General features: G+C 34.2%; 1 protein-coding gene across 2 annotated transcripts; it reads left to right on the top strand.

The window, feature by feature from the left end:
- The first annotated feature begins 2,945 nt into the window (after nucleotides 1-2,945).
- On the top strand, nucleotides 2,946-50,744 carry LOC132730623 (bifunctional methylenetetrahydrofolate dehydrogenase/cyclohydrolase, mitochondrial-like). Of its 2 annotated transcripts, none has more exons than XM_060716591.1 (9): nucleotides 2,946-3,033; nucleotides 6,407-6,571; nucleotides 15,025-15,212; nucleotides 17,224-17,366; nucleotides 19,874-20,006; nucleotides 29,777-29,884; nucleotides 38,678-38,896; nucleotides 39,454-39,641; nucleotides 45,318-50,744. In XM_060716591.1, the coding sequence occupies exons 2-8, from the start codon at nucleotides 6,483-6,485 to the stop codon at nucleotides 39,597-39,599; spliced, it is 1,026 nt and encodes a 341-aa protein (XP_060572574.1). In that variant the 5' UTR covers nucleotides 2,946-3,033; nucleotides 6,407-6,482; the 3' UTR covers nucleotides 39,600-39,641; nucleotides 45,318-50,744. The 2 variants fall into 2 exon arrangements, with proteins under 2 accessions (XP_060572574.1, XP_060572573.1); XM_060716590.1 differs by having other exon boundaries at nucleotides 2,952-3,012.
- Nucleotides 50,745-50,876: the final 132 nt, after the last annotated feature.

The raw sequence follows: 50,876 nt of genomic DNA, 5'->3' as shown, positions 1-50,876 counted from the left end.
TCATTACAAGGTAGGCATGCAATTTGCGCATTCCCGATAGCGTGAGACCTTTTCAAAATTTGTAATTTTTTCTCTCTTTTTTTTTTAAGAAAAAAGTCATTCCTGATTAATACAGGGTCCAGTGGAGGTTACACTGGAATATTGAATTTGTATCAAAATAGTAATCAATTCCATTTCGAACTCACGTGAACAAGTTTATTAGCATGCTAAGGCAACAGTAGAAACGTTGTCATATGGGTGTGCGATCACTGTTTCAATGTATATGCATTTGATACAGCTTTTCGAATTTGTAGATGATTATGATTAGTACTAAAATGCGACCGAAAAAATGCAGCCTTAATAAATTGTATTACATTTCCATTTTTATGAAACCAATGAGTGACCTCTGCTTTTGACTTAAGTTGTAAACAAGAAATGTTGTAGGACGTTATTGGCATACCTAGCACATAATTTAAATAGTTTAACCAATATTCAGCCTGCAATGAAAATACAACTGCGTCGTATCATATTTTATTTTCAACTGCGTCGTATCATTTCATAAAAATCATTATTTCTTGGAAAATAAACATCTCTTTTAAATAAAAGTTTAGTAAATGATGCAAAATTATGTTTTGACGTTTATGGTGAACTCTGAAAACGAGTATATAATTGATTTGAAGGAAAAACGATAGATAAAGCAATATGAACTGCGTCGTATCCACACATTTTCATAAAAATTCTGCCCCGCTTCGAGTTGCAAGTTCGCTATAACTTTTGTTTTACAAAATAGTTGTGCAAGCAACATATACCGAACGAAGCGGAAAATAGTGTAGCGTGTTAATACATATATCTTGTTTTCAGTCATTTCCAACAAAATTTAAAGAGTTATAAACAAAAACATACATTTTTCGCTCCAGGATGGCGGCGTTTGTTTACATTTTGTAGGATACGACGCAGTTTTGATTCCCAGCCCTGAATTATTGTATAATAATTATGCTCAACATGATCAACATGGTAATATAACCAGTGTCATGTTGTTACTAAGTGTGAACAGATACCTTAAGAGGGGATCTTCGCTAATAGCGATAACATAATATGGGACAATTACACAACTGTGGTGTTGATCATGCGTTACACATATGGATTATAAATGAATGTATACATGTATATCCGTTGCTATTAATAACCACGATTATAAAGAAATAACAAGTAAAATTCTAATCGCTAGCATATTAATCAAAGCTAATAATGAGCAATGTCTTTCGTCCGTTCATTCATAAGTGATATACAATTCTGGTAAAAACCAATTAACCACTGAAAAGTTTATAAGAATATCTTGTCATCATATATCTACTAGTTCATCTTCACCTGCTGCATTTCTTGCTTGGACGCCCTTTGATGCTTTGCATCAATGCTTTTCTTGTGGTATGTTAAAATAGAATGATGAGTTGATGACCTAAACATTCCGAAAATCTATTTATAGGGGGATGTACTGCTATCGGTAATTCCCGGTCTCTCCCCGGGATTTACTAGTGACCGGCGAATAGTATCAAACGTATTTATTGTCCGGTCTCTCCCGGTTTTGGAGTAGATGTTTGATATCGTTACAGAACAGAACAAATATTTTACAGATAAAAATTTTTTTTTCTAAAATGAATGTTTGTCACTTAGTTTGGTTACAATAATTTATAAACATAGATCAACTCTCAAATTTATTGATTATTATTATACATAAACATACATTTCGAAAAAAAAAACGTACAACAACAACAATAGCATGTTTAATTTTATCTACCATGCAATAAATATGTACAATAATTCAGAAAAAAAGGTACATTTTTATGGTATTAATATGACGCTATCAACTTTGAAACATTTTATTTAATTTGTTATTCGTGTTTAGTAAAGATGCCGAGGAATTATTCAAAGTTACAAATTAGATTTTATGAATTATTTAATTGATTGATAATTTAAAAAATGATAAAGAAAAATACAAATGTACATGTACATGGTTTAAGAATAAACAATATTATATATTGAAAGATTAACCATAATTTACTGACTTTTTCCAGTTAAGTTTTGACTTATAATCGTCGGTTAATATACGTACCTGGTCAATATGACAATTGAATTCTTAAAATTTATTTTACAATTTTAATAAAAAAAAAAGAGTAGTAAACGTAAAAAAACTCAGTATTAAAATAGCACATAAAACACAAAAAAGAGAGGAAAACAATATTAATAAAATCTGTATTTTTTTATATTAAAATAGATATTTATACAATTATTGTATAATAAACAATTATGCTCAACATGATCAACATGTTAATATAATTAGTGTCATATTTTTACTAAGTGTGAACAGATACCTTAAGAGGGGGTCTTCGCTTATAGCGATAACATAATAAGGGACAATTACACAAGTGTGGTGTTGATCATCATGCGTTACACATATGATTGTATACATGTATATCCGTTGCTATTAATAATCACGATCATAAAGAAATAACAAGTAATATTCTAATCTCTAGCATGCCAATCAAAGTTCATATACAATGAACAATGTCTTTCGTCCGTTCATTCTGGTAAAAACCAATTAACCATTGAAAAGTTTATAAGAATATCTTGTCATCATATGTCTAGACTAGTTCATCTTCACTTCTGCATTTCTTGCTTGGACGCCCTTTGATGCTTTGCATCAATGCTTTTCTTGTGTATTCTTGGAACCAAACTCCTAATCTGGTTCCCTGTCCAAGACAAAGGGGTACGGCTCATTGAATGTTCACAAAAAATGTATTTGATTGTAGAAAATATTTATCCTAAGTCAGAAATGAATTCCAAGTCCATTCCATATACTAAAATATCTTGGATGTAAACCATAATAGGACAGGGAACCAGATTAAGCGACGGCTCCTCACAGTGATTACCTCCCTTGGCAGAATTCTCTGTACTGATAAGGGGAGATCACTCGAAACAACAACTACTGACAGAATTTTTCTCCAAAAATCGTTGTGAAACTGTGTCAAATTATAGGTAAAAACAGCAATATTGATGGTAATTTTCAAAATTCTCAGTTTTTACACCAAAGTTTATTGTATTAATATTTACTGTATCTCTTGAAGTATTGAAAACTTGTGTAAGTTGCATACGTTCCGTCTATATTTGATATTTCGGATAAGTATGTAGAAATGATCGTTTTACACGTTTTCATTCATTCTCATGTATTCGGGGGTGGAACCACATATAAATCACAAAATTTAGCATCGGTAAAAAAGTATATATAGTCTTATAGAACTATCGAGATTGATTATAAAGTGATTGACAATACAAACAATCAACTTACCTTCCACGTCTGGATCATAGCTAAGCTAGAAATTGCGTAATTCTTCTAAGTTACCTTCTACACTTATATGGCGCCCAACTGTCAGACCTAACACACTAGTTCCGGTTGGCTAGGAACATTCCTTTAACTTCCGTTAATTCCTGTAACCAGTACCATATGGTTCTACATATTTGTGAATTTCCACTGCTCAATATGTGCAGAATAACTCAATAAGTGAAGTAGAAAAAAAGATAAAAGACATTTAGTATACTAAAAGCATTGATGTTTGGAAGTCAGTGAAATGTACACATATGGGAGCTTCTATATTGTCACTTATGCCAATAACGGTTAAAATGAGGTTTGAGGGAGTAAAAACGCCTTAATTGTCATTTGTTTCATTAAAATTATTTCAAATTAGTCCAACCCTTACAACAATTCACATTTTTGCCTCAATTATCATCAAACTTGGTCAGGATGCTTGTCTAGGTAGTTGCTTGGATGAGTTCGAACATGGGTCATCTTGGATGGAAAACAAGGTCACAGGAGCTAAAAAAAGAAAAATCTTGTTAACACTCTAGTGGCTACAGTTTTGATCCAAATATCCTGGACATTGTTCTGCAAGTTTGTTTTTTTGATTTCTAGTGAATATGGGTCACCTGGGGTCAAAAACTAGGTCACACTGCCCAGATATGGATAAACCTTGTTAACACTCTAGTGGTCACATTCTTTACTCAATTGTCATCAAACTTGGTCAGGATGCTTGTCTAGGTAATTGCTCCACAGTATATAAACGATTTGAACCCCAACCGGATCTTGTGAGAAGATCTCAACATCAGTTCCGTACAAACAGGCGGGGTGACCCATAAAACTTTTTAAGACGGCTTGCATTTAATCTGTGACGGTATGAAAACATTTGGATCATATTAAGAAATATTTTTTCTTTGCTTATAGATACATCCATAACCAGCTTCTTTAAATTTATGCGCATAAAACGCTGTGCTCCTCGCTTCGTGTTTTGTTTATGTCAACACACGCCTATTACACAAGCAAATTTATGCCTAAATTTGTTTTATTTCACTATAACTCATATCTCAATCTAAACTTTATTGTCTTACCTCGTGTTACCGCACAGGCACTTGTGTAGATATCTTTTAATATTGATAAAAACATAGTAAATAATAGAGGCGAACATTCTGAGAACTGTACCCGTCTTGCTAAAATAATTTTAATGATCTGTACCCTACTTGTGTTTTGACTGAACCATAACTTGCGAGTCACTTTTGATGATTTTTATTGTTTTTGTCATATGTTCCAAATTATATCTTGCAGAATATGAAGTTATTGTGTCACAAGAGCATGACACATCTTTTAGTTTCTATATAAGTAACCAATACTGCACCTTCATCATGTTTTCACTTTCCATGGAAATACCAGCATGAAGTAATTAGGAAGAAAACTATTTCTTGACAGTTATTATTAACCAACAAATCTTATCTTCATTTACCATTCATTTTTCTTTGGAAATATATAAAGCTAAGATATAACATAAGTACTATAAACGTTTCTACTATTAAGTTCAACGGCACTGTTGATGTTTTTGACGTGACCGTTGTATAACGTCACATATCAATCCATCCTCCTCGAAAGATCATCACAGGATTTTTGGCAGATTACTTACTGGTATTTCAACATGTTGATTTCAATATGCTTTTTGAAACACGATTTATATTCTCATAAATGCCTTGACTTTCTTTTTTCTGACATGCACGACTACACTCTTAATAAATCATTTTAAGGAGTTTCCTGCATATTGTTGTGAAATGTCTAAAAGGTAGTTTTCACTCTTGCAAGTTTATTTCCACTTATTTTTAAATAGTTTCGAGTCTTGCCAGTGTCTAAGATATGTGGGATCTGTGGAATAAGTTGACACCAAGTTTAAACTTAAACTCTACGTCATCTGTACTAAAAAACGTATCTTTTGTCGATGTGTGAACATCTTTAACTGGCGTTTTTGATTTTTTGACATTTCTTGATTGGAGATTATTTTTCAAGTCCTTCTTGTCTTGAAATTTTTTACTGGTTTTGCAATATCATTTGCTTTTAAAGTCCTTTTTAAACTTTTTTCAGTTTGGAATAATTCTAAAGTCTTTTGAGTATGATTTTAATGTTTCTGTTATTGTTGTCAAGCTGAGAAAATGTTATTTTAAGCCTTTGTTCTGATGTCCAAATTATGAACAATAGTGGTTCCGAATTTTTTTTGAAGAGAAAGGGTGCAATGAAGACAACTAAATTCTTTCATTTTGCCTGTCAATAAACAAATAAATGCGTTAAATAATTAACGTTCTCTCCATTTAATCTTAAAAAATACTCACAAGTCAGGGTACAGATAAAATTCGTAAACTCACAAGTAGGGTTCACAATCACCAGCAAGTAACGTTCAGTTTACGGAATTGACCTCCTTGGTTAAATTCTTAATTTAATGTTCAAAATACAGCAATATCTTTTGCAGATGACTAAATTATCGTTTGTTATTGATTATTTTAGTAGTTCGATATCACAATTTAATGTTTAACTAAATAGACCTTGAAATAAGACGGATTTTTGCTAGTGTTCAGTGTTGATCACCTGAAAGCAGTTCGTGAGTTTCGATTATTTTATAACTTTAATGCTAACATTTATATTTTGCATAACTAAAACGCTTAATAAAGTTTCTCTTCTACGATATAAATAAAGATTTACTAACCTAACGTCCATAAGTTTCAATATAAATACCAATGTATTAAACAAGCTAGGCGTCAGAAAATGGCTGACACTGACATCGTCTCACAAGATCCGGTTGGGGTTCAAATCGTTTATATACTGTGTGCTCGGATGAGTTCGAACATGGGTGATCTCGAATGATAAACTAGGTTACAGGAGCTAAAAGTAAAAATAATCTTTTTAACACAGGGGTGGTAAAATTTTCTTAAATCAACATTTGGAACTTATTTGCAAGGTTAGATATTAGTGAATTTGTAGGTACAGTTCCGTTAAATTTTTGACATTTATTTTCACAAAAATCTTCTTACATCATCAAGTAGCCCATATATATATTTTTATTTTCAGATTTGTAAAGTTCATAAAGTCTAACAGATCATACCTTAAATTATCATATGTCAAAAGATTTCCTGAAAGAGTCAGAATGATTCCTGTTTTAAAGCAATTATGTCCGCAGCTGGTAAGATACAGCAGGAGTTTGGGAACCAGGAAACATATTACAACAACATCCAGGTTATATATAAACAGTATTTCATAGACGGAATTATTGTGACTGTCAAAAACCTTTTGCTCACTGCTAAATCACATATATTTTTAGCTCACCTGAGCACAAAGTGCTCAAGGTGAGCTTTTGTGATCACAATTTGTCTGGCGTCCATCATCAACTTTTTATACAAACAACTTCTTCACAGAAACCACGGGGCCAAATGTGATGAAATTTTCCTGGGATGTTCCTAGCATGAAGCTCTACTAAAATTGTTCAAATGGTTTTGCTGAATTGAGCATCTGGATCAGGAGGGATTAAAATAGATTTCTGAAATGAAATCTTTAAAAATCATCTTCTCTGGAGGTGCAAAGCTTAGATATTTTGTTTGTGGCATCATGTAATGAAACTCTACAAAATTATACAAATTATAGCCCTAGCATCAAAATTGGCCTCGCCCCTGGGGGTCATTGATTTTTTTTCTTTTATACATATAGTAGAAACTTAAAAAATCTTCTTGTAAAAAATCGAAAGAGCTAGCGCTTAGATGTTTGGCATGAAACATCTTCTAGTTGATGTCTACCAAGTTTCTTCAAATAAAAGCCCTAGGGTCAAAATTGGCCCCCGCCTCAGGGGGTCATTGATTTACCTAATATGTATATAGTAAAACTTAAAAACTCTTGTTGTGAAAATACAAAATCACGAGAGCTTTGATATTTGGCATGAAATATCTTCTAGTGGATGTCAAAAGACCTAGTGTAAAATTGACCCCACCCCAGGGGTTATTGATTTTTGTTATTTGTATATGCATTCCATTCTGGGGTATTACCTCCCTTTAATAAGATTTAAATTAAGTTTTGCATTCATAACAAGAAAATGAATAAGATATTTTGCTCACCAGAACCAAAGTTTCAGGGTGAGCTATTAGTATCAAAGGGGGATGCTCCTTCCATTGTCTGTCAGTCTGTCGTCCATCGTCATGCGTCAACAATTGTTTCTTCTCTGAAACTGCTGGGCAGATTTACTTCAAATTTGGTCTGTAGCATCCTTGTGACAGTCACACTTAAATTTGCTCATGTCATTTCAATTGTCCCCTTTTAGGGGTCAACAGAGCTAAAAATAGAAAAACCTTTAAACATCTTCTTCTACAGAACTAATTGATGGATGATCACCAAACTTTGTCTGTAGCATTCTTGGGTAGTCTTTTATCAAGTTTGCTCATATCAATTTGATTGGCCCCTTTTAGGGGCCACTAAAGCTAAAAATAGAAAATCCTTTAAACGTCTATTTCTACAGAACTAATTGATGGATGATCACCAAACTTTGTCTGTAGCATTCTTGGGTAGTCTTTTATCAAGTTTGCTCATATTAATTTGATTGGCCCCTTTTAGGGGCGCTTAAGCAAAAAATAAAAAATAAACCCTTTGAACATGACATTTCCTACAGAAATAATTGATGGATGATCACCAAACTTTGTCTGTAGCATTCTTGGGTAGTCTTTTCTCAAGTTTGCTCATATTAATTTGATTTGCCCCTTTTAAGGACTGCTAAAGCTAAAAGTAGAAATACCTTTAAACATCTCCTTTTACAGAACTAATTGATGGATGATCACGAAATTTTGTCTGTAGCATTCTTGGGTAGTCTTTTTCTATCAAGTTTGCTCATATTAATTTGATTGGCCCCTTTTAGGGGCCGCTCATATTAATTTGATTGGCCCCTTTTAGGGGCCGCTTAAGCTGTAAATAAAAAATAAACCCTTTGGCACATTTAAGGCCTTAGCTAAATATAGAATTACCTTTAAACTTCTCCTTCTACAGAACTAATTTATAGATGATCACCTTATTTGTCTGTAGCATTCTTAGGTATTCTTATATCAAGTTTGCTCATATTAAAACCTTTGAACATCATTTCCTACTGAAATAATTGATAGATGATCACCAAATTTTGTTTTAGCAATCTAGGTAGTCTTTTATCAAGTTTGCTCATATTAATTTGATTGGCCCCTTTTAGGAGCCACTAAAGCTAAAAATAGAAAAACCTTTGAACATCATCTCCTACTGAAATAATTGATGGATGGTCACCAAACTTTTTCTGTAGAATTCTTACTAATCTTAGGTAGTCTTTTATCAAGTTTGCTCATATTAATATGAATTTAAATGCCCCAGGTCATGGCATTTCTTCAAATTATTGTTTCAAGATATTCTATGCTCAAATTTACTATTAGAAAATATTGACAATGGATAATTTCTTAACACTGAAAAGCAGTTGTTTCTGGGTGAGCTACTCAGGGCCATCATTGCCCTCTTGTTTTAAATATTTTTTTTTTAATTTATGGTTATTTTAGATATGAAGAAAATATTTATATAATAAAAAATAAATTTACTAATCTTCCTTAAACTGCAGTATATATAGCAAGAGTTGAATGGATATTAAAGTCAGCCTGCATAGCTCAATCGGTTAGAGGGCAAAACTTGAAATCTCAACAATCTCAACATTCCCAGGCTGGCCAACTAAAATTACATATCAGTATTTCGGATGAGGCTTTAAATCTAGGTCCTGTATATGAGTGCTTAAACACTTAGCACGTTAAAGAACCAAGAGAAGCTTCTGGAATTGGGACATCTTTCTGTATCTTGCACTATCCTCCAAAATCTAAAATGACTAATACTCTTCTGGAGGACTCGACCATATATATTGGCAACCGGTGGCGAGTATAAGTAAACTCAAATACACACAAAGTATTGGATATTACACACTGTATATACAAGCATATGGGTGCTGTAGTAAATAATATAATTTACTATAGTATAGTACATACTGGAATACACAGCTTGACTACAATATTTGCTGAAAAGCCCAAGCCATCTGTATGTTGTAATTAACCTATTGTAATGACATTTGTCAATTTCTGTAAATGCAATTTAAGCTGCAGTCATGTCCTATGTTACGACCCTGTAAGACAACTATTTGTATGGTTTTATATCATACTCATATGACCTCTACAATTTTTTTTTCAAGTTATGACCCTCAGGTCAAAATTGGCCCTGCCCTGGGAAACATTGATTTTCCTTTTATGTAAATGGTAAAAATTTAGATCTACAGAAGCTAAAGCTTAGTTTTCATAGCATCCAGTGACATAAAAGCAGCTATTTACTTTATAGAAGTGTAAAATTTCATAGCAGGCACTGATTTCCAAGGGCAGCAACCTGTGACTTCTTATGGAACTGCTGTTTTCCCTTAGCAAATGCAACCAGTAATGTTTATACATGTGCTCTATTTCAGATACAAATATGAACTCATATGTGATATCAGTTTAAAGTGTAATGCAAATTTTTTTATGGTTAATTATGGTAAATATGATGCTCAAAAGAAGATTTATCAATATTATAAATTTCAATAAACATTATTTGTAAAGATTTTACAGACTTTAACATTTCATGTAAACAAGGGAGGTAATTCGAAATTGTTTTTGATACAGTCTAAGCCAATTTTTACAATAAAAACTGAATGCATTAACTACAAGGTTTAATTATGTATAATTAAACATTTGCACTACATAATATTTAACTCATTCTTGGATTTTTGTGCCCCCACGTTAGTGGCGGGCATTTAGATTTACCCTTGTCCGTCCGTCCCTTCAGTCCGTCCTTCCGTCTGTGCGTCCGTCCGTTCACTTTTGTGTCGCATGTAACTCAAAAAGTATTTGACCTAGAGTCATGAAACTTTACAGGACTGTTGATCAGCATGTGTAGTTGTGCACCTGGGTATTTTCGTCTGGATATATTAAGTATTTTCAAAGTTATTGCCCTTGACTTAGTAAAATTTTGCAATTTTCAGCCTTGTGTCGCATGTAACTCAAAAAAAATTTGACCTAGAGTCATGAAACTTTACAGGAATGTTGATCAGCATGTGTAGTTGTGCACCTGGGTATTTTCGTCTGGATATTTTTTAGTATTTTCAGAGTTATTGCCCTTGACTTAGTAAAATTTTGCAATTTTCAACTTTGTTGTCGCACGTAACTCAAAAAGAATTTTTACCTAGAGTCATGAAACTTACAGGAATATTGATCAGCATATGTAGTTGTGCAACCTGGGTATTTTCATGTGGATATTTTTAGTATTTTTAGAGTTATTGCCCTTGACTTAGTAAAATTTGGCAATTTTCAACATGTGTCGCACGTAACTCAAAAAGTATTTGACCTAGAGTTATGTAACTTTACAGAAATATTGATCAGCATGTGCAGTTGTGCACCAGGTATTTTCGTCTGGATTTATTTAGTATTTTTAGAGTTATTGCCCTTCACTTAGAAATTTTTTGCAATTTTCAACTTGGATTTGACATAGTCATTAAACCTTATGGGCAGGTTGCTCAGCATATTTTAGATTTGCACCTGGGGTTTCGCTTGTGGATTTATCAAATATTTGTAGAGTTATTTCCCTTGACTTAGTAAAAAGATTGACAGAACAGTGGCGCGGTGGGGGCACCCGTGTCCTATGGACACATTTCTAGTTGGAAATTGTTTTAAAAGAATAATTATAAACATACATGTATATAAAACTTCACTTAACCTTTCATTGCATGACAAGTGCCTGTTTGTGCCTGAAATAATTCACGGAAGGGCACCTGAGGTCTTCTTTCACCAGTAAAGCTGGAACGTGGCCATATGATCTATACTGTGTCGGTGTGACGTACAAACCCAATTACACAAACAAACAAATTTTTTTCATTGAAAAGCCTCCTGTTACAAGTTTAAACTGCTGTGAAACTATAAAAAATGCTTCAATACTGATCAAACTTGGCACAAATGTTGACTGGACCATAGCCTCTGTAACAGCATGCTCAATCTTATATTTCTTGTTACCATGGCAACGGGGGACGTCTCAAAATCGCAAAAATCCCTATTTTGTGTTGTTTTTTTTATAGTAATTGAACCGTCCGTATGTCCGTACAAGGTTAACCTAGAACGGCAAGTTGGATTTTTCTTAAGTTCTACCTGTACCAATGGCTTCATAATTTACACACTTACTAATCCATACAAAGTATATGATCTGGGCAAGTTACATAACTATGGCTTCCATTTGCACCAAGTTATGGCCCTTTTCAGCACTTAGAAAATGAATAATGGTTAACCTAAACCGGCAAGTTGGAAATATCTTGTGTTCTATCTGAACTAATGGCTTAATAATTTTCACACTTACATATCAATACAATGTACATGATATTGCCAAGTTATATAAATGTGCCATCCATTTTCCCAGTAATTTCCCTTTTTATCACTTTGAAAATAGGGACTTGTATGGTTAACCTATTCCGCCAAGTTGGATTCATCAAACAATTTCACCTAATTACTTAATTTATTTAATGATATCTTTCATATTATTTTGGTAGGTGGATTCCTTTAACGGTCCTCTAATTTTTGGTTGCGTTAGGCGTCTCTAGGTCAAGGTCACTTGTGTAAAAAAATAAATCTAAACATTTCTGCTCATACAGCCTTTATTTTTAAGTTAATGTCTCATGCTTATAATAGTCATACCAAGGGAGGTCCTCTTCCTTTTCCTTTAGTAAGGGGTCATTTGGGTCCAGGTCGACAATGTCAAAAATAGATTTTTTTACACTTTTACAGGTGTATTAACCTTATTCTATCGACAGATGTCTTGTATATTTTGTAGGAACATAAAATTGAGGTATTCTCAATTGGATGGAGGTAGGGGTCAGTTGGATCAAGGTCACCAGTGCTAAAAATAGATTTTTACACTTTTGCTCATACAGCCTTTATTTATTGACAGATTTGTATTATAATTGGTAGGAAGATAACTTACATGGTATTCTTCCTTTGGATGGAGTTAGGGGTCAGTTGGGTCAAGGTCAACAGTGCTAAAAATAGATTTTTACACTTTTGCCCATTACAGCCTTTATATATTGACAGATTTATTTCATATTTGGTAGGAAAATAAGTTGCATGATATTCTTCCTTTGGATGGAGTTAGGGGTCAGTTGGGTCAAGGGCAAGGGTGCCAATTACAGATTTCTACACATGATTGGTTTTCTTCCATACAAATTAGCTACTTCACTCTCTAAAGTTAAATTATTGACAACAGTGAGCGCGGGGGCATTTGTGTTTATCAAACACAGATTCTTGTTTTACCATCAAAACTGATTTCAAAGTGCTGCAACTTCTCAGTGGATTGAGATAGAGTAAAAGGCTTTTCAGTGTTGCTTACACGTTACCTTAAGATTAACCTAAGGCCATTTTTAGCCTGTCACATGTCCAAAATTTTCTTGGCGATGAGGGGGGCTGTGTTTGGGGCCTAAATAGGGCATTTTTTCACTGTTTGATGCCTCAAAAAAGGGGGGAGGGCCAAAAAGCCATCAAAACACGTCTATATGAGGTAAAAGGTTAAGAAATAATGCATTGTTGAATTCTGACTGCCACTTAAAGTCATGTTTGTCTGCTCCCCGAAGGAAGAGCATAAAGTTCGTGCTTTGCCAGTCTGTCTGACTGTCCGTCTGCATTTTCTTTTTTGAAACTACAAGAGATATCAACAAAAAACTTTGTAGGTAGATAGATCTCATTGAGTAGAAGTGCATTGCACAAGAACCATCTCTCTGTCTTGCCTAATTTTGGAGAGATTGCCCCTTTTTTCATTTTTAGCTCGACTTTTCTATGAAAAGGGGAGCTATCCTACTCGCCCCGGCGTCGGCGTCGGCGTTGGCGTCACACCTTGGTTAAGTTTTTCGTACCACCCCACTTTATTTCAGAAGTATTACAAGTATGGCTTTGAAACTTACCATACTTGTTCACCATCATAACCTCCATCTACAGACAAGAGTACATAACTCTGTCAAGGTTTTTGACAGAATTATGGCCCTTTTTTGACTTAGAAAGTGTATTGAGCTTGGTTAAGTTTTTGTACCACCTCACTTTATTTCAAAACCATTGGAGGTATTGCTTTGAAACTGACCATACTTGTTTACCATCACGACCTTCATCAACAGACAAGAGGACATAACTCTGTCAAGGTTTTTGACAGAATTATGCCCCTTTTTGACTTAGAAAATACATTGAATATGGGTAAAATCCACTTATTGCCTTAACCCTTTGAGATATTGCTTTGAAACTTTTAATGCTATTTCACATCATTACCCCCAACTGTACGCAAGAGAAGGTAACTCTGTCAAGGATTTGTTTTAAAAATTAAGGCCTTTTATCGACTTAGAATCTTGGTTAAGTTTTTAGTACCAGTCCACTTTTTGACTGAACTGTTTGAGATATTAATTTGAAAGTTGGAATACTTGTTTACAATCATGATTCCCAAACATGTCCAGGAGAAGGTAATTCTGTCAAAGATTTTATTTGAATTATGGCCCTTAACTGTCAATGTTTTGTATTATAGGCAAGCACTAAAAAACTTAAAAAATCTAAAAAAATTCATTCCTATCCACTTGTTCACTTTACCATAAATTATGTCATATAAACATTGCTGTAATATTCAAATTAAAATTTATCTATTACTTGTATTATAAGGTAACTATAATACTTTCACATACAAAGTCAAATCTATATATTATGCTGATTGTACAAAAATATACTGCTTCCTTGGCATAGATTTCTTGAAAAATTATGTTATTATGTCATTTACCAAGGTGTTCTGAGTGACGTAAAAATACCTTATTCTCTCAAAGTGGGTTTAATACTATTAAATTTTTTAAGGCTCAACTCAGTTTTTTTTTCTTTCTTACCAGCCCTCTTTTGACTTAAACATTTCAAACTTTGCTGCAGTGTTCAAGGGTATCACACAATTCAGTAAAATAATTCTTCACTAAATATCTTAATGCTCATGGCCATTGTTCATGCACTTTGAAAATACAGAGATTCTTGTATTGCCTTTTACTGCAAAAACTTTTTTTATTGGCAAGCAATAAAAAAGTCGAGCGCGCTGTCTTACGGACAGCTCTTGTTACACTTTCAACTTTGTCCGGGACATTACTCTGAAACCACAAGAGATATCAACAAGAAACTTTCTTGGTAGATAAATCTCATTAAGTAGAAGTGCAGTGCATAATAACCATAACTCTCTGCTTAATAACCATGTTAACTTTTGAGTAACTGCCCCTTGTTATTTTTCACACTTTCTTTTCCACAATGTAACTCCAATAGATGAAAACTACTGACTTAAACTTTACAGACAGATAGATCTCATACTTGTGAAGTGCAGTGAATAAGACCCATAACTCTTTGCTTCATAATTTTTCAGTTACTGCCCTTTGTTAATACTTTCTCCATTTCAAACTTAAACAATTTTTAACTTTTCCAGCAAATACTTATAACATAAATAAAAATAGAAGTCAATATGAAACCCATTTAATTTGTGAAATATAGCTAACTTTTTGTTTTTATGATTTTATAAAATGCAGCTTTAACTTTTCTCAAAGGAGTTGAAAGAAGCTCAATGCTTTAATTGATAAAATTTTCTAATTATAGATGTTTGACTGCTAAGATTATAGATGGTAAACAGATGGCTCAGACTATAAAAGATGAAGTGAAAGAGGAGGTGGCTAAGATTATGGCAACAGGGAAACGTGCACCACAGCTCAGTGTGATACTTGTTGGAGATGATGCAGCTAGTAAAACATACATTAAGAATAAATTCAAGGCAGCAGAATACACAGGTATGTGCCTATGTTTGTTACATACCAGAAAATGTTACTTATACATGAAGTCATAAGGAAATGCTGCTCTTTGAAATTGCTTTTTAACTTCTTTGTATATAATGCAGTCTGAAAAGAAATACTGTTATGTGGTACTTTTGCAGAACATGTTTTTGTAAAATTATAGCAATATTTAAATCTTAGAGGCTTTAGCTTAGATATTTGATATAAAACATTATCTGTTGGACTTCTACACAAATTATTCAAATTAAAGCCTTTGGCCCGCCCTAGGGGAACATAGATTTTTCTTCTCTGTATATAGTAAAAACTTTTGAAACAATTTCTTTTCTAAATCTACAAGAGCTAAAGCTTAGTTCTTTTGACATGAAACGTTATCTAGTAGACCTCTACTAAAAAAAACTAAAAATTGGCCCGCTCCAGGGGTCATTGACTTTCCTATTATGTTACTGTATAAAGTGAAAATAGAAAAAATCTTTTTCTATTATACTGTAGAGGCTTTAGCTAAGATATTTGGTATGAAACATACAAAAATTATAGCCCTTAGGAACAAAATTGGTCCTGTCCCGGGGAACATAGATTTTCCTTTTATATATAATGCAAAGTAAAAAAATTCTTCTTCAAATCTACAAGAGCTAAAGCTTAGTTTTCATAGCAACTAGTGACTGCATAGCAGCCATTGACTTTTCATAGAAATCTGTAAATTTTCATAGAAACTAGTGACTTCCATAGTAAACATTAAATTTCCAATCTAGCATTGAATTTCATAGCAGGCACTGGCTTTCAAGGAAACCATTTATTTTGTGTAGCAACTGGTGACTTCTTATGTAACTGTTGTTTTCCCTTAGCAATAGCAACCAGTAATGTTTTATCACATGCACTATTTCAGATATAAATACCAACTTTGTGATATCACTTTAAGATTTAGATTTTATCTGCTTTCGTTTATAGTTTACAGTATTCATGGAGGGAATTAATATTCAGGTGAGCGATATTAGGGCCATCATTGCCCTCTTGTTTCAAATAGTTAAGGTGCAGATGGGGTATGAATCACCTTTAGTGATAGTTCTAGTTTGTATTGGTTAGATTTACTTCAAATATAGAAAGTAGTATTCCTATTTGCTCATTTTATATCAATTTTGCCTTTTAATTACAGTTCTCCTGTGCTTCTTCTCATAATTGGGATTATTGTAGCATTTTTGGGTAGTCCTCTAAATAAATCTGTTTTACCTCTTTAATAATCAGACGGGAAATATACAAACTAAAAACTTAAATATATCATATTAAGAGAAATGGGGAATTTTAGCTTAAGAAAAAAATACATCCCTATAATAAATTTCAGAAAATTCTTAATGCTGATTGAGTGAGCAGAGGGCCTATGCATAATATTAAACATGTATATACAAATGTCATGGGATTACAATATGTATAGAGAAGTAAAGCTCCTCTTTCTAACTACAAGATTGTACACTGAAAATCACAACCAGGTCTGAATTTTGATTTTTAAAAGGACATACTTGTATCAATTTTAAAAGGGGTAAAGGTCACATTTATCTGTATGTATGCACATTGTTATTCTTGGTCATGTAGTAGTTAAGCAAATAGACATATTGAGTGATATACTTAATAATACATTTGATTTTTCAATCTAAGTACATTGTACCAGCTTTTATTTTGTTTGCAATATGTAATACATACATAACTGTGATATAATACACTCTGGTATATAATCAGTTTATGAATTTAATGTGAAAATGTTCACCTCTCATTAATTGTTTGACTTCTGTTGATATTAGCACAAATCCTGGTTTTTGATGACATTTCTCTTGCATGGTAATCAGAAGAGAGGTCCTGTGAGTTTAAGGAGAGAGTTGTAATTGTATTTATCTCAAACATCTATGTATTACTTTTTTTGTCTTCGGAAATTTCATTTATTTTCAGTTCTGGGTTGGATACATAGGCATTGTTAGATACAGTGATGAGATAACTGGTGTATTTATTTTTCTGTTGTCAGGTATAAACAGCGAACTAATTAATTTACAAGCTGACACACAAGAAGAAGAGTTACTTACCGTGATTGAAAAACTCAACAATGATGATAATATAGATGGTGTTTTAGTTCAACTACCTGTACCTGACCATATCACAGAGAAAAGGGTAAATATATCTATTATAAATAAGGGGTGGGTTACTGGTTAATGTGTATGCCTCTAAACACAGTGATATACTGGGTCTGAGCCCTACTAACATTTCTTCATATGACACCAGTACTGGGTAGTTCCAGGAAGTGGACTTGAGAGCAATTCTATAAACTTAAAGCTTTCATCAAAAGTAAGGTAAACTAAATATGTTTAAAGGCACATAAGCCTCAAAAATTCATATTTTTATGCCCCGGGGGCATATAGTAATTGAACTGTTCGTCTGTCCGTCCGCACTACCAAATAGGGATAGGTGGCCATCTAACTGTAAACGGAACAAAAGAGAACAATAGAGTTCATTCCGTATCAATAAAATAAGGGGCCATTGGCCCTCTATTAAACAATAGAAAATAACAAAAAAAATGGCCTTTTATTCCATATTCGCCGTCTGTCCGTCCATATGAGGTTAACCTAAAACAGTAAGTACTACCTATACCAATGGCTTCAAACTTAACACATTTACTTATGAACACACACATGATCTGGACAAGTTACATAACTATGGCTTCCATTTTTACCAAGTTATTGCCCTTTTCAGCACTAAGAAAATGAATAATTGGTTAACCTAAAACTGCCAGTTCTATCTATACTAATAGCTTCATAGTTACCACATTTACTTATCAATACAAAGTACATGATATTGACAAGTTATATAACTGTGTCATCCATTTTTTTCCAGTTATTCCCCTTTTATCACTTTGAAAATAGGGCCTTGTATGGCTAACCTATTCAGGCAAGTTGGATTTATCTTAATGTCTCCTAATTATTTCATTTATTTGATGATATCTTTCATATTTGGTAGGTGGATGATACCTTAAATGTTCTTTAATTCTTTAATGAATTTATTGTTACTGGCATGTGAAGATCTAGCATTGATCAAAATTTTGCACTGAAAGTCCAGATCCATCCCTCAATTTCTTGAAGTAGCACAATTTTGTGCTTCATGTATACTTCCTTTAGGCGGGGGATGTTGGTAACTCTGTTACAACATATTTAGTGAATACATTTGAGAATAAAATACAAAGTAACATTGGATTCAAGAACCTAATACAAGTATCCATGGATGGCCCTAATGTAAACTGGGCTGCCTTTGACTGTTTACTGGTAAATATCAAATTGACAAAGGTTCTTGTGGATTACATTCTGTTCATTATGCATTTAAAGCTATGAAACAGGATGGGGACTTTCTGGACAGCTGTCGGCACTTAACACTTTATTTCAAGATGTTCCTGCTTGGAGAGAAGATTTTGAAAGAATTACTGAACAAAGTTATTACCCTCTTCACTTCTGTGCTCACCGTTGGGTTGAAAATGCTTAAGTGTGTCAGAGGGCTGTTACAGTGCTCCCATACTTCAAAACATTTATTGAACATGTAAATAAAAAGAAAAGAAAAATTCCTGGTACAAAGTCATATGATACAGTTGTTCAAATGTGTGATGACAAGTTCTGTATCTTTCATTTTTAAGAAAAGTGTGGGAACCCTGAATTTATTCCATAATTGAACACTTCCAAAATTACAAATAATGTGAGTCAAGGGCAAGAAAGGGGGGTGCATATGTGTCGATCAACATTTCTTTTTGACTGATATTTTTCATATTTGGAAGGAACACAGCTTGGTTGTTATACAGCTTTTGTTTTTGTTACCAATGTCTAATACTTTATAAGTGGTAAATTTTGCGACATGAAAATATTTGCAATTTTTGAGAATTGAAATTATTCGCAAATGTTTGTCTTATTCCTTTTTGGGCAAACTTTCGTGTATTATTTAAAATTATTTTCATACAGCATCTTACATGAATAAGTTTGACTGTTCAAGTACTGAGATTAATTTTTCACTAAGTTTGGATTTAACAAATCACAAATGTTTTAATGAAACAAAGTATGTATTAATAACACAATAGGTTATTCATATAACAAGAAATGTTTCAAAATATGACAAAGAAATGTGTGATAAAGTCCTTTATCAAACTAACAATGTATATTTCAAATAATTATGAAAATCCTAAAGGTATTACAAGTGAATAGAACGAGTACAAATAACAGCATATTCTTAACATATACCTGCTTTATTAATCATATCAGAAAAACTGTATTAAATTCAAGAAATCATATTTTCACAAATATTTCCGCACACAAAAAGTCGCAAAATTTTTGTGACTTATACGGAGTTTAGTGTCACTGGGGTGAAGGTCAAGGTCTTGCATTCATGTAAATTTGATGAATTTTTATTGTTAAGTTGAATATTACATACCGCATAGCAATGATATGCCAACTTATAATTATGCTTCACAATAAGAAAATGTCATCACTCTGTCAAGTTATGTAACTGTGTTTACAATTTTTTGTCAATTTTTCTGACCATAACTTAGTGAATGGGTAAACCTTTTTGAAACATTGTTACTGACAAGAATCTACTCGAGGGACATTTGTGTTGAACACACACGTTCTTGTTGTATTTTGATACAGGTTATGAACTCGGTTGCTCCACACAAAGATGTTGATGGCTTCCACACATTAAATGTGGGTTGCTTCTGTGTAGATGAGAAGGCTTTTATTCCAGCTACTCCAGCTGGTGTGATGGAAATGCTCAGAAGAACAGGTACAAAGTTAATATACTAGTAATTATATTCAATTGAGTTTACACTGGCCATATCTTCGCAGAAGCGGTTTATCCATCACAGTGGCAGGTGGAGTATTTGTCACATTAGCAGCGGATAAAAAAATGGCCATTTACTGTTGTTGGTAAGTTTATGACTGAATTTTTGTCCCCCAGGGATATAGAAATAGGCTCCGTCCGTCCGTCTGTCACACTTTCGTGTCCCTTCCATAACTTTGTCATTTATCAAAGGAATCTAAAATAACACAAATGTTTGTTATAATAAGACGATGTGTAATGTGCAAAACCAGACCCCTAGCTCCAGGGTCAAGGTCGCACTTGCTCATTCAAGGTCAACATTGTCTATTTGAGGGTATATGTCGTGTCCTATTCCATATCTTTCTTATCTTTGAAGGGATTTTGTAAAAACCTGCCACAATTGTTCACAATAATCAGACAATGTGTCATGCGCAACAACCAGTCACCTACCTCCAAGGTCAAGGTCACACTTGGAGGTCAAAGATTAACATAGTCTGTTACAGGGTATATTTTGTGTCTGGTCCATTACTTTTTCATAGATCAAAGGATTTGGTAAATACTTGCCATAGATAGTCACTATAATAAGATGATGTGTCATGCACAACACCAGCATCCCTACCTCCAAGTTCAAGGTCACATTTAGAGGTCAAAAGTTAACATAGTCTGTTTTAGTGTATATTTTGTGTCTGATCTAGAACTTCTTCAGGATTTTGAAATAACTTGGCACAAATAGTCACAATAATAAGACAATATGTCAAGTACAATACCTGCACCCCTACCTCCAAGGTCAAGGTCACACTTAGAGGTCAAAGGTTAACAGAGTCTGTTATTTGGTATATTTTATGTCCCTTCCATAACTTATTCATAGATCAAGGGATTTTGAAAATACTTGGCAAAAATAGTCACAATGATAAGATGATATGTAACACATGTGTCCATACCTGACCGCCTCCATGGTCGAGGGGTTAGAGTCGATGACTTCTAATCCAGTTACCTCTCTTGCGTGGGTTTGATCCCCGGGAGATGCTTTGGTAGTTTAGCTCTGAGGAAGGTAGTTTAGTACTGGTGTAACTCTCCAGGAAAGATGGTTAGGAAACTACTCGCCTATATGACTGAAATACCGTTGGGAAAAGGCGTAAAATGAAACAAACAAACAAAACACGTAGACGTCAAATATTTACATATCTAGCATATCATTTGCAGATCTAGCATTGATCATAATTTTGGACTGAAAGTCCTGAGATCCATACGTCAATCTTTTGAAATAGCACAATTTTATGCTTCATATAAAACTTCCCCTAGGTGGGGGACGTTGGTAACACTGTTACAAATTCTTGTTTTTTATGTTTTAATGTTTTACTTGAAACACCTAATAAGACGGGAGCCCACATTTGTACTCTTCCAACTTATTACATGCACACAATGTTTTTCATTGCCGATTATGCAAACAGTTCTGTACAGTTTGACGAGGGGATGCCACTTTAGTCTGATTTTGGTTAAAACACGTACAAATATGTGCAAAATAACCTCTACATACACCAGCATCACATCGTATATATGATATTTGCACAAAACAACCATATTTTGGAAGTTTTTATTGCCTTTTTATAAATAAATTGACAAAAAAGATTACAATGCGGATGACAGTGGATTTGATTGCAACGCAGTACAGTGTGTCGATACCATTTATGTCTATTTTGAGGGTTTAACTTGACATAATACACTTCAGTTGAGTACAACCCTTTTCTTACTGTGACATCAGAGAAACTTGTTTAATATTTGGTGTTTAAAACAGTATTATTATATATACAAATAGATGACCTAGTTACACTTCCTTTTCCTTCCATTGAAAATTCCTTTGGCCGGTATTATTAGGTCACCTGTCACAAAGTGACATGGTGAGCTTTTGTGATCGCTTTTTGTCCGTCATCCATCTGTTGTAAATAAATAAATTTTTACTTTAAACGACATCTCAAAAACTGGTAAGCCAATTTCATCCAAACTTCATAGGAATGTTCCTTTGGTAGTCACCTTTAAAATTTGTTCAAAGAATTTAATTCCATACAAAACTGGTTGCCATGGGAACCGAAAGAAAAAATTTAAAAATATCTTCTGTTAATAAACCAATTGAGCTAGAGCTTAGATATTTGGCATGAAACATCTTCTAGTGAGTGTTTACCAAGTTTGTTCAAATAAAAGTCCTTAGGTTAAAATTGGCCCCGCCCAAGGGTGTCATTGATTTTCCTTATATGTATATAGTAAAAACTTAAAAAAATTTCTTTTAAAAAACTCGAATAGCTAGAGCTTAGAAAATAAGCATGAAACGTCTTCTAGTGAGTGTCTACCAAGTTTGTTCGAATAAAAGCCCAGGGGTCAAAATGTGCCTCGATCTTGGGGTCATTGATTTTCTTAATATTTATATATTTTACTAAATGTGCACCCAGTTATGCCATTATCTTTATGTCTGAATTGGAGTCTAATTTTCTTAATACCCAAAGACTTACCCCATCAGTCTGGTGGAGATTTATAGACGACATATTTATAATCTGGCCACATACTCTTAGGGAATTGCATTCCTTCATGGAGGCCTTAAACAGTTATCACGATACAATTAAATTTACCTATGACATTAACTTAGAATCGGCCAATTTTCTAGATGTTCATATAATAAAAGACGACAATGGAAATCTTCAAACAACTCTGTATACCAAACCTACGGACGCTCATATGTACCTCCACTACACGTCGTTCCACCCTACACACCAGAAAAATAGCATTCCCTACAGTCAGGCTGTCCGCATACGTCGTATATGCAGCAATGATACATACTATAAAGCATGCACTGATCAATTATTCAACAATCTACGTGCCAGAGGGTATCCTTTACAAAACTTGTAAGAAATGCCATAAAAGAAAGCATCAGAACTTAATAGATCTATTCTCTTCTCTGTTAATAAAAACGAACCACAAGAGAAGAAAATCATTTCCGTTTATAACTACTTTCAATCCATACATACCACCAGCTCAAAAAAATTTTGAACTCGTACCTTAACATATTAAGTGACAATGATTTCACTACTTTCATTAGGAGCTCTAAAATTGTAGCAGTATATCGTCGATCAAATAACATAAGGCGAATCTTAGTTAAATCAGACATTTCTAGCGATAAATTCTCGAATGGCAGTTACCCGTGCAGACAAAATTGTCTTACATGTAAATTCATGTCTAATACTATAGAATTTAACAGTACCGCTACAAATGAAACATTTAAAATCTTTGGACATCATACATGTAAAACTGTAAGCTTAATTTATTTAATAACATGTAAACAATGCAAATTACAGTATGTAGGACAAACTGGCAATTCACTAAGAGATCGATTCTACGGCCATTTAGCCGACATCCGAAGTAAAAACAACGTCAAGCCCGTTTCGCGCCATTTTAATATAAACGGACATCGTGAATTCGACGTCACAATAATACAAACAACTGAAAGAAACATCAATATTAGATTAAGAACGGAAGAGGTATGGATCAGGAAATTAAAAACAAGAACTCCAAGCGGCTTAAATCTTATGTAAAAACGGAAGAAATATATTATGCACGAAAAATAACTGAAGAAGAATGGCCTAAACCCAGATATACCAAATTATGTGAAACTTGCGATATCGTTTACACTGATAAAAACAGATGGTACCAACACCAAAAAACTCATGCTGAATACATAACCAAGTTCATTTGCTCCTGGTGCAATAAGCACTATGCTAGACGGGATTCACTTAAAAGACACTCCATAAACGTACATGGATTCAATGAAACAAAGTTTGAAAATATCAAAATTGATAAACCAAGAACAACACCCAAACCAACTGAAAGCAAATATAGGATACTAAAAAAGATGCCTACATTTCGAATCATTAACAATAGAGGAACACCACAACTAATCAACAAGAAACAGAACAAAAAAACTAAGAACATCAACAAAACACAGAAGATCAACATGGACATTGAAACTATGAACTTTCAAATACCAGAACCTATATCTCCATTAAATCCAAGTAAGAACAACAGCTCTGAAACCTTGTGCGAAGATGAATTCGGACAGTTTAGTCAAACCAATGAACAGATAATTTCTATTGGATCCATTTATGGTATTTTTCGTGAAACTAAGTAGGACTTATAATAACAACATTTTCATTTTTTATATTTATTAACAACATATTGGCAAAATTCCAAAAAATTCTTGGCACATTTCCAGAACATAACCAAATATAGTATTGTCACGTGACTTTTAAGTTTACACATTTAGTATACTTCAGGGCCTAAATTTTAAAATATTTCTGTATTATCCTGATGAAGGTCATTATATGACCGAAACCGGTAGATAAATAAATTCACTTAAACTCACTCTGGTGTTCCTGACGTGTTGTTTTCCATCCTCTCCTTGATTACTTAATATTTATATAGTGAAAACTAAAAAAAATGTTCTTTTAAAAAACCCAAATAGCTAGAGCTTAGATATTATGCATGAAACATCTTCTAGTAAGTGTCTACCAAGATTGTTCAAATTAAAGCCCATAAGCAGTAAAAAAAATAACAAAGAAAATAGCCCCTAAGCCCATAATGTTGGAGCGGACGTCTGTTTGTCCGCCTGTAACACTTTTGTGTCCATAACTTTTAAACCGCTAAATTTTTATACACCTGTTTGAAAAACGGGACGTATTATGGGAACGCCCCTGGCGGTCGGGCGGGCGGTCGGGCGGGCGGCGTCCAATTTTGTCCGGAGCATTATCTCCTACATGTATGGAGGGATTTTAATGAAACTTCATAGAAATGTTTACCACTATGAGGAGCAGTGTCGCGCACATGAACCAGGTCTCTAGGTCAAAGGTCAAGGTCACACTTAGAGCTCATTGAAAAATGCTTGTCCGGAGCAAAACTTCCACATGTATAGAGGGATTTCAATATTACTTGGCACAAATGTTCACCATTGTGAGGCGGAGTGTCGCGCGCAAGATTCAGGTCCTTGCAGCAAAGGTCAAGGTCACACATAGAGGTCAAAGTTCAGATAAAAATATGAAGATGTGTATATGGACCATTTAGTCATCATTTATTGAGGGATTGTAACACAAATGGTCATTATCAAGACTATGGCTGTGATACATATAATTTAGGTCAATATATACAAGGTCAAGGTCACTAAAGATGATGAAATATCCAGATTTTGTCCGGAGCATATCTCCTACACGCATGGAGGGATTTTAATGAATTTCATAGAAATGTTCACCATTATGAGAAGCCATGTCACGCACATGAACTAAGTCTATAGGTCGAAGGTCAAGGTCACACTTAGAGCTCATTGAAAAACGCTTGTCCGGAGCAAAACTTCCACATGCATAGAGGGATTTCAATATAACTTGGCACAAATGTTCACCATTGTGAGGCGGGTGTCGCGCTCAAAATTCAGGTCCCTGCAGCCAAGGTCAAGGTCACACATAGAGGTCAAAGTTTAGATAAAAATGAAGATGTGTATAGGACGATTTAATCATCATTTATTGAGGGATTGTAACACAAATGGTCATTATCATGACAACGGCTGTGACACATGTACTTTAGGTCAATATATGCAAGGTCAAGGTCACTAAAGATGGTGAAAATATCCAGATTTTGTCTGGAGCATATCTCCTACATGTATGGAAGAATTTTTATAATACTTTATGGGAAATGTTCACCACCATGATATGTATTGCTCCATGCATGATCCAGGTCTCCAGGTCAAAGGTCAAGGTCACACTTAGAGCTCATTGAAAAACGCTTGTCTGGAGCAAAACTTCTACATTCATAGGGGGATTTCAATATAACTTGGCACAAATGTTCACCATTGTGAGGCTGAGTGTCGCACGCAAAATTCAGATCCCTGCGACGAAAGTCAAGGTTACACATAGAGGTCAAAGTTCAGATAAAAATTTGAAGATGTGTATAGAGACCATTTAGTTGTCATTTATTGATGGATTGTAGCACAAATGGTAACTATCATGACTACAGGTGTGACACATTTAATTTAGGTTAATATTTGCAAGGTCAAGGTCACTGGAGATGATTAAATATCCAGATGTTGTCCGGAGCATATTTTCTACATGCATGGAGGAATTTTAATGTTACTTTATAGAATTGTTCACCACCATGAGACGTAGTGCCCTGCACATGAACCAAGTCTCTAGGTCAAAGGTGAAGGTCACAGTTAGAGCTCATTGAAAAACGCTTGTCTGGAGCAAAACTTCTACATGCATAGAGGGATTTCAATATAATTTGGCACAAATGTTCATCATTGTGAGGCTGAGTGCCGTGCATAAAATTCAGGTCCTGCGACCAAGGTCAAGGTCACACATCCTGTGCATATCTTCCCTACTGATTTGTTTTAAGGTTCATTTAACAACACAGTGCCAAGAATAAAAACTTGCTTGCTAGATAACACTTATCCATAATGCCCCCATCTCCATCTAAAGCTTTCGTAAACGGGCGTATTTTGTGACTATGGCACCCTTGTTTTAAAATAACTTGGCACAAGTGATCACCATTATTAGACAATGTGCAGAGTGCAATAAATGGGTTGCTATCCCCAAGGTCAAGGTCACACTGAAAGGTCAAGTGTTTAAAAGTCTAATTTCTTGTCTGCTCCATACCTTTTAAACTGCTTAATTTTTTTTGAAATAACTTGGCACAAGTGATCACCATTATGAGACAATGTGCAGAGCATAATAATAGGGTTGGTACCCCCAAGGTCAAGGGCATACTTTAAGGTCAAGAGTTAAAAAGTCTACATTTCGTGTCCGCTCCATAATTTTAAACTGCTTGAAAATGTTTATGCCCCCACAATGTGGGAGCATATAGCGTTGCACTTGTCCGTCCGTCCGTCAGTCCGTCCGTCCCGAAATCTTGTGAACGCAACTCCTCTTAAACCGGATGGCAGATTTTGCTTAAACTTACAGGGATGAACAACCTTAATGTGTAGATGGTAGTAAAGGAAGGAATTTTCGCTGCGACCAAATTTAACAGAATTATGGCCCTTTGTTGATTTTTTCACTATATACTATGTAGAAATTTTGTGAATGCAACTCCTCTTAAACCGGATGGCAGATTTTGCTTAAACTTACAGGGATGAACAACTTTAATGTGTAGATGGTAGTAAAGGAAGAAATTTTCGCTGCGACCAAATTTAACAGAATTATGGCCCTTTGATGATTTTTTCACTATATACTATGTAGAAATTTTGTGAACGCAACTCCTCTTAAACCGGATGGCAGATTTTGCTTAAATTTCCAGGGATTAACAACCTTAATGTGTAGATGGTAGTAAAGGAAGGAATTTTCGCTGCGACCAAATTAAACAGAATTATGGCTCTTTGTTGATTTTTTCACTCTATACTATGTGGAAATTTTGTGAATGCAACTCCTCTTAAACCGGATGGCAGATTTTGCTTAAACTTCCAGGGATTAACAACTTTAATGTGTAGATGGTAGTAAAGGAAGGAACTTTTGCTGCAACCAAATTTAACAGAATTATTGCCCTTTGTTGATTTTTAGTTTTCAACTTGTGGCACATGAAGTCCAAAAAATATTTGACCTAGAGTCATAAGATTGACAGAACAGTGGCGTGTGGGGGCATCAGTGTCCTATGGACACATTTCTAGTTTAAATAACTTTGCAGAAATCATGTGCAGAACCCAACATCAAGTATGTTACTCCCAAGGTAATTGGTTAAATGTTCTCCATAACTTTTTGACTATATGGAATATTTTAAACAACAGGGCACAAATAATTACTATTATGAGACTTAGTGCTTATAGTATACATGGCACAACATCAAGGTCCTGGTCTGTTAAAGATCAAGAAGTGCACATTCATGTCCACTGCGGAAGGGGATTTAGCTGTCCTTCAGACTGCCTTGTTTTTATAAAAAGGCAATTACAATTTACAAAAGTTCCAAAATATGGTTGTTTGTGCAAATATCATTCATACGATGCTATGCTGATGTATTTAGGCCTTGTTTTGCACATATTTGTATGTATTTTAACCAAAATTTAGGCTAAAGTGGCGTCCCCTCGTCAAACTGTACAGAAGTGTTTGCATATTCGGCAATGAATTACATCATTTGCATGTAATTGGTGGAAAGAGTACATATGTGGGCTCCTGTCTCACTAGATATTACAGTAAAACATTAAAACATAAAGTAAAATTCAGTCCTAAATGGCCATTTTTTATCCACCGCTTCTGTGATAAATACTCCACTGCCACTGTGATGCACCCACCACTTCTGCAAAAGCTATGGCCAGTGTGATGTTTGATTAAAAAAAAGATATTTGTTGGGATGATAATTTTTTTTTTTTTTTTTGAGGTTTCTTGGAATGGCTATACTGGGATCCTACATATTTACCAGACAATCAGTTTACCGGACAAAAGCTATTGCTGCTGAACAGTGCTTTATTTTTTGCTTCGATTTAAAAATCATACAGTCTGAATTGTACACACACTTTCTATTTCTAAGTAAATAACAACAAAACCACTCTCAGGTAAATATTGTTGATTCAATTCTTTAGCTACTAACATGCCTTTTTGTTTACTAGTTATTTCATGACCTGGTCATGCGGGGTAATAATCTGTTCTGCACAGGCCGGAATATAGAGACCCTTAATGGTTTTTTTAGATAGGTTTTACTTTTAATTCTTTCCAGCGTTACCTCAAAAGACAATCGTAACATATTTCAATGATAAGAAGTAATTTTAAATTTAATCTTAACAGTATCTTGTTGTTGTCTTTTACAAAGAAGTGTAAATTAAAAAAACATATATGGAAACGGGTTACGCCCATGGGAGGAAACTCTACATGAAATGTAAATAAAATAGATTTTATGGCTTTTGTAACATGCTACATGATGACCAAAAGGAAACTGTATGATAAAGAACAGAATTCCATTTGAATATTAAAATGTTTCATACGTTTAAGGATCATAAAGAATCAATACGTTAATTGAGTTAATAATGTTAATTTCAATTATACCCCATATATTGGCCTCTTCATAACAGGCATGGCTGCCTTGTCTATTTCTAGTGACATACTGGGTTTTTCAAATATCTTAACCTTGCCATTCAATAGTCGTAGTTTCCTTGCTGATTATTTATTTAAAGATTAATTTTAATTCACGACTTCAAAAATGTTTGAAACACAATGTCCGTTGAATTGAGTTGTTTGCACGATTTTTTCCTTTTATATTGGCTTCTTTAAAGACACATTTCTACAGTCAAATGTTTAATTTCATGTTTGATAAAATAATGTTTAAGTGCATTAAGAACCCAAAGTTATTTGGGTAAAATTCCATTCTTTTTTATTATTTTGAATAAAAGTTACAGATAAAAAACTTCATATTTTGTCTGGTAATATGTAGGATCCCAGTAAATGTAGTTAAAGTTGTCATGATAGAAAATGTGTCACAAGCATCAAGTGATGGTGTTATAGATTACACATAATGCCTTCAATCACATTAGATTATGTATGTATGACATTTTGAAGTCTTATGATAATAAGAATCATAAAGTTATAATATTTTGTCTTGGGAATTATTTATTATGTAGCTTACAAAAAGTAAGTTTTGCTTTCATTCATACTAGTTATGTAATAGATGTTTGTAGGAAAAAAATATGTTTAATTGTATTGCATTTATGGTTTATGTCATTATAGGCATTGAAACATTTGGTAAGAATGCAGTTGTTTGTGGCAGGTCAAAGAATGTTGGAATGCCAATAGCCATGTTACTCCATGCTGATGGCATATATGAGACTAAGGCAGGTATGGTAGTGCTTTTGATTAAAGTGTTTAACAAGACTGTCAATTATATTTTAGCAATCTGAGCACATAGTAAAGGTATGCATTTTTAGCTTGACTATTGGATAAGAATAAGTAGAGCTATTGTAGTCACCCGAGCGTCGGCTAAGCTAAGCTAACCACTTATGTTAAAGTTTTTGTAATACCTCAAATATTTTCAAAGTCCATTGACATATGGCTGTGAAACTTGTTTGCACACATGTTCACCATCATGACCCCAACCTGTAGACAGGAGGAGGTAACTGTATCAAGCATTTTAACAGAATTATGCCCCTTTTTATATCCCTGAAAGCCCGTTAGCAATTTGGTTTCGGAGCATAACTTAAGTTCGATTTGGCCCACAATATTCAAACTTCATAGGATGATTGTCTATATTGGGTAGAAGACCCCTATTGATTTTGGGGTCACAAGGTCAAAGGTCAAGGTCACTATGACCTTAAAACTGAAAACAGTTTCCGGAGCATAACTTAAGTCCGATTTGGCCCACAGTGTTCAAACTTCATAGGATCATTGTTCATATTGGGTAGAAGACCCCTATTGATTTTGGGGTCACAAGGTCAAAGGTCAAGGTCACTATGACCTTAAAACTGAAAACAGTTTGTGGAGCATAACTTAAGTCCCATTTGGCCCACAGTGTTCAAACTTCATAGGATGATTGTCCATATTGGGTAGAATACCCCTATTGATTTTAGGGTCTAAAGGTCAAAGGTCAAGTTCACTATGACCTTAAGACTGAAAACAGTTTGTGGAGCATAACTTAAGTCCCATTTGGCCCACAGTGTTCAAACTTCATAGGATGATTGTCCATATTGGGTAGAATACCCCTATTGATTTTAGGGTCACAAGGTCAAAGGTCAAGGTCACTATGAACTGAAAACAGTTTCCGGAGCATAACTTAAGTCCCATTTGGCCCACAGTGTTCAAACTTCATAGGATGATTGTCCATATTGGGTAGAATACCCCTATTGATTTTGGGGTCACAAGGTCAAAGGTCAAGGTCACTATGACCTTAAAACTGAAAACAGTTTGTGGAGCATAAAAACTTCAGTTCCATTTGGCCCACAGTGTTCAAACTTCATAGGATGATTGTCTATATTGGGCAGAAGACCCCTCTTGATTTTGGGGTCACAAGGTCAAAGGTCACTATTACTTTAAAATTGAAAACAGTTTCTTGAGCATAACTTTAGTTCCATTCAGCCCACAATATTCATATTTCATAGGATGATTGTCCATATTAGGTAGAAGACCCCAATTGATTTTGGGGTCACAAGGTCAAAGGTCAAGGTCACTATTACCTTAAAACTGAAAACAGTTTCCGGGGCATAACTTCAGTTCCATTTGGACCACAATATTCAAACTTCATAGGAGGATTGTTATTTGAAGGAGGTAATACTTTATTTAATTCCAATGTCTTACTAATGCTTCATCTTTACTGGAAAAACAAAAATCACTTTCGGGCATATAATGCTCCGCCTTGCGGTGCTCTTGTTCAACTTATAATTTACGTTAAAGTTTATGTAATACCTCAAATATTTTCAAAGTCCATGGACATATGGCTTTGAAACTTTGCACACTTATTCACCATCATGACCCAAACCTGTAGACAGGAGAAGGTAATTGTATCAAGCATTTTAAAAGAATTATGTCCCTTTTTCAACTTAGTATTTACGTAAAAGTTTTTTTTAATACCTCAAATATTTTCAAAGCCCATTGACAAATGGCTTTGAAACTTTGCTCACTTGTTCAACATTATGACCCCAACCTGTAGACAGGAGGAGGTACTGCGAATTCACTTAAATTCGTGGGCATGAAATTTCGTGGTTTTATCAAAAAGGGCATTTTCGTGGGTTCTTAAATTCGTGGATTTTCGTTTTCTTGTTAAAAAAAATTCAGTAACCTAGCTAATGCAAAATAATCTTAAACTTAATCGCCGAACATTTTTACTTACAACATGTACATATCTTTACTTGTCACACAGCGCTTGTCAATAAATTTAATCCTTGCCTCTGGGCATAACTAATTTAGCACAGTTATTGCCGATAATTGACTGCAATTAACACATTTATGTGACATGATATACACACTGCCCCTGTAATTCGCCGATGTAAACATCGCATAATTTATACGACACCTGACAGGTTTTAACCAGCGAGTAAGTTTACACCCTTAATTGGTCTTTACATATTTGACAGTACTTAACTACACGCAACGTCACAGCGACTGTGTAAATTTACATGCATAAAAATTAATCTCGGTAAATAACACGAGTATGTGTGGATCTTGTTTTTTTTTTTTTAGACCTTGTAAAAGTCGGTGGCGTCTTTGATGTTGACGGAATAGCATTCGCACAAATACAGATTAAAATTCATATAAACTTGATCATTTAAAACGACAAAAGAATGTACAATAAGTCTGTTTTAGCGACCACATTTTTTTTTATAGTTTTGTGTACTTACGACATTAATATCAAAGACTTTTTTTAATAAATAAGAGCAAACTGACATTTTTTATTAGCACTAATTATTGCACTGCCTGGGTTCCCATATTTACTCGATTATGTCAAGTATTCTTGTGACACAATCAAGTCCTAGTGGACTACAACGATCAAGTACGTATATGCGACATTTGTGACAGTAAATTGAGGTCATATAATCGAGTTTTCTTTCAAGTGTCTTAAATATTGTAAACGGATTTAATATGTCACTAACCTGATTATCTGTCTGTATATACATCCATTTCACGAAATATCGGCCGGAACAGAGCCGACGCATGTTTGTAATATATAGAACAAAGACTGGGTAAGAAGTATTTGTTGGGATAAAAGTTCGTGGGATCTTAAATTCGTGGATTGACCTACCCACAAAAACCACGAAAATTCGTGCCCCACGAATAATAATGATTTTACAGTAATTGTTTCAAGCATTTTGACAGAATTATGTCCCTTTTTCGACTTCGAATTTACTTTAAAGTTTTTGTAATACCTCAAATATTTTCAAAGTCTATTGACATATGGCTTTGAAACTTTGCACACTTGTTCACCATTATAACCCCAACCTGTAGACAGGAGGAGGTAACTGTATCAAGCTCTCCAAGGCCTATAACTGTAACATGGATTTAAAGAAAAATTTTGTCCTTTTGTTATTAACTCAGATAATTTTACATTATCAAGGCTTTTTTACTATCAAGCACTCAGAATAGTCTTGTGTTGCTGTCCTACTGACAGCTCTTGTTTAGCTCAACTATAAAATAGACGTATACTGGTTTGGGAGATAAACTCGGCCAAAAATCAGTGTTTTGGGGGCATATTTCATTTATTTGTTTACGTATTCTGATGAATCTTGCACCATTATAAACTTCAGCTCCGGTATCACCATAAAAGTTATATTTAGAAACATAACGGGTAATTTTGAGAGGCCCAGGAAGAGGTACGTAAAAAGGATATTTTTAACGCGCGCGAGTAGTTAATTCCGGCTCTTTGTTTTTCTTCTTAAATGAGTAAGTTAAAACGTAAAATAACATGTTTAGACATTTTATTATTTCTTTGCTGTTCATTTATGTCAAATAAAAATAATTTGTTACCAAAATTGTTGAGCATTACGTTAGTATAATGAATATCTATGATAACACCATATTTATATGCAACGTACTATGTAACATATAAATCATTTTTAGCTCGACTATTCGATAAGAATAAGTAGAGCTATTGCAGTCACCTGAGCGTCGGCGTCGGCGTAACCACTTATGTTAAAGTTTTTGTAATAGTTCAAATATTTTCAAAGTCCATTGACATATGGCTTTGAAACTTTGCACACTTGTTCAACATCATGACCCCAATTTGTAAACAGGAGGAGGTAACTCTATCAAGCATTTTGACAGAATTATGCCCCTTTTTCGACTTAGAATTTACGTTAAAGTTTTTGTAATAGTTCAAATATTTTCAAAGTCCATTGACATATGGCTTTGAAACTTCACACACTTGTTCACCATCATGACCCCAACCTGGAAACAGGAGGAGGTAACTCTATCAAGCATTTTGACAGAATTATGCCCCTTTTTCGACTTAGAATTTACGTTAAAGTTTTTGAATTAGTTCAAATATTTTCAAAGTCCATTGACATATGGCTTTGAAACTTTGCACACTTGTTCAACATCATGACCCCAATTTGTAGACAGGAGGAGGTAACTCTATCAAGCATTTTGACAGAATTATGCCCCTTTTTCGACTTAGAATTTACGTTAAAGTTTTTGTAATAGTTCAAATATTTTCAAAGTCCATTGACATATGGCTTTGAAACTTTGCACACTTGTTCAACATCATGACCCCAATTTGTAAACAGGAGGAGGTAACTCTATCAAGCATTTTGACAGAATTATGCCCCTTTTTCGACTTAGAATTTACGTTAAAGTTTTTGTAATACCTCAAATATTTTCAAAGTCCATTGACATATGGCTTTGAAACTTCACACACTTGTTCACCATCATGACCCCAACCTGGAAACAGGAGGAGGTAACTCTATCAAGCATTTTGACAGAATTATGCCCCTTTTTCGACTTAGAATTTACGTTAAAGGTTTTGTAATAGTTCAAATATTTTCAAAGTCCATTGACATATGGCTTTGAAACTTTGCACATTTGTTCACTATCATGACCCCAACCTGTAAACAGGAGGAGGTAACTCTATCAAGCATTGTTTTTACTATCAAGCACTAAGAATAGTCGAGCGTTGCTGTCCTACCGACAGCTCTTGTTACATAAAAACACATACGTTATCATTTATTAACGTATAACGAAATATGTAGTTAAAAAATTAGTGATTCAAATTTATTTTTGCTTAGCTTAACAGAGTGAAGAAGAAATTAATTTAGTGGTATTCAACCTACACATTAACAAATAAAAGGAGCATTTAACATCAGTCTTTCAATCCATTCCACTTAAAGATTACAATTGTGTAATCAGCCTTTTTTCTGAGTTGGCAAGACAAAAGTGAGTCTGAATTTCATCTACAAAATGTATACGTAAACGTCGTCTGCTTTATCGGTAGTCGGTCAATATATAAAAGTACCCCTGTGCGGGCCTCAAAATGAGCATCTGCTGCACATGCGCACAACAATGGGATTTCCGTACTTTTTATAGGCATGTTTTGTAAACAAACAGGTAAAAGTCTGTGTTATTTTTTAAATATCTTGCCAAACTTGACAAAATTTCCAGATATTGTCGAATTCCAGCCATAGTATGAGATGGGGAGCTTGATTAGATTAAAAATTCTGGTAACTTGATTTAATTATAAAAAGCTGAGTTTAACAACCAGCCGAAGTTTTCTCCCCAACCAGTATGGGTTTTTCACTAGGATTTGTTGAAGGTGGCAATTTTGGAAAGTGAGGAGGCCACTTGATATGAGCACTGAAGTTATGAAAATGCTATAGGGGTCTGGGGGCATACCACCATGGAAAATTTTGAAGAAAAAAATTAATGTAAAATCATGGTATCTGAGCTATTCTGGGGACAAAATTTTAATATTTTGGACCAGTCAAAATATAGGAAATTTATGTCTGAAATGAAGCTGAAACTATAGATTTATCCAATGTTGAGATAATCCAATAATTTATAATGAATTTATATATGAATATAACTTCAAACTTGGTATGACAGTTTGTCATGACCTGTTTATAAACCCTAATGATTTTGGGGTCAAGGGTTAAAGGTCAAGGTCACATTGACCTTTGTAGGTAATAATGGTTCATTTATATTATGATAATGGTAATAATGGTTTCCAATCAATAACTTAAGAACGCTTGGGCCTAGGACTTCAAACTTGGTATGACGATTGGTCATGACCAGTAGATGACCCATATTGATTTTGGGGTCAAGGGGTCAAAGGTCGGGGTCACATTGACCTTGTAGGTAATAATGGTTTCCGATCAATAACTAAAGAACGCTTAGGCTTAGAAACTTTAAATTTGGTATAATGATGACCAGTAGATGACCCCTATAGATTTTGGTGTTAAGGCTCAAGGACACATTGACCTTGTATGTGACCAATACCTCAGCAACTCAAGTTGCCTTGGTTGATATTTTTTATTAAACTAAAATTTCTTTTGGTATACACATTTCAAGGTCTTATGTAATATAACAAATTTGCTGTCATTATGAAGGAGGCCTACATGATTATACATTATTTAGTAAGATTTGTGATAACTTTGTCATAAAATTGCGGGACACAACCTTTACAGTCACAATTACCTAGTGACTAGTCGTGACCAGTAGATAATCCCTATTGATTTCTTGGTCACTAGGTCAAAAGACAGTCATAATAACCTGACCACATGAAGACTTACCTGCCGATAGGGGGCATACATGTTTTACAAACATATCTTGTTAATTAATTATTTACATGTTATGTGCGATAAATGACTCATTTTGCATTATCAATCACTTTAATTCTAACGCAGTAAGAGGTATTTAAGTATTTTTTTACCCTTTTTTGGTAATTCACATGGATTGTAAGTGCCGTTTGCAATGTGTAAATTATTTTCTTTCATCAATTCACAGTATTTTACTTTAAATACATTTTCAAAATTTTTATAAAAATTAGCATGAATCTGGAGGATTTCTGCTTTAAATTTTCTTTTTATGCTCCCCGAAAAATTTAGGGGGAGCATATAGTCGTCGGGTTGTCCATCCGTCCGTACGTACGTCCCAAATTCGTGTCCGGCCCATAACTTTGTTATTTGAAGTCGGATTTTAAAACTATTTCACAGAAATGATCACCATATTGAGACGACGTGTTGCGCGCAACATTTGGGTCGCTACCTTGAAGGTCAAGGTCACAGCATGACCTTGCAGCAAAATCGTGTCCGGTCCATAACTTCATTATTTGAAGTGGGATTTTGAAAATATTTCACAGAAATGATCACCATATTGAGACGATGTGTCGCGCGCAACATTTGGGTCGCTACCTTGAAGGTCAAGGTCACAGCATGACCTTGCAGCAAAATCGTGTCCTGCCCATTACTTTGTTATTTGAAGTCGGATTTTAAAAACTTTTTCACAGAAATGATCACCATATTGAGAAGACGTGTCGCGCGCAACATTTGGGTCGCTACCTTGAAGGTCAAGGTCACAGCATGACCTTGCAGCAAAATCGTGTCCGGTCCATAACTTTGTTATTTGAAGTCGGATTTTAAAAATATTCCACAGAAATGATCACCATATTGTAACGATGTGTCGCGCCGACATGTGGGTCGCTTCCTTGAAGGTCAAGGTCACAGCATGACTTGCAGCAAAATCGTGTCCGGCCCATAACTTCCTTATTTGAAGTAAGATTTTTAAACTATTTCACAGAAATGATCACCATATTAAAATGGCGTGTCGTGCGCAACATTTGGCTCGCTACCTTGAAGATCAATGTCACAGCATGACCTTGCAGCAAAATTGTGTCCGGCACATAACTTCATTATTTGAAGTCGGATTTTACAACTATTTCACAGAAATGATCACCACAATGAGACATTGTTTCGCGCGCAACATTTGGGTCGCTACCTTGAAGGTCAAGGTCACAGTATGACCTTGCAGCAAAATCGTGTCCTGCCCATAACTTTGTTACTGGAAGTCGGATTTAACAACTATTTCACAGAGATGATCACCATATTGAATCGACGTGTCGCATGCAACATTTGGGTCGCTACCTTGAAGGTCAAGGTTACAGCATGACCTTGCAGCAAAATCATGTCTGGTGCATAACTTCGTTATTTGAAGTCGGATTTTACAACTATTTCACAAAAATGATCACCATATTGAGACAATGTGTCGTGCACAATATTTGGGTTGTTTTTACACTTTGAACTTTGTCTGTGACATAACTCTGACACAACAAGAGGTATACCTTCCTGTGTCCAAAACCTATTCGGGGAGCATCACCCGGTTCAACCGGCTCTTGTTTAAATTTTGTCAAAACCATGTATTTGTTCGCTCTTAGAAAAAGTAAAAACTTGAGTGTTGCCCCGCCCGGTGGTGGCTCTTGTTTATTTGCGTTTGCTTTTGCAGTCAGCTCTGCTTAGTTGGGCATGATCAAAACTTTCCTTGACCAAGGTGTAGAATTAAACCAAACTTCACAGAAATGATCATTAGGTGATCCTATACAAAAGTTTCAGTCTGATAAAATGTAACAGAAACCAAACACTAAAAAAAAATGAAATCTCAAAATGTCATCCTTACAGAAACTGCAATACTCAGAGCTTACACTATATTTAGCATGAAGCATCACTTTGTTGCCCTCTCTTAAGTGATAAGTTATGCCCCATGGGTCAAACTTGGCCTGTTCTGAGGATCACATATTTTACAAAGACTTGTATTGGAAAATGCATGTGAATCATCTTTTCTGACACAACATGTCTTTTACAAGCTATTTAAATCGTGAGTTTTGGGTTCCTGTTCTGGGTAACATTTGTCATAATGACCAGATTATCATACAGACTTAAAATTCTTCTGCTCCGAAACATTTATGCTCAGATATATATACTTAAAATGTTGTTCTGGTCAGTACATTTATTAGTTAAATTGTAGAAGTTTTTATATTTAAGAGAGTAAACAGGAAGTTTAAAAGCTTTAAAACATGAAACTTCATTTAGAGAGGTGAATGTATTTTACAATGAAAGTCATGAAAGGTTAATAAACTTTAGATATTTCTTAACACTTACAAGTGCTATGAGACATATTTATTAAAGGTGTCTATTACATTTCATTGGCTTTGATTTTAAGGTGATGCAACAACAACAATCTGTCATCGTTATACACCACCAGAACAGCTGAAAGTCTTCACTCAAACTGCTGATATCATTGTAGCAGCAACAGGTTTGCCAGGCTTGATTACTGCTGACATGATCAAAGAGGGCTGTGCCATCATTGATGTTGGCATTAATCGTGTTAAAGATGAAAAAACTGGAAAGATGAAGCTTGTTGGTGATGTAGATTTTGAAGGTATTTTTGATATTTTCATTTGAAGAATCTCTGCTTATTAAAATTTGCATTTCTGGATATTTGCTGGTTTGTGCCCAAAATTTTGTCAAATTGACAAACTGTAGTGTTTGAGTTAAAAAACTTTTTACATATTAGGTAATGTATATGATTTGTCATTGATTTCCTTTACAATTATACCTGTATGCTGTTTATTTACTGTAGAAAGCTTATGTCCCTCTTACTTCACAATAGGCAAACTTTCTGTCCACTCTTGGATTTATTGCACTTCTAAAATGCTATGGTAGAAGAGCAACAAATTATCAATCTATTTCAAACCTTACCTTAAAAATATGCTATGCATTTGCTAGTACACTGCACTCATAGTAGCTTTCAATATACAGTTTTTACAATCTATAAAAAATTCAAAATAATCATGCAAAAAAATTTAATTTTCTCCATTAACTGCTTGCTTTATATAATTGATATAAACAACAGGATATACCATGATGCAAATACACAAATTAAAATATAGCAAGTAAGGCTATTTTTCTTTTACCATTAAATGATTATGTATATAGGTGTCAGTAAGAAAGCTGGGTATATTACACCTGTTCCTGGTGGCGTGGGACCAATGACCGTTGCTATGCTGATGAAGAATACACTACAAGCATACAAGAAGGAGGTTAATTTTGACCACTACAAGTCTTCACTGGGAATTTCTTGATGTTAATGAAAGCTTAGCTACAACACTTGCGCCAAATTACAGGTATGTAGAAAGTGCCAGAATAAGCTAGAAAGAACAGCCTACATAAGTGATCAGTCTTGCCTTTGTTTACATTTTTCTTCAAACATTATGGCTGATAAAACTGGGTGACTGTCTATGAATCTTATGTTTATCAATGTAGGAAAACCTTAGACAAACTGTTCTTTTGATATCTGGCTGTTTTGAAGGGTATTTGTGATACTTTTGCCAAGTATTTGAGATGATGTGTATAACCTGTGTATTGAATTGGCACTACTTTGGATGATATACATGTATGTTTCGGACAAATTTGTATTCGCACTGTAGTTTTTATTATGCCCCAAAGGGAGGCATAATATAATGGCACGTACAATCCCAGAGGTACTTGTGTGACTTGGAGAACAATGGGTAACAGTAAATTCTCTTTGATCCTATTCTTTCCTTTTTACTTGTGTGTCTTTTTTATGCCACCGCAGCATCTGCGATGCGTTGGCATATAGCGATTCACCTGTGTGTGTTTGTATGTATGTATGTTTGTGTGTTCTATAGATTATATAGTGAACTTAAAAAATCTTCTTGTGAAAAACCACTAGTTCAATTTCAACCAAACTTGGCAGGATTGATCCTTGGGTGAAGGGCTTCCAAAGTTGTGCAAAAAATTTCATTCCATGCAAAAATCTGGTTGCCATGGCAACCAAAAGGAATTTTAAGAATAAATTTAAAAAATCTTCTTGTAAAGACCCACAAGGCCTGAAGCAAAGATATTTTGCATAAGGCATTGTCTGGTAGACCTCTACCGAGATTGTTCAAATTATAGCCCTGGGGTCAAAATTGGCCCTGCCTCGGGGTCTTTGTATTTTACTATATGTACATATAGTAAAAAAATAAAAAATCTTATTGTCTGAAGGTACAAGGCTTAGAGCTTTGATATTTAGTATATGATATCATCTATGGGTACTCTACCAAAAATGTTCAAATTTTGCCTCAAGTGTCAAAACTAGCCCCGCCCAGGGGGCCATAGGTTTTCCTTATATTTTTATATAGTAAAAACTTTAAAAAATCATCTTCTCTAAATTGACAAATGCTAGAGGTTAGACATTTTGCATGAAACATTGTGTAGTGAACCTCTAGCATGGTTGTTCAAATTGTAGCCCTGGGGTTAAAATTGGCCCCGCCGTGGGGTCGTTTATTTTCAGTCACTATGTACATATAGTAAAAAAATAAAAATCTTATTGTCTGAAGGTACAAGGCTTAGAACTTTGATGTTTGCTTTATAATGTCAGCCATAGGTCCTCTTACCAGAGTTGTTCAAATTTTGCCCTTGATGTCAAAATTTGACTTGCCTGGGGGCATTGATTTTAATTATGTACACATATTAAAAACAGAAACTAAAACAAATGTTTTCTGAATTGGAGAAAGCTACAGCTTAGATATTTGACAAGACATGTTGTTTGGTGGACCTGTATCAAGATTGTTTGAATTAACATTTTCCATCATGAAGACGTGTTTTGACGGCTATTTGTCCCCACCCCCCCCTTTTTTTGAGGCCTCAAACAGTAAAAAAATGCCCTAATTAGGCCCCAAGCACTGTTTTTCATTTGAGAAATGTTTTCAAAAAAAGTGACTATTTTTCGGCACCGCCCCCCATCCAAATGTTACATCAGGGGGTTGCCAGAAGGGGGATGTGCCCCCTTCTGTTTGGGGGGGTTTGAAGGGGAGTGGTTGTCCCCTCATCACAAAGAAAATTTTGGACATGTGACAGGCTAAAAATGGCCTCAGCTCAATCTTAGGGTAACTAGTAACCGATGCTGAAAAGCCTTTTACTCTATCTCAATTCATTGAGAAGTTGCAGCACTTTGAAATCAGTTTTGATGGAAAAAACAATGCAAAATAGTGATTTTTGGCAATTTTGAGACGTCCCCCCATTGCCATGGTAACAGGAAATTTAAGATTGAGCATGCTGTTACAGGGGCTATGGTCTAGTCAACATTTGTGCCAAGTTTTATCAGTATTGAAGCATTTTTCATAGTTTCATAGCAGTTTGAACTTGTTACAGGAGGCTATTCAATGAAAACGGCCATTTTTTCGCGATATGCTCATGGGCTAAAATGTTAAACCCTTGGGTCAAAATTTTGCCTTGCCCAAGGGGACAGTGACCTGACCTTTCTTGTCCTTTGATGTACAGCCATAAAATTTGGACTATGTGCACAGTTTTAGTTGTAAAATTGAACTTTGATATCAGGTGACCTAGATTTCGATGATGTGACCTATATGTACTTTCTTGTCCTTGATGTGCAGCTATGAAACTTGAACCATGTGCACAGATTAAGATGTAAAGTGAACTTTGATATCAGCTGGCCTAGATTTTGACAAAGTGTCTTACTGTGTTGTCCTTTGATGTACAGTCATGGAATTTTGGCCATGTGAAAATGACCTTCACCACCCAATTCACTAGACTCAACTGCATTGATAGATTCCTATTCTGATCTTTTATTTGAATAACAATAGATTTAACCACTAATCTGATAAGAATTAGATAGGTCAGTGATATATGCATTATGGCAATCTTCAATTGTATGACTTCCAGGATATGTAGTTGTAAGTAAGTAGGCTTTGACATCTAGAGTATTTTGAAGCTTTATTTCAATGGCAATCTGTTATAACACCTATATTCTAATCCTAAGTATGTGTTTCTTATATGAAAAGTTTGGAAGAAAAAAAAGTTATTAAAAAAAAAACATTATCCTTTCAAAGAATTCAATAAACAATATTTGTAGTGTAATATTTGTAAATACAAATACTTGAAAATTCCCTGAAAAGAATTTACATGCAAATATGAGGCATAACAACATAGAAACAAAAGAATTCTGTTCCTACATTACTATTTATTGTTGTACATGTATTAATGCGGTGGCATAGCATTTTTCACAAATGCAATCTTTTTTAAGCTTTGTGTGACTAAAAAGATCAAAGAAAAGGTCACATAAGTACCATTTTGTGAGTACATCCGTCTGTCCCACTTCATTCATGTCCGGATTGTAACTTTGTCATACATAGAGGGATTTTGAAATTACTAGGCACATCAAGATGATATGTCACGTCCAAGAACCACATCCCTACCTCAAAGGTCAAGGTCACTCTATCATTTTGAAGTTTCACATAATCGCAATTAGAGTAAATAGGTACACACATTTGTGTCCAGACTGTAACTTTGTCATGCATCAAATGATTTTAAAATAACTAGGCATAAATGTCTACCACATCAAGACGATGTGTCGCGTTCAATAATCACGTCCTTACCTCAAAGGTCAAGGTCACACAACCATTTTGAAGTTCACTTTATCACAATTAGAGTTTATAGGTACACACATTCTTGTCCGGGCTGTAACTTTGTCGTGCATCAAAGGATTTTAAAATAACTAGGCATAAATGTCTACCATATCAAGACGACATGTCGTGACAAAGACCCATGTCCCTACCTTCAAGGTCAAGGTCACACTTATTGTTTGATGGTACTCATTCTCTTGAGGAGTTTAAAGATACACATTCATGTCCAGACTGTAATTTTGTCATGCATTGAGGGATTTTGAAATAATTTGTTTCAAATGTCTATCTCATAACAACATTTTCTCGGGTCCAGGAACAACGTCCCTTCTTCAAAGGTCAAGGTCACACTTATATTTTGAAGGTTCACTCTATCACAATTAGAGATTACAGGAACAATAATACAAAGAACAATATTCAGCAATTAGTTACTTTCATTCTCTTTTCTTTTCATAATACCTGCATGCTTAAGAAACCTTTTCGGGGGCATTCGCTCTTGTTTCATTTAAATTTGTGATGATTTTTGATTTTGAAATGTTTATTCATCATGAATGGAGGATTTGCATTACATAAGTACCAGTTACATGTAAAGGTTATAGATCAAGATCAAAGATTTGAGCCATTTATCACTTGTCGTGTGTTGAATTGAAATCATGAAATTGAAGTTTCCAAACAAAATGTTTTCAAAAAAAGCTGATTTAAAATATCATTATATCTTCTAGAAATTTGCTTTCAGTGTGATTTGAATTTATTTAAATGCTAATATTCAATACGACTTAAAATGTTTTAGTTTAAAAATAAATAGCTCCTTTTTTGTGAAAATTTTAAATTGTAACATTGTTCAAAACTTCTATCTGTTTTCCCTGCATGAAAGTAATAAATAATTAAATGAATTATCACTCTCTTATGCAAGTGGTTAAGATTGTTGACTTTAAACTACTTGTCTCTCACCATTGTAGGTACAAGGCCCACAAGTGTATTCGGATTCTACATGTGAAAAAGCTATCCAGCAAACTTATAGAACATTGGTGGTTTTACTCAGGTGCCTGTTTGTGCTGAAATAATGTGCAGAGGGGCACCTGAGGTATTCCTCGACCAGTAAAGCTGGAAAGTCGTCTAATGACTTATACTATGACTTATACTTTAAAGGCCAACAAAAAAAAAAGAAATTAAAAAACAAAACAAAAAAAAACTCTCTTGCTAGAGATAAGTGTTTACATTTGCATACCTAAAAATAGAATTTGCGCTTGTCAATCCGCATGACTGAATACGGAGATAGGGGGACTGTCTAACTGTAAACATAACAAAAGAGTACATTCCATAACAGTAGAGTAAGGGGCCATTGGCCGTCAGGGCATCTGTTCCAAAATGTTGTGTAAAAGTATTTGAGCTAGAGTCAACAAACTCTACAGGATGTTGATCAGCATGTGAAGTGGTGCACCTGGGTTTTTAGATGTGGATTAATTCAGTTTTGTTGGTGCCTTTAATTTAGTAAAAATTTGCAATTTGTGTCACACATAGCTTAAAAGATTCATGATACTTAACAGGCATGTTGTTCAGCATGTGTAGTTATGCACCTGGTGGTATGCCTGTTGATTTATTCAATATTTATAGAGTAATTTCCCTTGACTTAGTAAAAAGCAATTTTCAACTTGTGTTGCGTGTAGCCGAAAAAGTATTTAACCTAGAGTCATGAAAGTTTATATGAATGTTGTTCAATGTGTGTAGTTGTGCACCTGGGGTTTTGCTTGTGGATTTTCAGTATTTGTGGAGGTATCGTCCTTTACTTAGTTGAAAAACTTGCAGGTTGCAATTTGTCATATGTTACTCAAAAAGTATTTGACTGAGAGTCATGAAACTTCTGCAGGAATGTTGGTTAAGATGTGTAGTTGTGCATCTGGGGTTTTGCTTGTTTAAGCATACCTTAGGATGTAAGTTTGAGATTTGAAATTTTTGCAGCTCAATATTTGGAAAAATCAAGATGTCAGCAGAAAATATTAGATGCAATTTTATGCCCAAACCACTAAGACATAGGAGGAGTCGTGTAGTATTTCCTTTGTCTGTCTTTCTGTCTGTCTGTCAGTTCTGATATACGTCAGTAGACTGACAAAACAGTAAAATGTGGGGGCATCTGTGTCTTATGGACACATTTCTAGTTTAAAATTGAATACATTATTTTGCTTAATGTAGAACTTTGTGCCGAACGTTATGCAGCAAGTAGAATCTCATGCTTTCATTATAAAATTGAAGGTCATCAAAGAAGTAAGTAACTTTAAACTGAACCTGAAGAAAACATTTAATAAATAATAAATTAGTATTTGTTATATATTTTTGTACGAGAACTATCTTTTTACAATAATCCTCTTTGTATTTCAGTTCTTCATTCATCATGAGAGATTGTTAATGGATGCTAACAGAAATGTGTACTTAGAAGTGGTGTATGTTTTGGTTTTTTTTGCTATGAAGTTCAAGGTGTGCTCTTCTATCTGATGCTATTGCCGAGTTATTTTGAAATTTTTGTTATGTTCTAATATTTTTAAGACTGTGTTTTGAACAAATATTTATTTCTTTTATTTTACAATGATAAGATTATTACTAGCTCAGCTGAGCACAGAGTGATATGAGCTTTGTGGTTGCTGTTGTGCTCTGCAACATACTGTCAGTCTTTATGAATATTACCTTTAGATTAAAGAAACTGTATCACAATTGGTAGAAATTGATAAACTTCTTGGAAATGATCCTTCAGTTCCTCTTCAGAAATTAAACAGATAGTTCCAGTATAATATTCAGATTGGTCACTGACCTGACATCAGAAACTATAAAGCTTAGATATTTAGCATATCACATTACCAAGAGGCTAGTAATCTAATACAAAATGTTTTTTAATCTTGTCTATAGGGTAAAATATGCTCATTGTTACATAAAGTTTGTTTTCTTGGGTTAGTGATACACTCCCACTTTGACTTTCTCTTTAGTAATGTTATTATCAGGAAGTGAAGTATCAACAAAAAGTTGTGGTGTTGTTTTTATGCCGCTGCAGCATTTGCGATGCGGTCATATAGCGATTCACCTGTGCGTGTGTTTTGTATGTTCTATTGATTATAAAGAGGACTTAAAAATCTTCTCCTGAAAAACTGTATGTCCAAATTCAACCAAACTTGGCAGGATTGTTCCTTGGGGGAAGGACTTCCAAAGTTGTTCAAAGAAAATGATTTCATGCAGCAACCAAAAGAAATTAGAAGAAAAAAAAATCTTCTTCTAAAGACCCCAAAGCCTAGAGCTTAGATATTTTGCATAAGACATTGTATATTGGACCTCTACCAAGATTGTTCAAATTAGTAAAAACTTTAAAAATCTCTTGTTTGAATGTACAAGGCTTAGAGCTTTGATATTTGGTATATAAAATCATCTATAGGTCCTCTACTAAAAAATTTCAAATTTTTTCCCCAAGTGTCAAAATTGGCACTGCCCCTGGGGGTCATAGGTTTTCCTTATATGTGTTTCGTAAAAGCTTACATTGTCTTCATCTCTAAATTGACAAAGGCTAGATGTTAGATATTTGGCATGAAGCATTGTGTTGTAGACCTATACCAAGATTGTTCAAAGTATAGCACTTGGATCAAAAATGGCACTGGGTGTCTTTGATTTTTATTATGCACAAATAGTAAAAACTTTAAAAAATGTTCTTGTCTGAAGGGAAACAACTTATATTGAAATGTCTTTTATACAAAAGATTTTATAGTTGGAAGTAAGTCTAAAGATGACCTCGAACAAGAGAAATGTTTGCTTTTCAGAGATATTTATGAAATGATTAGAGGTCATGAACTCTAGAAAGAGAGATGTGAGCTTTGCAGGGATATTTAATGAAACAGTTTGCGCACATTATAAGGACATATAATTCACACCATGTGTAATGATGATTACAAATCCTTTTAGAAATTGGTAATGCTTCAATGAAAAGATAGTATTTAAGAAAAAGTAACTGTTCCTACAAAGCTATGTAATACTGTAAATACCTAATTTTTTGTCAAGTAAATTTTCTTTTATTTTTAGCTCGACTATTCGCTAAGAATAAGTAGAGCTATTGTAGTCACCCGAGCGTCCGCGTCGGCGTAACCACTTATGTTAAAGTTTTTGTAATACCTCAAATATTTTCAAAGTCCATTGACATGTGGCTTTGAAACTTTGCACACTTGTTCACCATCATGACCCCAACCTGTAGACAGGAGGAGGTAACTGTATCAAGCATTTTAACAGAATTATGCCCCTTTTTCAACTTAGAATTTACGTTAAAGTTTTTGTAATACCTCAAATATTTTCAAAGTCCATTGACATATGGCTTTGAAACTTTGTTCACCATCATGACCCCAACCTGTAGACAGGAGGAGGTAACTGTATCACACACTTTGACAGAATTATGCCCCTTTTTCGACTTTGAATTTATGTTAAAGTTATTGTAATACCTCAAATATTTTCAAAGTCCATTGACATATTGCTTTGAAACTTTGCACACTTGTTTATGCCCCTTTTTCAACTATGAATTTACATTTAGGTTTGCATTCCATCTCAGATATTTTCATATTCTGTTGAAACTAGTTGAAATTTTATACTCTTCTTTAAGAAGATAATAGGACTCTCTCCAAGGCCTGTAAGACTCTCTCCAAGGCCTATAACTGTAACATGGATTTAAAGATATTTTTTGTCCTTTTATTATTAACTCAGAAAATTTTACATTATCAAGGCTCTTTTACTATCAAGCACTAAGAATAGTCGAGCATAGCTGTCCTTCTGACAGCTCTTGTTAAATCAATTATAGCACTATGGCCTTTGTATCTTAACATTAGACACATCTGATGTGCGCAATGTCTTTCATTTGACATGCTGAAATATGACCTTGACCCCCCAAATTCACTAGACACTATAGCATTATGGCAAAATGTACAAAATCCACTGCTGTTATATTAATGCGATGGCATAGCATTTTTTCACAATTGCAATCTTGTTTCTTTTTTATTATTTTATTTTAATGTTACATTATTATGCTTGTTTTTTGTTTTTATCTGCCTGTATTATATTGAATTATTGTTTTGCCTCTGACGGCGGGCGGCGTCCAATTTTGTCCGGAGCATATCTCCTACACACATGGAGGGATTCTAATGAAACTTCATAGAAATGTTCACAATTATGAGAAGCTGTGTCACGCGCATAAAACAAGTCTCTATGTCAAAGGTCAAGGTCACACTTAGGGTCATTGATATATGCTTGTCTGGAGCAAAACTTGCACATGCATAGAGGGATTTCAATATAACTAGCACAAATGTTGAGCATTGTGAGGCGGAGTGTCGCATGCAAAATTTAGGTCCCTAAAACTTCATAGAAATGTTCACCACTTTGAGAAGCAGTGTCACATGCATGAATTGGGTCTCTAGGTCAAAGGTCAAAGGTGACACTTAGAGGTCATTGTAAAATGCTTGTTAGGAGCAAAACTTCTACATTCATCAGGGGATTTTAATGTAAGTTGACACAAATGTTCACCATTGTGAGGTTAAGTATTGCACGCATTATCCAGGTCCCTGCTACCAAAGTCAAGGTCACATAGAGAGATCAAAGTTAAGATAAAACAGAAGATGTGTACAGGGACCTGACCATTTAGTCATCATTATCAATGAATTGTAGCACAAATTATAACAATCATGGCTACAAGTGTGACACATGTAATTTAGGTTAATATTTGCAAGGTCAAGGTCGCTAGAGATGATAAAATATCAAAATATTGTCCTGATATTGCCCAGAGCATATCTCCTATATGCATTTCTATAATGCCACATCTCTGTCAATAGCTTTTGTGATGGGAGTATTTTGCAACACTGTTACCCTTGTTTTGTTGTTTTTTAAGGTTTTTTGTATTTTAGTTAAGATCGGATATGTAGAACAGAAATATAGAAGAGGTACTAAAGAATGAAAAAAAACAACAACAACACAACATTTGTATGGTACTTGAATTGCTTTATCATCACAAAACAAGAAAAGTGATATTTTCAGTGTTTTTTTTTATCTAAGTGAAATGTCATTATGTCAGCAACAAAAATACACAAGATAACAACATATTTTAAGTACATTTTTTTTCTGTTTTTTTATATGCTGCTTGTTATTTTATTAAGAAATATTTTAAAATATATTTGTAACTGTCTTCTTTTGATAGAAATGATTTTTGTGGAATGTATTGTTAATGATGTTTGTTACAAATACTTTTTGTGTTGTCTTATTAAACATAATATTAATTTGATATACATAATTATACAAATATGTAATAGTAAGAAATGCATACTTTGATAACGAGATTGGGTTTTTCTATTCAAGCTTCTTGGTGTTAAATCCTTACCATGCTCAATATCATAAATGGACTCTGGATTAAATTTCTCATTATCTTTAGGGATAATTTCAAATTTCAGACTAGATAATTGACAATGCAGGCCGTGATCAAATGCCACAGTGTGCTGGCTAAACTTGGACTGCACTGGTTGCATGGGAATAATCTGTTGCAGCCAGCAGAATAAGGGGTAAAAGTTCAATTTTTTTTATACACTGAAAGAGTTTCAGCAGAACTCTTGATGTCTAGTGTGAATAAGCTACTTTTATGAATGAAGTGAACCAGTTTTTATGTATTTAGGTTTTGATAAAGAATATTATTATGCCCCCCTTCAAAGAAGAGGGGGTATGTTGTTTTGCTAATGTCGTTCTGTCTGTCTGTCCGTCGGTAGACCTCATGGTTTCCGATAATTATCTTAAAAACTATTTATCACAAAGTCTTTATATTTCACATACTGATTGTTCATAACTAGTAGATGGTTTTTCAGTAAGTTATTCAGAAAAAAAGCATGCATTCTGTGAATGTGTTTGCAAGTTTAATCTATAGGTTAATATGACCTACTACCATTCTGTGTGAGATGTGAAAATTGACAGTATAGTTACTGTGAAGCTGACAAAATTTTATTAGAACAAACAAAAGAAATTGTGGAATACATAGTAAATGATTTAGATGTGATAACAGTGGAAAATATGTGTTAAGCATTCCACCTGGAAAGTCCTATATTGCTTCAATTAAAGTTCACTCACAGTAGTTCTATGTAAGAAAAAAGTAGTTAAAAAATATACACAAATGTATGACAGCTTATTTGATAATCCTTATAAAACTGAAAAAAGTTTTATATGTAATGTTTATTTAATCAACTGCTTATGTTGTAAATCGCTAAATCATGAATAGTCCGCTAAACTTTTGGCTATTATTTGTTTAAGTTAAAAATATTGGCTATTATTTTATTGGAGCCAATGTGAGCCCTGAGTCATAATTTTTCTGTTTCCATAACTGAGCACTTCCACGTACCCATTTATGGCATGTTTCTACTATATTAACAAAATTACCAATTATAGGAGTCAAGGGCTAGAAAGGGAGGCATATGTGTCATTCGACATTTCTTGTTTAAAATCTATTTGATACTTATGTTACTTACAGACTACATATAGATACAGCATTGAAAATGTCAGCATTATAGATTTTACTGCTTTGTTTTTAATATGTGATTAGAGATTTTTTATTAGAACAATTTATTTGGTTTTACTTGATTAGATATTGTAAAAAGAAAGACATGCTCATAACATGTATTGATTGTCAGAAAATCATTCAGGACTTTACTTTTGTTTTATTGTTAAAATATTTCCATTATAAAGGTTTGTTGGTAAAAAGTCTTAGTGTATGTGTTATAAAAATAATGATTAAATATATGTACTTTCATAGTTACTCAGAATTGGGGTAAACGGAAAAAGGGATCGAGTAAGCGTACACTTTGCATATTTAGCCCCGCCTATAAATAAAAGCACGAATTTCTTATAATAGCTGTTATCACATGACTAAATAAGACTAAATTTAATAGACTT

This window comes from Ruditapes philippinarum, unplaced genomic scaffold, assembly GCF_026571515.1.
Source record: "Ruditapes philippinarum isolate M1 unplaced genomic scaffold, ASM2657151v2 ctg668_1_1_1_1, whole genome shotgun sequence".
NCBI classification, from domain to species: domain Eukaryota; kingdom Metazoa; phylum Mollusca; class Bivalvia; order Venerida; family Veneridae; genus Ruditapes; species Ruditapes philippinarum.
This window is presented reverse-complemented; position numbering and strand designations above follow the sequence as displayed.

Bases quoted from the DNA above. Each gene is read 5' to 3' on its own strand.
- LOC132730623 (XM_060716591.1), top strand. From the start codon at position 6,483: ATGATTCCTGTTTTAAAGCAATTATGTCCGCAGCTGGTAAGATACAGC. The intron at 6,572-15,024 runs GTTATATATAAA...TTCTAATTATAG, and splicing joins CATATTACAACAACATCCAG to ATGTTTGACTGCTAAGATTA. The intron at 38,897-39,453 runs GTATTTTTGATA...TTATGTATATAG, and splicing joins TGGTGATGTAGATTTTGAAG to GTGTCAGTAAGAAAGCTGGG.